Raw genomic sequence first — 72,089 nt, forward strand, 5'->3', positions numbered from 1 at the left:
TAGTAGAGATACAGAGAAATGTTGATGGTGGGGAGAAGCAGAGTTGACAAAATTGACATTAAATGGCTAAGATCACCTTTATACAAGAGGAAAAAGGTCATATTACATAATTTACTTGTTACATTGTTTTTTTTCATAAACTGTTATGAGAAGTTGCCTTCATAAAGATGTTATATTACTGATTGGGTTTTATAGTTGATTGAATATAAAGAGAATAGGGAGATACAAAAAGTAGTAGAAGATATGGAAAATCCTTGAAATGTGTCTCTCACACACGTACACACCCCTTATGGACATGGAGGTACTGTCCTTATTCCTTCCTTGTGAATACTTACAATGTACTAGCCACAGGGATTACAGTTTTGAATAAGGTAGATATGGTCTCTGCCATCACAGTGGTGAAAAAATGATGAAAGAATTAAGAAGGGACTAAATATTTCAGGAGTTTGAAGTCTTGTGTCTATTTTACCAACTGCAGAAGTTTTTACAGGAATATTATTTATTGATAAGTTGTCAAAACAGAATCAGCTGTGCTTATTTTTATTGAAATTGGAAAGTTGATTATGTCCAACAAGCTTGACAATTTATGTGGACAATCCTTTGGAGAGAAGTCAGTCTTTTAAAATAGCATGCTCAGCTAGACTGCATCTAGTTTCTTTCATTTAATTGAATATCAATAAATATATTTCAGCATATACCATCTCTCTTGCTACCTTCTCTCCACTGGACAAGTGTTTATTACACAAAAGCCTGTGTGTGTGTGTGTGTGTGTGTGTGTGTGTGTGAGAGAGAGAGAGAGAGAGAGAGAGAGAAAGGGAATTCAATTATTTGCAATTATTTCTCTATCTTCCTGAAAGGTTTTGGCACAGGCAAACTGTTCAGTGTGTGCGGTGAGTTGGAAGGGACATTAGTCCCTGTAGAGGTTACACAAAGTAATGCGCCAAACTACAAACTAGCAGTGGGAATATAATGGAGAATTCAGAGGAAAATATTTCATGTCCATTGCCCCATCATGTTAAAGAATCTACCACTCCCTGTAGAGTTTAAATTTCAACTATGGCTGGCATGACAGGTTATAGAAGCATTGCCAATACATTCAATCTAGTCTGCTTATATAAAATCTAAAACTAGTCCATTCAGAACTTTAGTTCAGTTCAAGCAAAGTTTCACTGTCTCTTGATGACCTTTGAATCCCAGTGGTTGATTTGGCTGTATTGTTTATTTCCTCCCCAAGTGATTTTCCAAGTCACAGTCATACCCAAGGCTCTACCTCCTACCCCCATTTGCTTACCATTAAATTCACCTGTTCTAGTTTTAGTAGTTGGAGAAAATAAAGTTGGCATGGAGTTACCTTCTCACTCATCTGTCATTTTATTTATATTTCTGTCTTGACTAAAGAGAATAGAGATAGAAAAAAAAGAGAACTGGATCAAATATTTTGTAAATTGTGTCAAATCTCTTTGTAAACTCAGCAACTAATGTCCATACTCATAGGCTAATGCCTTTTCCAAATAGTCACTGGCTTTTGTCTGTCAGTAGAAAGCCAACATTGCTCAGTAGAAAGAATGCTTAAATTGGAGAAAAGAAACTTGGCTTTAGTTTCATCTACTACAATTATAATATGCATAGCTTTGACTTTTCATTTAACATTTCTGAACCTTTTAATTTTATAAAACAAGATTAATAATGTGACACATATTCCATACAGATAGCCTTTAGAGTCAAATGAGAGAAATTATATCAGAATACTTTGTACATTTGTATAGTGCTGTGAAAATGAAAATAATGACCATAGAGATAAATTCCCATACAATTTGTTTTGCATATTTGTCATTTTAGATTTTAGAGTGATATTGCCCAATATGGAAATAAATAAGCATCAATATTATATTAGAAAGAAAAATTCTATTTTCTCTCTCTCATCAAGTACAGCCCATCATTTTGTCCATCAGTGAAATGATTCTTTTAAGACTTATGGTCCTTTCATGCATTGTACACATTCACAGTATAGGTCTGCTATTAACCACAAGAAGTCTTAAAATTCAAGTAGATTCAGAGTGAACTATTCAAAAAATATTTTTATAAACCATTCCATTCTTTTCTTTATTGTCTCAATTAGAGAGTTGATATTTATCAATAGAAAAAGATCCCAGCTGGCTCCATGTTTATCTGATAGTTTAAAAAATCTTTCTCTTTTCCCAGCTAATTTAATTATAATTCTTTTGCCACACCTCAAATTATTTGATCAAGAGTGTTTCATGTCTCTTTGATAGTACTTTAGTGTTTACTTTTTGGGATGTAAAATTTAAGTGACTTAAGATCTTCAAAAATACAATCTTGAGTATAAATTTTGTGAGTATTAAAAAAAAAAAAAAAGAATGGTTAGAGACTTCTAAAATCTTGTGTTAAATAGTGGTGAGTATGAAAGATTATACATCCTAAGAAAGCTAACATCAGAATACTCCTCTGATGCTGCTCATGAGGGGATGTGGGTTGACTTGGTGACAGTCAAGCATGAAAGACATTATAAGTCTATCTCCATGGGGTTCCATTGGGCATCACATGGCCTCAAAATCTCAGGTTCCTTGAGTTGACTAGTCTCTGATTTTGCTCTGTTACCGCAATACTCTAAAGTGGAAGTAGATGGAGTTTAATGAGGAGTTGAGAGGTAGAGGGCTTTGCAACTAATAAACATGCATTAAAATTCCACTTTCAGTAACCCTCACATTTTTATGCTTTTAAAATCATAACAATGTTTTTATGTACAAATGGATGAGAAGCATAGGTGGTGGGCTTCACTTTAAGAAATCTCACCAAAAAGGCTAAATTTAGAAAGACTAATTATACTTAGTGTTGGTAATGAAGTAAAACACCTGGCACTCTCATATACTGCTGGTGAGAGCGTAACCTGCTAAAATCACATTCAAAACTCTTTGCCAGTAGCTAATCAAGTTTAACGTTCATATACTCTATAACCAAGCCCTTCCACTTCTAGGGATATACCCAACAGAAATGCATACATATGTGCACCAAAAGATATGTATAAGAATATTCATATTAACATTATTATTAATAGCACCAAACTAGAGATCCAAATGTTCATTAACTGTAGAACGGCTACATAGATTGTGATATATTCATCTAATGATATAGAATGTATAATGATGCATGATAATGATGAATAATGTTGTTGCTATATGCTACAACATGATGACTATCACAAACGTAACGTCGACTGAAAGACGCTAGATGCAAAAACAAATCATGAATGAGTCCTTTATATTTCAAAAGCAGACAGAGAAAACTACCTGTCTCTGATGATATAAGTCAGAAAGTAATTACTTTTGGTGAAGAGGGAAGGTTAGTACTGGGGAGGAGCAGTAGGGGGCTTCTGGGTGCTGTAATATTTCATCTCTTGCTCTAGGTGGCAGTTACACAAGCATGTTAACTTTGTGATAATTGGCTTCTTTCTTATGGCTGAATAATATTCCATTCATCTAACATTGGACACTTAGGTTGTTTCCATATCTTGGCTATTGTGAATAATGCTGCAATGAGTATGGGAGTGCAGATATCTCTTTGAGATACTGATTTCACTTCCTTTGGATATATATCCAGACATGGGATTGCTGGACCATACAATAATTCTATTTTTAATTTTTTGAGGTACCTCCAAACTGTTTTCCACAGTGACTGTACCAGTTTACATTCTTACCAACACACAGCATTTTTAAGGAAACCACTTGTGTATACATCTTAGAAAAATGAAGATGTAAACCAAGAATCATGCAGATTTAGGATCTAGGAAGAAAGAATGGTTTGGGAAAATAATAAAGGGAAGTTAAGCCTGGTAATCATGCAGCAAACTTATAAAAGTCCAAGTAGAGTAAGAAAACAAAAAACTCCAAGTGGGTATTTGAGAGATTTGATATTATCCCAGAGAAATGGAAGAACTTAGGAATTCAATAAAGGTAAACAATGCAAGAAAATAATAAAGGTCGATAGAAACATCAAGATAAATAAGAGGCAGCAAAAGAAAGAAAATATAACCAGAGAATACTTCTTGGCTCTACCATGAGCAATATTTACACAGTAATAGTAATATAAACCCTGTTTATTATTGTCCAAATCTCAAGACTTCAATTTGGTTTCAGAGCAGACTTCAAATATTAGTAACTTTGCAATGTAAAAATACAATTACGATTACAGAAGCTTGGAGGCAGAAATGTGTCTCGGAGGCAGAGCAGTGAAAAGACTGGTGGGGACATGGACACTTGCTAATTGGATTATCCGGTCCACGGAGGGCTAATTTAAATAATCATTTCCACTTCAGCCCTTGGTGAAATTCATTTTCAGAAGTTCACATTCATTTTCCTGCCTTAAACAATAGAACATTGTTAAAAATAGTGGACTCTGATGGCAAGATGTTATAGGACATCGTGCAGTTGCAAAAAGGGTAGAATATTGAGACAGACAATCAACAATCCCAAAACATTATAAGAACACTTTTGCAGGGCTGCTAGCTGCACACACAAGACTTTCGGGGTTTTTTGTTTGTTTTATTGTCTTGGGGTTTTTCGGTGATTAGACTTTCTCTGAAACAGAGTAATAAGCAAAATATTCCAGTGCACTGAGAGCCATGGTTACCTGGATTCCTATAAATCAGGATTTTCCTCCACCTTTTAGGTGAGGTATCTATTGAATAGGCTTCTGCTGTATTTGACAGCAAACTGCCAGCTTGGATTTAGAGATGGAAGTTTAAAAAATGACATAAAGCAGCTCTAGCTTTTAGTGCCAACTATAGAGATCAATGTCATTTATACACCACAACAGGAGCATTTGTTAAGAAATCACTCTGCCTCTGACTCTCAGGGAGAGAATAAAGCTTCACACTTCGTGTTTATATGGCCATTCTCTCCACTGATAGTAGTGTGCCCTGGTGAAGTTCAAGTGAGCTGTGTTCTCTACGTGTGTTATGTTTGTAACTTGGAAGTGCGAGGCTGGTTCTCACCCCCTCTTCAAATTTATTGATATTGACTGACTCACTTTGGAGCTAAGGAGCCTTTTTGGAAAGTAATAATTCAAACAAGGTTGATACCTGGAATGCAGATCCACGCAGGCATGACTCATTGACTGGAGGACGCCTGAAGGAAGCCAGATTGCCATGGTGGACTGTAGGGCCAGTGGGAAAGAATCAACCCTGAGTGAAAGTAAGCTGAACTCAGCCACAGGGCCTGAGGGTTGGAGGAAAATAGTGGTACTAGGTAAACTATGGTGACTGTAACTCAACCATTTGCAAACTTTTAGTGGAGTAAGTTGTATATGTTGAATAACAAATAAGTGCTCCTAATTTATCCTCCTTATCACTCCCTAAGAGTGATAGTGTTTGCTTATTCAACTTCTTTCTGCTTTTACTAGACTTGTTCTTGTTTTTGTAATTGCTTTGTTTTTATTTATTTAATTTATATTTTATAGAAGTAGAGTTGATTTACAATGTTTCAGGTGTACAGCAAAGTGACTCAGTTATATATACATATATTCATTTTCAGATTCTTTTCCATTATGGGTTATTACAAAATATTGAGTATAGTTCTCTGTGCTATACAGTAGTAGGTCCTTGTTTATTTTATATATAGTAGTGTGTATATGTTAATCCCAAACTCCTAATTTATCCTTCCCCTCCTTTTCCCCTTTGGCAACCATAAGTTTGTTTTCCGTCTGAGTCTATTTCTGTTTTGTAAATAGGTTTTGTATTTGTATCATTTGTATCATTTTTTTTTAGATTCCACATATAAGTGATATCATATGATGTTTGTCTTTCTCTGTCTGGCTTATTTCACTTAGTATGATAATCTCCAGATCCATCCATGTTGCTGCAAATGGCATTATTTCATCCTTTTTTATGGCTGAGTAATATTCCATTGTATATATGTACCACATCTTCCTTATCCATTCATCTGTCGATGGACATTTAGGTTGCTTCCATCAGACTTATTCTTGAGATTTGTGATTTAGAATCTTGCAAATGGATAGAAATGCATGGTTAGCTAGACAGGGAGACTGATGTTGTGTTTAAGATGGGCAGTTTTAGATATGACAGAACTGTAGTATATGGGGTATAGGAAGGTGATGTTAAGGGCAAGAGAGGGTCCAGATTTTGTTGGGCTGGTATCATCTTTGAGAGAAAGAATACAAAATTATAAAAACAAAATTAGGTGTGAAATTGAATGTACATTTGAAAAGAGAAAATAAATCACAATAAATTGCAAATATTAAAGAGCTGTCAAATATCATTAAGTGCATAATAATTTAATTATTGTACACACGTTTGATATGTTTGTGTCCCCCCCCCCACCCAAATTCATATGTTGAAGCCTTAACACTCCCAATGTGATGGTATTTGGAGATGGAGACTTTGGGAGGTAATTAGGGTTAAATGAGGTAATGAGGGTAGAATCCTCATAGTGGGATTGGTGTCCTTTAAGAAGAGACACCAGAGAGCTCATGATCTCTCCCCAGCATGTGCGCAAAGAATAGGTCATGTGAGCGCACAGTGAGATGGCAACCGCCTACAAGCCATTGTCAGAACCTTGATCTTCGAATTCCCAGACTCCAGAACTGTGAGAAATAAATTTCTGTTGTTTAAGCCACCTAGCCTATGGTGTTCTGCTGTGGCAGTGAGTGGACTAAGACGTAATATGATTTTTCATGTATACTTTTTGACTGCATACATTGAGCATTTCTTCATGTGAAAACATGATTTTTGTAATACTTTGTCTTAACATGGTTGATTGAAGTTTGTATTTTATTATTAGTAGTAGTGATGCATATATATGACTTACCTCACAGCTTCACTCACCATTTATAAGTTTGTGCCCTAAAAATAAAGGAATTCTGATAAATTCTATTTTCCATGCTTCCAACCAAAAAGGAAAAAAATAAAGTGTGGTATTTTTATAATTGCAAATGCCACATTATTAAATATTTCCCTGAAAGGAGAGGACTTCCCTGTTTCCTCTGCTTACAACTTTACATTTTTGATGATTTGAAGAATTTTCCACAGACTAGGTACTGGCTTTCCCATTTCAAATCTGGTTTCTCATCCACTACATACATAGTTCTGGTGCCAGGGGCTATAGGACAGATTCACTTTTCAATACCACCTCTGCCCCTGTACATTTGTGTTTATGGTGCTGGGTGAGTTGGCACAGTGCACAGTGGGAATATTCCGGAAAGCCATTCCAACCCGGGAAAGCTAGTGATAGCTGTAAGCCACATAAATATATTCTACTCAGACTAAGTGTATCTTAAATTTAACTCTTCCTTAGGTTCCCAAAATGTAGTTACTGCATTGCCACCCAACATGAGAGTGAATGTGACAGAAAGAAGTCAGAATGCAAAGAGACAATGATCTTAAATTATTTTCACTTAAAATAGATCTTTACAAATTTTACAAAAACATTTGATTACATGAACACATTGCTTGAGTCCCCCCTTTCTTTGTTGATCTTCTGTCTATCGTCTTCATCATTGAAAGTGGGGTTTCAAACTCTTCATCTAAGTTTATTGAATTGTCTATTTGTCTCTTCAGTTCTGTCAGGTTTTGCTTCATGAATTTTGTGTCTCTGTTCTTAGGTGCATATATGTTGTGTTTTCCTGATGGAATTACCCTTTTATGATTATAAAATTTCTCCTTATCTTTAATAATTTTTTGTTTTAAAATCTATTTTGTCTGATTTTAGTGTGGCCACTCCAGCTCAGATACTTTTCAGAGAAAATGACAGTTGTTGGTTTGATATTGCATTTTATGCAATGTCATTTTTACTTATATATCAAAAAATTATCATGGTGGGAGGAGGCAGAAATGACAATTTATATTAGAGAAATGAACATTGTATCATTAGGAATGACAAACTTTCATTTTTGATTCTTATTTGAATTTCCATGAGAGTATGATATTTAGATAGCTGTGTGATGCACCAATTGTTGACATGAAATACAGAAAAAAGCAGAGTTGTACTTTGGAATTTCTTTGAGTTTTGGGGTGAGGGAGGAGGCAATATAGTTTGGGTTTTTTGTTATCTGGAGTTCAGTTTCATTGACATCATGAGAACTTGTTTGTAGCTAAGAATAACTTGTGTAAAGTTTCATCACTCTCCAGTAAGTTACCAAGCTAGACATCTTGGAGTCGTCCACAGTTCTTCTTGTTTTCCTATGTCCCACTTCAGTACAGATATGTCTTCAGCTCTGAAGTCTTGCCTCATTTATCACTGTTTCCCATACCACCTTACCCTCCTACAGCCCCTATATCTCCTCTGAATCCTTGGAACAGTTTTTATACTCCTTTTATAGCACTTCTCACATACTGTGGTTCTCTTCTTATATATCTGACTCTTCAATTACATTAGATGGTAAACTCTGAGAAAAAGGGTTATATATTATTTAACTTTGTGTTTTCCATGTCTGGTATATGGTACATGGTACATGCTTAATAGATGTTTAGACCTCTTGAAAACGTGAACTTGAACATCCAGTATACTGAGTCAGCTAGTACTAGAGGGTTTACTTAGAAAGTAAAAAAGTGAAAAATAGGAGTACTTGCCAGATGTTCATTATTATGAATGTCACCTTACAACTTAGGGGAAAATGGATTATGTAATATATTAAATACATATATATTTAACATTTAATGATTAAAATAATCTATATTCATGAAAACAGTAATTGGCATATGTTCCCTTTGGCTCTTGTGTTCTGCTTGATGAAATTATAGATATTTAACGTACTGCCAGGTTTTATTTTATAAATGGCTCTGTACCAAATATAGTTTTAAAAACACCTACATTCATGCAAACAACAGCATGAGAGCCCATTAATAACTGCAGTTTTTTAGAAGCTGTTTTGTTGAAATTGGCTTACATTTAATCCAGCAGAAAAATGAATCCCTCCAAACTAGGATCTTTTCTATCCCCAGAGTTATTGTATTTGCCAAGTGTCCGGGAATGTTGATAGGTCAAAACAGTTGATTTGTTTAAAAGTTTTGAGTTATTTATACTAAACTGCAAAGATTATTCTCATACTTGAAATAGATATAGAACCCTAGAATCTTGAATTTGAAGGTAGCTTCCAAATCAACATAACCTAATTTCCATATTTTATAGATGAAGAACTTGAAGCCCTAGGAATGGAAATGATTTCTCAACTATATTTCTTAAGTTCCAGCCCACTGCTCTTTCCCCCATATCATTCAGCTTCATACAAAGCATTTGAAAAAAAACTTCATCACAACACTGACAAAAATCCTACTTGTCTATTTTGCAGACACTGACAAATTGATCCTAAGATTGATATGGAAATGCAAGGGACCCAAATATCCAAAACAATCTTGAAAGAGAAGAACAAAGAGGACTCACACTTCCCAATCTCAAAACTTACTGCAAAGCTAAGTAGTTATGACAGTGTGTGGCATAAGGATGGACATGGGTATCAGTGGAATAGAACTGAGAATCCAGAAATTAACTCTTACATTTATGGTCAATTGATTTTCAAGAGTGCCGACATAATTCAATGGGTAATGATAGTCTTCCTAAAATTTGTGCTAAGAAAACTACATATCCACATACAAAAGGATTTGGATTCCTACCTCACACCATATACAAAAATTAACTCAAAATGGATAATAGACCTAAATGTAAGAGCTAAAACTATAAAACTCTTAGAAGGAAACATGGGTGGAAATCTTTGTGACCTTGGGCTAGGCAATGGTTTTTCAGATATGACACCAAAATCACAAGCAACAAAAGAAAAAGATAGATAAAACAGACATCATTAAGATAAATAACATTGTGTTTCAAAGGCCAACATCAGAAAAGTGAAAAGACAGTCCTCAGAATGGGAGAAAATATTTGCAAGTTGTATATCTGGTATGGGATTTGTATTCTGATTATATAAAATATCTTACATCTCAACAATTAAAAGTCAAATAACCTAATTAAAAATGAGCAAAGCATTTGAATAGACATTCCTCCAAAGAATATATATGAATGACTAAAAAGCATATGAAAAGATCCTCAACATCATTAATCATCAGGGGAATACAAATCAAAACCATGTACCCCAGAAATTCCACTCACTGATAAACACTCAAGAGAAATAAAAATCCATGTCCACACAAAAGCTCATACCAAATTGTTCATCATAGCACCATTCACAATATCCAAGACGTAGAAACAACCCAAATATCCTTCAACCCATAAATGGATGAATAAAATGTAATATATTCATACAAAGGAATGTTGTTTGGCAGTAAAAAGGAGTGAAGTATTGCTATGTGCTACAACATAGATGGACTTTGAGGACATTATGCTAAGTGAAAGGAATCAGTTACAGAAGACTATGTATTGTATGAACCTATTTATATGAAATGTCCAGAATAGGCAAATTGATACAGACAAAAAGTAGATTATTAGTTACCAGTGACAGGGTGATGGGGGAAGCAAAGTGACTGAGTAGATACGAGCTTTCTTTGTGGTGTGATAAAATGGACTAAAATTAGATAGTGGTGATAATTGCATAGTTTGTGAATATGCTAAAAACCACTGAATTTTACACTTTAAAAGGCTGCATTTTATGGTGTGTGACTTATAACTCAATAAAGGTGTTATAAAAGAAACTTCTATTCGGCAAGGACTATTAGTAACTCCATTTTATAGGTTAGAAAATTTAGGCAGTTGCCTCATTTTGGCACTTGCCTAAAAGTCAAATTGATACTGAGTAATGAGGCCAGGATTTGAGTCCAGGTAATCTGACTCCAGGTCTTTCATCCTAAACTTGGCTTTATTCCTGCTTTAATAAGGCAAATAAGGGATATATTATTGCTCTAATGGAGTCATGGTTCTTTTGCCACTAGGATACATTTGGTGAATGATACTCAACAATGTAAAATCAACAGACTTATCTGACATGGCCTGAATTAGTTGATTCCTCTTGCACTCCTATAGTTAAATCAGCTTAGAAAGAAATGCATCTTTTAAGTTTACAAGAGTAACACTTCTTTAGGTGATACCATCTCTTCCTCAAGCTGGCATATGTGTATAGACACAGCCTAAAAAGTATTTTGTTACACATTAAAAACACCTGTATGATTAAATATACAGAGCTAGATATATAAAGTGAATTTTTTGCTTTATAGTTGAAGAATGGATTTTGCTGATCCATGAATGATTTGATATCATTTGCTCGTGACTGAATAGAATTGGCCATTTGTCGAAATTTGCACTCCACACAGATTAGCTAGTTGGAGATATTTCTTTGTACCACTTCTATTATTTTTCTATTTCTCATACTCTTTTCCAAAGAATCACTTCATACATCCTTATTGCTCTCTGATATTACAAATGAGGCCTTTTTCATAAGCTGGGGTTATGGCACTCTCAGCTCTCCAGAGTACAGAGAGGGACCAGGAAGGATGTAAAACAAAAAGTCTTTAAGTGTTTTTGCATTGATATTCTTGCAAAGGACTAAAAGCCCTTTCCAGAGTCTACTCTGATGTAGTAAGTTTGGTTATTTGGTTTTCTAGTTCACGTAAAATCAGAATCAGCAAGTTAGAAGTTTTAGGGAGACTGGCAGGGGGACAAATATTGATCATCAGGAAGGGACAAACTAATAAAGTAGAAATTCTAGCAGAGGCCGTAAATCCTGCCAATAATGTCATAGTTGCTAAGTGCCCCTATATCCTAAGTCAAGTGCAAGACCACCTATCAGGCCTTGCTAGGTGACTGTGAAACAAGTTCCTTCAGCAGCAGCCCAGCATCCTTATAGAGAGCATCTAAGATTTGAGGAGGGCAGGACCTTGAGAGAGAGGATTTCTTGAGAGAGGGATGTCGCTGCCTTATGCTTCTCCCTACCCAGTGCAGGAGGAAAGGGAGAGGCCTCTATTTCACCTTCAACCAAATGAGAGAGGCTCCAGGGCTTGCTATTCATCTCTTGAAGTAGAGACTTTAATATCTATGATGATGGAAATATTCCTCGGTCATTATGGTGACCACTAGCCACATGTATCCGTTGAGCACTTGAAATATGGCTAGGGTAAGTGAGGAACTCATTTTTTTTTTTTTAATTATTTATTTATTTATGGCTGTGTTGGGTCTTCGTTTCTGTGCGAGGGCTTTCTCTAGTTGCGGCAAGCGGGGGCCACTCTTCATCGCGGTGCGCGGGCCTCTCACTATCGCGGCCTCTCTTGTTGCGGAGCACAGGCTCCAGACGCGCAGGCTCAGTAATTGTGGCTCACGGGCCTAGTTGCTCCGCGGCATGTGGGATCTTCCCAGACCAGGGCTCGAACGCGTGTCCCCTGCATTGGCAGGCAGATTCTCAACCACTGCGCCACCAGGGAAGCCCAGGAACTCATTTTTAATTCTGTTTAGGTTTTTTAACTCTATATACTAAATTCAAATAGCCATATATGGCTATGGAATACTTTATTGGGCAGTACTGTATTATTGTACAGTAATACAGTAGTAATTGTATTACTGTTGTAACAACAGTAGTAGCTAATACATATTGATAATTTGCTAGGTACCAAATACTGCACTAAGCACTTTCCTTCTAGTATCTTTAAGATCCTCCCTGTAGCCACTTGATTTTATCCATCTTGATTTTATTCAGGAGAAAACCAAAGCATAGAGAGGTTACATAAGGGACAGATTTAGAACAGAACCTAGAGGATTTGATTCTAGAACCTTTGGTTTTAATCACTGCACTCTTTTTTGTGGACATGCCTCTTTAATTTTACCCCCCCCCCACCCTATTCATACTTTTGTTAATGAGTAACAGTAGCAAAGATCATCTCTGGAGACTTCATTTATACCTTTGTACCATATCTTCTTTTGGTTATATACACTTTTAATCTTCCTCAACTACTTTGGTATTTATACATGTATTTTTTTTTTATACAGCACCTCTGAGACAGGATAATTCCCTTTGTCTTACTTTGTAATCATCTTTGTTGAATAGTAAGTGGAGTCTTCGAAGATGAAAAGATTTTTATCCTTGAAATATATGTTTGGGAGGTCCCTAAGTGCCCTCATATATTTAATATTCAGAAACCTGAGAACACATTATCACCTCTACCTTGGAAAAACCTCATTTGATGCATAATGAGAGTGAAGCTTAGGGGCTTTTTGACGTGGTTTTCTGTGCAGAAGGTGCTTTCCTCTTTGATTCATGAGTAAGCTGTGGAGTTCATTTGTATTTTTTATTTTCCAAATGGGATAATTATATAAGAAGAAAGATTTGTGCTTTAATATTTGTATTCTAGGCGCATCGGAAGCCTCTACTGATTCTATATAAACAGGAATACCCAATGACTGGAGGATGAGGATTCATGGACAGTCTCTGACAAAATATCATAGAATGGTAGCCATTCACCAGCAAAAATGAGTATCTGCCATGTGCAAGGCTCTGTATGCACATTATCTTTTTAATACCCTCTACTTAAATATCATTAGCCCACTTACAGGTGAGGAAACTGAGGTGCAGAAAAGTAAAGTCGTTTATCCAGGGTCATACTGGAACCATACTGGACTCATGTAGAGTCCTAGCTAAACCTGGGTTAATTTCATTCTAAAACCGTCTGCAGGAGGAGTAGTATGTTTGAGCAGTACATTTTAACTCCGGCTGCACACCGGCACGTCTTCTGCAGGGAACTTTAAAAAATCCCAGTGCCCAGGCTATACTCCAGAGCAATTAAATCAGAATCTTCCAGGGGGTAGGACCTAGACATCATTACACTGTAAAGTTCTTCATGTGATGCCAGCGTGCATGTGAGGAGGTTAGCCGTGGTGAAAGCCATGCAGCTGCTTCCTGTGTGCTTCCCATCAGCCAGGGTTGCAATGCCCTGTAAAATTCAGTGCTGTACGGATAGATAGACCTGCTGCATTTTTGTAAGGTGTTTGTAAATTTTTTGGAAAAAATAATAAGAACAGTTGGTATCGGTTTTTCAGATCACAAAACTGAATCTAATTTCTGTTTTGGGCCCCACCCGCATTCTCTTTGGCATAAGGAAATATGAGTCACTTCTAGGTAATCAAGTCATATCAGTCAAATCAGGACTTAAATTTGGTCAATTTAAGACTTGAAATCAGTCATTTCAATGTTTTCGCTCACCCCTTCCTTCTCTCCCAGATTCTGGTGGGCTGGTGCAGCCTCGGCATGAGAGATGAAGCAGGAAGTGTCTGGCCTGTGGCCATCCTCTGTCCTCCATCGGTGTAAGCTGGGCTTTAGCCACCTGATCTTTGGGTGTTGGCCTCTAATCCTGTGCATGCCTACCATCTCTGGGGCTCCATGCTGTATCTGTGGATGTTCTCTCTCATCATGGCTGTAGGATCCTCTCAGTCTGCCGGTCCCTCTTGGCCCCTTCTGAGCTTTTTGAGACATGGGAAGTTCCAGATGTTCTCTCCCGCAGGTGGAGTCAGTCTGTGTCCAGCTCACAAGGGCTGCTTGTATGAATCTTTTCCCATCTTGTGTTCAGTAGCATTCCCTTGGTAGCTTGAAATTAGCCTTGGGAAGTCTTTACACCATTTGAAAACTCTCTGTGTTAGTTTCCTATTGATTCTGTAACAAAGTACAACAAGTGAAGTGGTGTAAAACAACACAAATTTATTCTTCTTTCTGACATTCTCTCTCTCTCTCCTGGATAATCCAGGATCATCATCTCCAGGTCCTTGAATTAATCACATCTGCAATGTTCCTTTTGCCATCTAAGGTAACATTTTCACAGGTTCTGGGGATTAGGGCATCACCTTTGGAGGGCTATCATTCTGTCTCCCAACCCCTAAAATCAGAGATTTTTATTTTAAAGAGAGCTAGTTGGTAACTATTTACCAGCACACACACTCCCTATGACCCTATGGGAAGCTTATGGGGAAAGACCCTAATCCTTCTCATGGTAGACATGCTGCACTACCATGTTGACATCAGTGCTCCCATACCTTCTGCTGTATAGGGACATTTGTAAGGTTTCTGCCTCTGGAAAGTGGGCCATAACTACGTTCTTGTTCCCAAGCTTCTCTGGGCGTCCTGTCAAGACCCAGGCTGGAGGCTGCCAGGTGCAGTAACACCGCCCTGTTGCTTAAGCGGTCACTTCTCTCTAGTTTTCCCTCCTTCTTCAGCCATTGAAATTTACCTTGTTTTGGAAGGGAAAACCTGCTTTTATGTTATTATACGTTCATCTTAAAGCCATGCTTATCAAACAAACTTTTTATATCTCCTAGGTCTTAGCTCTTAATAGCTAAAGGCAAGCTTTTAGAATTCAAGAAACCTTTTCTCTCTCACAAAGCCAGTTTCTCACAAATCAAAAACACCTTTCTTTTAAGATTCCACTTATTTCCAAGTTTCAAAGTCCTATTTTGAACCTCAAAGCCAATAAATGCTGTTTTGCCATCACTCTAAAACAATGACAGCCACTGAATAGAGAATGGGTGGAGGGTCTCCGGGCAACTAGAATATAATACGACAGTTTTTATCTTTCGACATGGCTAACAATGTGGTAAGACATGTATCCAAATGCCAAGCAGGTGGACCAGATAACACACGCTGTTGAAGTTTAGAGGATGGAGAGGTTGGTGGGGGATGCCGGGTCAAAGGTACCTTGATGGTATGGGAAGGACTGAGCTTGGCCAGGGTGGATGGTTTGGGTTCAAGCAGGAAAAAAATCGGAGGGTCAGGAAGGGGCAGGAGTGCACAAGGGACCAGGAGCCCTTCAGTCTGCCTGCTGGGGGCATTTAGGTGGGAGAGTACCAGGGAAATGGAATAGCTGAGGCTTTGAATGGCAGGCTGAAGATTAGGACCACATTTCTAGTCCTGGGGAAGTGGCTCTATGGACATGCTGTGAGCTGTTGGTCACCTGAGTGGGGGTGTGTGGCTGCAGCTTATCCTTCTAAACCCAAAGCTTATCCGAGCTCTACAGCAGCGCATAGCATCTTGGTAGAGCACCCTTGACATGTCACCGAGCCTTTGTCCATACATCACAGACACTTCCCAAAGCAATCTTGTGAAGCATCTATGCTACTGCCTCCACCACATAGGGGGAAAAAATAGACCTTAGCATATGTTGAAATTCTCTTATAAGCAGTTTACATTTGGTGTTCGCTACTTAGTTATTGGCTCAGTTTGGGGAAGGATAGAGAATGTATGTATGAGCATGTGTGTGTGGTATGTGCGTGTGTGAGATGTATGTATGTGTGGTATGCATGTATACACAAGGTAGGGCATGTGTGTGGCATGTGTGTATATGTGATGTGTGGTGTGCTTGTGTGATGTATATATGTGTGTGTGGGGGGATGTATGTGTGTATGGTGTGGTACGTTCCCTCTGTCCGTGCCCACGATGCATGGAGTGTGGGGGGTAGGTGCATGTGTATACAGAGTGTGTGTATGTGGCATGTGGTGAGTGTGTGGTGTGTGACTGTGGGTGAGATACGTGTGTGTTGGGAGTGGTCTGCGCCTAGTATAAGCATGGATGCCGTGTGGTACATATGTGTGGTGTGTGGTGTGGGGAGTGTGTGTGTGTGAGCATATGGGCGTGTGTGTGTGCACACACACATGTGGACCTGTGCTGTGGTATTTAAGAGCCCAGCTCCGGAGCCAGACTGCCTGAATTAATGACTGGCTCCACCACATGGGCGAATGACTTAACTGCCTTGTGCTTTCATTTCCTGATCTCTAGAAAGAGGGTAGTAAGAGTGCCTGCCTCCAAGTGACGGTGTGAGTTACCACACACGAGACATTGGCACAGCGCCAAGCACATAGATGACCCTCAGTAAATATTAGCTGCTGTTTGGTCCCCTCACAGATCCTCAGGTTCCCAGGTGCTGTTTAGAGGTCTCTCTGCCTTTTCTGCTGCTTGATGGTCCTTTGGAAGCAGCAAGCAGTCACAGTTTGTTGTAGAACCGTTAGGTCCAAGCTAACAGGAGGATTTTTCTTCTTCACGTCCTCGCTGATCTTCAGCATCACCACTCATCTTTGAACTCACTGTAGATTCTGACAACACACAAAATCCGGAGCTGCTCGGTTTTTCAGAAACCTGTCCAGGCTGATGAAGAATAGAGACAGCCCTCCACCACGCTCCACTAGGAAGAAAAGAAAAACAAGTGTGTTACAAGGACACTAGGTGGGTGGCTCTCAGATTATCAACCACAGCTACCACCTCCACAGCTCCTTAAAAGGAGCGTGTGTTCGGTAAGATGCAATATGTTTGCTGCTCATGGAACATTTATTCTGAAGAGAAAAATGCCCGTGAAAACTCCTCTAGAAGGAGTTGGTGATGCCTCTGGCTGATGGTTCAAAGACTGACATTCTGTGTGGGCAGCAAGGAGCCAGGGGGTGAGGAAAACTCATTTTCCCTGATTTTTACCGGATCCAGAGTGGTTTCTAGGGCACGGGCAAAGAGAGTCCACCTGGAAGGCATTTTACAAATGTCAGGACCGTCTTGTCCAGACGAGCAATTAGAGAGGAGGAAATGAATCATAATTTAATTGAAAAAGTAAGTCCATCAAATTTGTGTTACTGGACAAATGCACCAAGATGTATATATAAAATATGTGTGTATCTCCTGGTTATCGTAGTCACCTCTTGTCCTCCTCTGTCCCCTAATCCAGCTGTATTTTGTTAACTCCCTTCCCCTTAGACTATAAGGTTGACAGGGACAGAAATTTCGCTTCTGTTGCTCACGGCTGTAGCTCCAGTTACTGGAACAGTCCAGGCACATTGCAGGTGCTCTGTACTTAGGTGTTGAGTAAATAAGTGAATAAATGAAAAAAAGAAAGAAAACCACTTAACTGTCCAGTGAGAGGGTTTGGTAAATACAATAAGCCACCTCTATTGAGCGGAAAACAATGGAACCATTGAAAGTGATAAGGCAGATTTAAATCCTTATTTATTAACCTGGAAAGACAAACATTTTCTGTTTAGTGAAAACAATCAGGTTGCAGAACAGTTTATGTATATGTGTCTTTTGTGTGTATGTGTTTATAGTTATGTGTCTGTATGTATTGTTATCTGGATATATTTGCTTAGAAAAATCTTAGAATATATATCAGTGATAATCTCTAGGTAGGATGATGATGGGAGATTTTTATTTCTTACTTTTGCCTTTTTGTATTGTCTGAAAAATATAGAAGCGCAAACTGCTTTAAAAATCAGGAAAGTAAAGAGAATTTTCTTTAAAATAGATTTTTTTTGAACTTCCAAAAACCTTCAAAGCCTATCCCGGCTCTAATTTGTTCCAGCTGCTGAGGGCAACAGAAACTTGGCACTAGAGATTTTGAGAAAGATCCAGATAACTTCTTCTGCTTGATTAGTATGGGGTTGAGCTTTTTGGAGCTTCAGAAGGAAAAGAAGTAAAATTCTAGCTCCTGGCATAAAGTAGGCCCTCAACAAGCTCCTGCTTGTTTAGTAGAATGGCTAAATTTGGAAACTTGGAAATTTGGAAATTTGGCTTGTTCTCTGCTGAAGTAGTACCTGTTGGCTCCAGGTCAAGGGATTTGATCTTTGGTTCTGTGGAGAATCATGAAAATTCCCCCAGGTTCAAGGTCTTATATATGCCATCAAATGTGTGTGCTCAAAGTCCCATGCTTCTAGGTTGGGTACGAATTAATGAGAATGACCTGGTCAGGGAAATTGATTCTTCTGAATGTGAGAACCAGCGAATGTATTTCATGATGGCATTAGACTGAGTTCTAAATGACAAAGTTTTTGAGTGTTGACCTGAAACTAAAACCATTGCTACCCACTCTGCCTTCTGAGTCTTAATAGGGTTTGGAAATTTAAAAATCTAATAAAGGCCACAATCATTTTAGGCCTCGGGACAGTGGGCTATGTAGCTTAACAAAGAGGTGTGCAAATAACCACTAACGTTACTTTTGCTCTTTCTAGGCACCAGGCACTAGGCTAAGTTCCTTACCTGCATTTCTTCGTTTAATCCTTCTGGCCATACCTTCTGATATGGCTGCCATTACTAGCTCCATTTTAGAGGATGATGTACTTGTGATTTAGGGAAGGTTAGTACCCTGCTTGAAGTCACACTTGTGGACATTAAATGACACAACTGGGACACACAGACAGCTCTCTCCTACTCCAGAGACTGTTCTCTTAAACCACAATTCTAGACTGTTTTTCTGTCTTTTATAATTCTTCAATCACACCATTAAGTGAACCACCTACTCTGTGCACTTTCCTGGTCCCTTCTGGTTGCTGGGTGACCTTATGTGTCATCGTTCAAGGTGAATTGATTTGGGATCATTCCAGAAAGGTTTGGAGAAATTTTGGAGGTGTTTGTAACAGCAGGGGGTATTTTACAATAAGATTACATTAGGCCTGCTTGGTCATGTTACCAGTGTTGTTTTGTATCTCAAACTTAGCCTGTCCAAGTTTAAACTTTTTAGGCAGTACTGGAAAATATAGAACCTCATCTGGGGGTTGTGGGAAATGCTGGTTTTAATTAGCAAATATTAGATTCAGTTGGAAGAATACCTTCTTTGTTGACCTTAAGTAACTGTAAAGGCAGCAGGTTCATTTGATTTCACTTAATTGATTTCATATTTAAGAGGAAAATAGGAGGTTTATAGTTATAAACATATATCTGGTTAACTAGAATCTTACATAGATAATTCATAAAGTCATTATTATTTAGGACAGCAAGAGGTAAGTTGTTTGCATTAGCCTGCCCATGTAATGATGCCAAAATAGAACAATTAACTTTCCAACATAAAATATCAGGGAGCAAACACAGGCACCCAAATATAAGGGATTAATCATTTAAGTATTGGAAAAGGGACATGGAGACCAGTTAATTGCCAGGATCTGAAAGTCAGCAGTCTAATCCGATTAAATATGTAAATGGAGCAGTGGTGTTCATTTTCAGTGTCCTTTTGGGCTAATAATTAAATGATGGATTTAGAAATTAACTGCTGGGTAGTGGACTGCTTATCCAGAAAACACTGCCTTCCTTCACTAGCTGTGCCCAGCATTTGGAAATTCCACGGCCTTACTCGTTTTTGACTTTGGCGTGGAGGAAGTGAGAAGAAATTTACCCCATGAACAACAAATAGCTTCCTTTCTCTGCCTTCTCTCTGACATAACAGTCAAAATGAGAGAGTATTTCTCCTTGAGGACAGTGCTATATTGCCACTTGACTTGTAATAATCGTCAGGAGAATAGCACCCAGGGAAATGAAAACTAAACCTCAGCAGTCCTGCTCCAGTTGTGGAGGCAAATGTGTGGGTAAACGTGAGTATCTGGTGTGATGGAAAAACCCTTCCCTGCCTGCATCAGCCTGCAATTACCTCCACCTCCTGCAGCTCCCAGAGGGAACATTGTTTTAGTAGTGCACCCAGGACACCTCTTCCAGTGTCATCTTGACTTATTACATTCCTAAGCCTGTTTTCCCTAGATGACTGTAAGAGCCGGAGTGTTGTATGTTCTGCTAGTGTTTTGGCTGTGTGACTCTCTGTGTGTTGACACGTTGTTGGGGTGTGTCACCCAGATGCCAGCTGGGTCTGAGGTCCATCACAGGCAGGCGGGAAGAATGGCCTGATCTCATTCTAGCTAGATATGCTCCTTCTCTCTATTAGAGGTCCCTCATGTATGACCTCTAACCTCGTAGCACCTGTCTGTAAATCTGTTACGTTATTTATTTGAATCATCCTTGAATATTGCTAAGTGCCTAATATAGGTCCTGACACATACTAGCTGCTCAGAAAGTACTGTAGAATACAAAATTAAGTGAATAAATGCATGAAGGGAAATACAACATTCTGTCTTCTTGGTAGGTACTGGACAAAGTAAATCAGAAAGATTTTGTGTTGAAATCAGCAATATCAGCTTAGAGACATTCAGATTCAATTCAGTTTCAGATTCAGTTAACTACTTTTTTTAATTAGTTTTTTCACTCTTTTAATTTTTTTCGAAAGTAGAACATGCATGTAATAATAAACTCAGATAATGAAAGTGAACATATTTCATGCTCACATTTGTATGGGGTCCCGATCGATGAGGACATTCTCTCAACCACTTGTCAGTACTGCCTTTTCTGAAGTGTAATTTACTTGAATGTGCTTAGTACATTTACACATTATAAATGCTGCTCTCTCCACTCGCTGGCTGATAGCTCTACATTGGGAGAAGAAACTCTTATGCATCTTTGCATTTCTGGCAAGTTGAGCACAATCCCTATAAACATCTATATAACAGGTGTTTAATATTTCTTAGTTGAACAGAACAGATAAACACATTGGACTCAAAGTATTTGGAGCTTCATATATAATTTCAAGGTGAGTTTTTGCAAGTTAAAAGAGACATGAAGAACTGACAACATTCAATGTGTTAAGTGAATTAATGAGGGTGGAATTTCAGGCATAAGTAATGGAGATATTTTAGGCTGACTGGAATCCTTTATCATGCTAGTTAAGCACCTTTTTTTTGTTCTTAAAGGCTGCCTCTGACTTCTGTTAAAGCCTATCTTGTGTGTTTCTTCTTTTATAGAAAGGCAAACTTGATTGATAGGGGTAAAGAGCGTGAGCTTTGAAGTCAAACAAACCTGGATTGAATCCCCACTATACCATTTACTTGCTTGTTACTACTGGACAGCCTTTTTAAGCATCTGGAGTCACAGCATTACAAGAATGGAACATACGGTTACTGTGGAAATTAGAGATAATGAGACTTACATGGTATATTGTAGTCACTCAATGACTATTGCTATTTTAATAATTGTTTTCATTTTAGAGAGCTATGTACCCATGCAATATTTCCTAATGTTTGTTGATATCTAAGGGATTCTAATGAGACTGACATATTTCTGCCTTATGACATCCCAAATGTCTTGGGCTGCCATAACAAAATACCACAGAGTAGGTGGCTTAAACAATAGAAATTTATTTTCTTACAGTTGTGGAGCCTGGAAGCCTGAGATTAGGGTGCCAAAGTGGTCAGGTTCTGGTGAGAGCTCTCTTCCTGGCTTGGAGAATGGGCAACTTCTCATGTGTTCTTACATGGTAGAGAGAGAGGGAGGGAGTGAGCTCTTCGTTGTCGCATAAGGGCACTAATACCATCATGAGGGCTCCACCTTCACGACCTCTCTAAAGCTAATTATCTCCCAAAGGCCCCATTTCCAAATGCCATTACATTTGGGGGGTTAAGGCTTTAACATGTGAATTCTGGGGGACACAGTTCAGTCCACAGTAACCCAAAAGAGGCCCTATCACAAATTGATTGACGTGGAAGTTTTTCTTTTTAGTAACAGGTTAGTTTGAATTGGGAGCAGTGGGTTTGGGGAAAGGGTTTTGCAGCTCAATGGGCTATGATCTGGTTTGATTGCCACCTCCAAATACAACTGTAGGTTTGTCATTTGAATTTTAAATTTCCTTCCATTAAAGTGAGAAGAAGGAAAGAGTGGCTGATGGCAAGGTGCACAAGCTCAGTGAAGTTCTTGGGCTTTCATCTAAGTCAATGGATCTATTATTCTCTTGCAAAATACTTGACCAGGAGTGTGTAGAGAAGAGGGTTGGAAATGAAATGATGGTATTTAGATGGAGGATGACGACATATAATATGTTAAGATATGGGGTACATGATTAGATAGAAAGTGAAGGCAGAACATGGAAATCCACACTCCTCTGCCTCTAGCATTTCTGGGTACTGTGAAGATTATCTAATTATAGGCCCAATGCCTTAATAATCTCAAAATTTACCATTAGGTGTCATTAGCTTTGAAATCTAGCCTCTATCTCTTCTCTGCTGCATGATCTTGGGCAAGTCAAAGAACCTCACCAAGCTTCAGTTTTCTCATTTCTAATAATGCCATTTAAGGACCCAAGTTTCTTACACATAGTAGGTACTCAATTAGGGTTTATGACTTTGAAAATGAATTTGTTTACCTCTTCATCACTGAAGAGCAAGTGGCAGATATTGTTCATGACTGTATGAGCCCAAACTGACATGCTGGACCTCAATTCTGAAAAGGTAAGTTTACTTTATGAAAGTAAATAAAAGTTACTCCAATAACTCAGGTCCTCAGTCTTCTCTGAAACCCTTAGAGCCAGACGCATTTAGGGATTTTGAAATTTTCAGATATTATAAAGGTAATACAATATATATACTGCATGTACCACCCCCAGTGGGATCTGGAGAAACACCCAGAATCAAACACATTAATAATTCTTTAGTGAAACATTTGAATATTTATATTAAGTGGGATATGCAGAGCCTATAAATAGTCTCACATCAGTTCAGGTCAGGTTTTGCCACAGAAAGAAGTTCAGTTTAGGTTAGGTTTTGCTGCCAAATGTATAAAAAAGTTTGATTTTTGAAACTTTTCGGAAAAGTTTTAGAATTGCAGATAAGGGACTGAGGATCTGTGTTGTTAAAATGACTTTTGATATTACTTTTATGAAGTAATATTGACTTTTCAGAGTTGAAATCTTTGCCACATAACTTGGTCATAGGTGTTAGATTATGAAAATAAAATGTGAATGCTGGCTTCCCAGTGAGAAATGCAAATCTAAGGCCGTTCAAATACCCGGGCAATCATAGTTTCACAGACTCATGACTATCAAATGATGAATATCCAGGCAGAAATCTTTACTGAATGTACAAAGAACATACATTGCCAGGCCTGTGATCTTATCATGGGTAATTCACTACTATTTGGCTGACAGATCTCACAACATAGCTGCCTTTGGATAATGCTCCTAGCAGAGAAAAACAGTTTGAAAATTAATCACTTAGCTTTCATTTAGTCTTTAAGAAATCGCACCCAGGCTATCACAAAGGAATACATTTGACCCAGAGTCCTGTGCAAATAAGAAAACATGGTGTTTGCTTACTCTTTTCAAGATAAAAAATTTGATAAGGTGACCTCCACCGTAAGGCAGACCAAGCAGTGCATATCTGTGATACTAGCAGAGAGACTGAGACCCTTTGTTTTTTTCTCTGAGCCCTTTTCTGCATCACACTTTTCCCTTGGTTGACCTTCATCTGTAGTTATTAAACGTACCTGCCCATCACAATCACCAGGAAAAAAAAAGTCAGACTTCCAGTATATCATCCTAGGAGATTCAGCAGAGGTAGAGTCCTGAAAATCCTTTTGTTTGTTTATTTTTTCTAATGTGCAGCTAAATTTGGTGACTAGAGTTCAGCTTTTGGATTGTATTGACCTTTCAGGTCACAGCATTAGAAATCTTGTTTGGGAAGAGAAAGCCGAGGTACACAGTAATTAACTGAAGATTCCCTAGAAGCAATGCATTTAAAATTTTTAATGTAATTTTGACAATTGGATACAAAAGATTTATTGGATCCAAAGACTCCTTTTTATCCATGTTACAAAATATCATTCCCAACTGTGTAAGTTGGGAGCCCAGTGGGAGGAAAATGTCCATGGAGAATTCACTATTGAATTTCGTTCCTGTCGTTTGTTCTGGCCGCAAAGAGTTAAGTTCATCTATGAGGTTCTTTAGGGAAACGTGTAAGAGGGGGGTTTAACATAGCCACACTCCATACACTCCCAGGTTGGTGTACAGCAGGGGCCACAAACTTACCAGGTTTATAGGTGCTAATTAGGCAACTTGAATGTATGAACTGCTGGGCCAGATGGGGAACCTGCCAAATTCTTCCAAAGTTGGGCAAAACCCCCTTAATCTCCAGCCAGTTATGGCCAGGTGGAACTATGGACCCAGTATTGTGGACTTTTTTTAATTTTAAAGAGAAAATCTGGGTCATTATGTGAAATCTTCCAATTTTTAGATAGAGACAATTCAAGAACTCTATGAATTAGGTATTATTATTATCTCCAGTTTACAGGTAAGGAAACATATTCTGGGAATGTGATAATTTAAATTATGTAGCAAATATTCCATCTCCACTGTCCAATTAGAGACAGTGTACATTTCCCTGACCCATTGGCGTTGGCCTTGGCCATTTGATTTGCTGTGGCCCAAGAATGTTAGCAAAAGTGACAACATGCCAGTTGTGAGCCAAGGCTAAAAGAAGGTCTGGCATATGTGTACTTCTGCCATTACCGAAAGAACAGGCTCCTACTAGCCTGCTGGTCTATGGAAGATGAGAGTCACATGGAGACCATGTGATTCCCACTTGCAGCTTGATGCTGAGCCCAGACCCCCCTGGTCTAGATCAGCCAACACCTCAGTAACTCTCAGAGACATGAGCAAGAATAGATGACAGTTGTTTACACGTTATCATTTTGACTATAGGTAACTTCTAGGGAGTTTACAACTTCCCTGTGGTTACAAACCAGTCATTGGTTTAGTGAGGATTTGAAACTGGGTCTTCTAAATCTAAAGCCTATAATTACTAGTATTCTTCATTTACTGATACCTTAGCCCACTAATAATATACTGTTTAATAATGCTTGTTCAGGTTCATGGTCCTAAGATACCAAATTGCCTTGAAATGACTTGAAATAAAATCGCCCTTGGGAACATTTCATTGTTCTTTAATTTTATTTAACTTCTGATTCTTTGAAACTGGTGATTGCCATTTGATTATGTAGACAAGTTTTGATTGGTAGAAGATACTTTGGAATTGTTGTGATGGGTTTTGGTCTTCCTTCTTAAAATTATACATACACACACATATGTTATCCATGTACACACACACACACACACACACACACACACACACACGTATGATACTTCCTCACTTCCTCCCAGTCTTGAGTAAGCATACAACGTTCCTCCAGCTGGATATTCCCCTTTCCAAGCTCTTCATCTGGCCCAGGACATTTAGGGTCACTTTATTTTACCCAAGTATATTAGTTTCCTACAGCTGCCAGAACAAAGCACCACAAACTGAGTGACTTGAAACAACAGAAACTTTCTGTCTCACAGTTTTGGAGGCTGAAAGTTGAAATGAAGGTGTTGGCAGGGCCATATTGGGAAAATCCTTCCTTGCCTCTTCCTAGTTTCTGGTGGTTTGCTGGCAGTCCTTGGCATTCCTTGGCTTACAGCTGTGCAACTCCAGTCTCTGCCATCATTGTCACATGATGTTCACCCTGTGTGTCTCTGTGTCTTCATTAGGGGCTCGCTGGATCCAGTATGACCTCATCTTAACTAATTACATCTGCAATAATCTGCTTTCGAAGTAGGGTCATATTCTTAGTTAAGAGGGGTTAGGACTTCAACATATATATATTTTTTGGGATGGGGAAGGTCACAGTTCAACCCATAACATCCATCCTGGGCCTGGATTTAGGAGGAGAGCTGACAGGCTTGGGGATTCTGTTCACATAGTTCTCAAATGGCCATGCCTGTATCTCCTAGGGCCCCCAGGCCCACAGCTCCTCTGGCCTTCATCCTCTGGGCTTTGTATAATTCCAGGAGAGAAACTGTCTTCAGTAGTAGGTACTTTCTCAGGGAGCTCTCAATTCATTTTTCTCTGAGCAATATTTTTTCCTGTTCACTTAGTGAATATCTTTGCCCCCAGGTGGCCAGCCTTTTTCATTACTTGGAAAATCCCTCAAACTCCAAATCAAAAAGAACCACAAGTTAACCATATTTCTATCTATTTTCCCCACATAAACACACACAAACACACACACACAGAGCGTTAGGGAATACAGCTGAAATATGCTGGGCTGACTGTTTTCTACACTGATTGATTTTAATGCTAGTTGATGCAGGAAGATTGTCAGACTGGGAACTGGGCGCCAGAAACCTGGTTTCCTCTCCTCTGGTTCCTCTTTGCTGTGTGCCAAACTTGCTTCTCCTGCCCTATGTTTGGCTGATTCAACTTCCGGTCTCACATGCTTTCCGGTGAGTCTGAAAGAAGAGTCCTGGGGAGTTGGGGCTAGATCATCCCTTTGTATGCATGGTGGATTGGTTCCAGGAGCCCCTACAGATACCAAAATATGAGGATGCTCAAGTCCCCTATATAAAGGGGTGGAGAACAGTAGGGCCTCCGTATCCATGAATTCTGCATCCGGGGATCCATCCATGGTTGGTTGACTTCCCAGATATGGAACCCGCATATACAAAGGACCATCTGTACTTGGAAAGGGAGTGGTGCCATTTGCTCCCTGTTCGCATGACAAGTAGTTCTGGACACAGCAAAGGCTGCTAAGAAATAGGACTTGGAGGGGTCAGGCATGGATGATAGTGGTATACAAAATAGCACTTTCAACCCCTTTAAAACATGTTTCTAGGTATTATCTCATATTCTGTACCTTCTGTCTGTTTTGTCCACTGGCTTCTGCTGTGCCTAAGCTTCCTCCCATTTTGAGACCAATTTTCTCTTCTCTCTCCAGCTTCTACTCTTGGTCCCAGACTGTCTACTTTTCTTGACATTGTGGTTCATCCTTGACCTTTTGTGTCAATCTCCTTTCCCCAGACTCCAAAACTATTATATCTCATTCTGACCCTCCAGTTCTGAGTGATAGGAAAAAGTATTGGATTTTAGTGAGAATTAGTACTTCCCAGCTTGTTCCATATCTAAGGAACTGTTTTTATTTTCAGAAAAACTTGCCCACCTTCACAGAAGGGGCATAATGCACTGATTTATTTATAATACAAATGGTGTAGCACATATAGGAAGCTTCTGCGATAAAGTCCTGACTCCTTGGGGACCCTCAAGCTAAGGATTGGGAGTCACAGGTCCAAAGACTTACGTGGTTCTTTCTTTAGGCAGCCAGTTACTGTCTGGTCTTCCTCTGAATCAGTGTGACACCTGAAAAACAAGAATAAAAAGGGTTCATTTATTCATTCATTCACCTATGCATTCATCCTTTGATCAAACCTTTAATGAGCAATTTACTGCATGTTATTGAAGTAATTGCTGGGGATGTAAATATGGATATGTTGTAGTCCCTCCACTGAGGGGCTCAGACTCTGGTCAGGGAAACAGGGGTATAAAAACTTTAAACTCATTAGAAATGTGTATCAGTAATTATCAAATTTTATGGCAGATCAAAAGAGAATATAACACACAGTGGTCCAGACATCCTCAGTTTAAATCCTGGCTCCTCCTTCAGCTCTCCTGCCTGAGGCTATTTTCCTAACTTCTCTGAGCCTCAGTTTCCTAATATGTAACATATGGACATGGGTGGATTCAGGTGTTATAGGGTCTGAAACCTAAGCAGCTTTGGAAATCATCATTAGGAAAAATAATACCAAATTATGAATATAAAATGACGTGCAGAAGTGAACATTTATTTAAAATGATAAATCATAACTTATACATTTCAAAATTAAAAAAGGATGACAAATGCTGTCAGTATCATGAAATTCAAAGTATACAATCTTATTACTATTAGTAATATGCATCTGCCTAATATATCTCTGTAATAAGTATTTTTGCATATATTTTGGCTGTATATTTTTGATCGCTTCTTTATATGACAACAATTTTATAACAATTTCCATAGTTAGAAACTATCACATCTTTCTTACAGCATGTTTGTCAAATTAAAAAATATATATTGATAATTTAGAAGTTCTTAAGTTTCACAATTCATTCTTGCTAATATCAAATGTCTACATTCTTCTCTCAGGTGGTGCATCTTGCTCTATGGCACTTTCTGGGGTAAATCCAACCCTTTAATTCTGCTAGGAGTGGTCTGGAAGCCCATGCCCAGCAGCTGGGGAAGTTGGACCAGAAGATGGTCTACTTTGCCACCCCTGGTTCCTCCCTGCCTCAATCTGTTCAGGCTGCTGTAACAAAGTACCATAGACTGGGTGGCTTATAAACTACAGAAATGTATTTCTCACAGTTCTGGTGGTTGGACGTCTGAGATCAGGGTGTCAGCATGGTCGGGTTGTGGTAAGGGCTGTCTTTGGGGCTGCAGACTGCTGACTCCTCATTTCCACTCATATCCTCATATGGTGGAAAGAGAGCTGGCTAGCTCTCTAGTCTCTTCTTATAGGGCACTAATCCCATTCATGAGGGCTCCACCCCTATGACCTAATTACCTCCCAAAGGCCTTACCTCCAAATACCATCACATTGGAGGTTAGGATTTCAGTGTATAAATTTTGGGGGACACAAACATTCAGTCCATTGCACTTCCTTAATCCATGGATCTTGGGATATGTTGTCACTTGGCCATGAATCGTGGGTCCTAGCGGCTCACTCCTAGCAGAAGCAGAGAAGCATTTATTTTCAAAGGACAAAGGGATGTCTACATGACCTCAAAAAAAGAGGTTTTTTAGCACAGATTTTTTGAAAAGGAAACTACCTCTAATTTTTTAATTTTTGGTAGAGGTGTTAGTGGGATTTTTTTAAATATCGAGAAACAGAAACCCACTCAGATAAGTTAAATTTAAAAGGAGGCGATTGAAGGGCTACAACGAATAGTGACAGAGAAACAATATTAGGGAATGCAGAGAATTTAGGAATGAAGAACAGCTGGGGTCCATGGAGACTAACCTGGAAAGCGAGGCTTCTCCTGTCTCCTGTCTCTCCTGAGCTGTCTGTCTCATGGGTGCTTTCATTTTATGCACCTGTTCATTTCCTGTTTCTCTCAGCAGGCTGGCTTTCCCTGATTTTCTACTCACTGCATAACTGTTGGCAGCCATGGAGGTGGCCATGAATTTTCATGGCACAGACTCAGCCTTCACCTTCTACAACTTCTCAGAGCCCTGTGTCCACCACTAAGAGAGAATGGATCTGATTGGCTTAGCCTAGCTTCAAGATGGTTCTTTGTGTGTCAGAGGTCCGTGTCTTGACCAATTAACTACAACTAAAGGGAGAAAGTTCTTGTGATAGGAAGCACAGCCATTTGGGTGCCCCTTCAGCATGGGCTGGGCATGAGCTGAAGTTTCCAAAAAGAGAATATGGGCAGGGCATTTATTATGCATTAGACATTGATTCAGAGAAAAATGGGTTAAATTAAATAAAAAAGAGGTGTGAACATATACAATGTACATTTATCTGTGCTTCTCTAGTAGAGGTTTATTGCAGTGGGCAGGAGGGAACTCTAAACAATATGTCATGCTCACTCTTTCTGGATCATTGACTTTAAATATGGATAATTGAAAATACCATTTGAAGAATTGGCATGGAGAGCATGAAGTCTAGCTGTTTATGCCCATAACCTCTCAGGTGTACATATTTACCCCCTTCTGGATACTTTGACCAAAATGTTTAAGAAGCACTGAGTACATACTTATGCCCTGCCTTTTTCTAAAAGAGATTTGAGATGGAAACAAACTTCGTTTTCAAAAATCACATTAGTAAATTTGTGAAATTGATTCAGTTTCTCTTTGAGGACTCTCCTTACTTATTCAACATTCATTCATTTTTTCAATAAAATAAATATGTATTGAGTAACTACTGTCTGTCAATAATGACAAGACCACTGTATGGACCTGGCATTATGGAGTTTACAGAGAGGTGAGGGAGACTAAAAATAAACATGTTAACAAATAAAGTATGCTTGACTGAGTGAGATAAGTTCTGTGAAGGAATCAGAGTGCTGGGACAGAGAGTAACAATGGAGGGCACAGCATCAGAGAGGATGACCTGCAAAGGTCCTCAGAAGGTGACCTGTGAGGTAGACCTGAACAGTGGGGCTCTGGAAACCCAGGGAGGAGCTCTCCAGGCAAATGGAGTAACACGTGCTTGGGCCTGAAGCAGGGAATTGCTGGGCATGTTTAAGGAACTGAAAGTTGGGTAGTATAATTGGAGATGAGTGAGAGAGAATGTAAGGGTATGAGGATGAAGAGGTAGACGGCACTTAGAAGCAGTCAGTTTGGGTTTTAGTCCAAGTATAATGGGAAGTTATCAAGGGTTAAATAAGAGAATGATTTTGTTTGGTTTATTTTTTTTTAAAGATCACTCCGATCAAGTGGAGGTTCAGTTGGGAGGTATTTGTGCACAATGGTGATGGTGAGAAGAGGTGGACATCTCACCGAATGGGAAATTGAGGTTATTTGAGAAACGAGTCCACTCTCTCAGTGGTGACATCAATTGGTGCAGATGTATGCTTTTCTCCATCAAACGTCAGTCTGTTCAGATACAGGCATAGAGATTGTGGATAGTAGGGTTTAACATGCAAGTCTAGAATTTTGTCTGGAAATATGACTGAAGGAAAGGGATAAAAACAGTATGAGTGATTATATTATTGCAATAGAGTGATTATAATGATAAAGCATATATTCACAGTTGAATAAGGAGGAAAATTAGAGTTGGAAGAGACTGATTGGTTACGAGAATGTACCAGGATCAATAAGACTGAGGAATTGTTCAGTGTGGGTATTTGGGCAAGTGAGCTGAAAAGGCTAGGATGTTAGGGTCAATAAGAGGTATGTCTAAAATCAAGATGTGACCCTGAGGAACAAGGAAGATAAGAGAAAAACTGAGAAGGATGTTTGGCAAGCAGTGTTCATGGGGACAGCTCAGTCCAACAAGGAGATGAAGGGAGCGAACTGAGAAGAACTAGTGGGTGTCGGGATCTTTGTTGATCAGAGGTGGGCTATCTCCAAGGGCACCATGGGTGTGGGAGAGAGGAAAAGAGTGGGAGGTTGAGCCTAGTTAGGGAAAGTACAGAGCAGTAAAGGGAAGGAGAGTCTGGTGATAATGGATGATCATCCAGGCTTGTGCTTCTGGGAGAGATTGAGGTAAACAGAGTGCAAGGCTGTTGGATTGATCCGGATGCTCTCCTTGGACAGGTTTGGCATTGGGCCTGGCTCTGAGATCCAGGATTCCCTTCCTGGTGGTGTGGTGGGTTCCAGGGTGGTGCTTGTGAAGCTATGGCTACAGACAGGGGGCAGGCCACTGGGGACACATACAAGTGAGGGCATCAAAGACCAAAGACCTTGTTCTAGAAGACTCCTGGTGCTTCCTTATAATTACTCAACCTCAGGACAGTGCTACCAAGTAGATGTTTATTCCCATTTTACAGAAGCTGAAACTACAGCTCAGACAAGTTAAAAGATTTGGCCAAGATGAGACAGTAAGGATGGAGAGAGGATTTTAAACCCAGGTCTTTGCAAACCCCCGGCCTGAGTTCTTTCCATTATCACACCATCACAGGCACTGTACCTACTGCAGTAGGAACCAGAGAGAGATGCAGGAGCTTCCTCTGAGTCTGGCTGGGAAGAATTCCTTCATTGCTTGGCTGTCATTCTCATGAGATTTTGAGCTTCTCAATGGCAGAGACTGTCACCTTTGTGTCCCTAGCTTCTAGCACAGTGCCTGACACGTTGTAGGTGCTCAATAATATTAATGAATGAACAAATTAATGATTTTTCTTTTTTCCCCTCCTCCTTTTCTTCTCTTCCCTTCTTTCCTTCCTCCGTAGCAGGTCAGTTAGCTCAAGGGCAGCTTTATGGGCCCACAGCCATGATTTCCTAGACTTTGCCTCAAAGTTTCTGATCAAATTGCTTAATCTAGCTGAGATATCCCTTAACAATAAAAGAAAATCTGTGCTTTTACTCTCTGCACTGGGGTGTGGAATACTCAGAATTATTAGAACATTCATTACTGAGCCTAAGGAGTGCAGTGTATGTGTGTGTGTGTGTGTGTGTAAGTGTGCACAGGCTCATTTGTGTAAATTATGAACGCATGGTCTATGTTTGCCACTTTACCCTAAAAGACTCCAGAATGGATGAAGCCAGCATTAGCAGATGGATTTCTCTAAGGATTATTAATATAAATAGCAGTCAGTCCTGTGTGCTTTTGTTTCTGTACTCTGTTGCCCCTCCCACGTGCATTGTCTTTGGAGCAGTATCGAATACTCTGTTACTCTTGTGTACATATCCTCTTATACCTTAAGGTGGCAGCAACAATCAAATGGTATTTACAGAAAATTAACTGAAAGGGTGAGGAAGTGGGAAAAAGAGAAAACGAATTCTTTCTGAAATGTTCTATAATCCTCCATTTTCTGCTCAGCAGAATTATATTCATAGCGAGATTATTCATTATTAAGAGCTTATTTCAGCCCAGACTGTGTGTGTCAGTAGACTAGGACTAGTTTCTCGAAGTGGGTGGCTGGAAATAAGTTCCTTATCTGGTCATTAAAATCGGTTGTTCAGGGTTTCTTTATGATAATTATTAATTCTTCCAGTGGCTTTTGCATGTTGATTAAATTTTGGTGCCTGATATATAATATTAGGATTCAGTTGTTTGGTACCATTGTCATATTAGCAGTAGTGCGTATGTGTGGGTATGTTGGCCTGAAAAATTCTCAAGTCTTTGCAGTGCCCAATACTTATTTTAAAATAAGTATTTTAAAATTCTTAGTAATTTTTTTTAGATTTTTTTGTTTTTTAATTAAAGTATAGTTACTATAATATTATATGTTACTGGTGTATAATATAGTGATTCACAATTTTTAAAGGTTGTACCCCATTTATAGTTATTATAAAATATTGGCTATATTCCCCATGTTGTACAATATATCCTTGTAGCTTATTTTATACCTTATAATTTGTACCTCTTAATCCCCTACCTGTATGCCGCTCTCCCACCCCCCCACTGGTAACCATTGGTTTGTTCTCTGTAGCTGAGTCTACTTCTGTTTTGTTATATTCACTAGTTTGTTGTATTTTTTTAGATTCTGCATATAAGTGATATCATACAGTATTTGTCTTTGATTGACTTCACTTAGCATATAGATTTTTCACTTCTGTTAATTCAAAACATATGCGAATACTATCTTTGCTGAGAACCCTATTTAGTTGGGAAATCTAATTTCTAACTGTAATCATTCTAATAACCTTCAAAGGGTAATAGTAATGACAAGGAATATTACACTCTGAGGAGTTCAGATCCTCTTCCTTCCTTTCACAAGCATCCAAAGAAAATGCTTCAAGTAAATGTTGATAGTTTGGGAGCTTAGTTACAAGTCAGTGAGAGAAATACTTTGTAGTCTTGTGAAGATTTCTATGTGCTGATTTGGAAAAGTCTCAAGATATATTATTAGGCTAGAAAAAGGTGAAAATAGTATATTTAGTAGTCTCACCTGTAAATAAAATAGATATATAAAATAAATGCTGTTTTATGGTTTTCTATTTCCTTTTCCTTTTTTTAATAGAGGGCCACAGGAAAGTGTTAGTATCTGACTCTGGAGAATTGGACTAAGGATGTACAGGGAGAACTTTTGTTTTTCAATTTATACTTTCCAGTTAGCTCTGTTTCAGGTTTTACCATATACAAGTTTTAAACAGAAGAAACCATTTAATTAGTAGCCAAAGGAGTTGATCACACTGAGTGGGGCTGAGGAGGCAGGTTGCAAGTGACTTTAAAGCCAACAGAAGTCTGGTAGCTGTTTGAAGCAGTTTTAGTTGTGGACTTTGGCACAACTGATATCACCGTGAAGTGGCACCTTCAGCCCTAAAAATTCTTAATAATTTTGAGACTTTGGTAAAATAATATTATTAATAAATAAAATACTAGCAGCTACTATTTATTGTCTACCATCTTCCTAACACAGTCTCAAGCTACCTGTGTTTAACCTGTGTTGCCTGTTTTTATTTTAATTAATTAACTATTTTTAATAGCAGTTTTAGGTTCACAGCAAAATTGAGCAGAAAAGTTCCCGCATACCCTCTATACCCACAAATGCAAACAACTTCCCCCATTATTGACATTCCTCACAGCAGCAGCACATTTATTGCAATCCATGAACCTGCACTGACCCATTATTATCACCCAAAGTCCATGGTTTACGTTAGGATTCCCTCTTGGTGTTGTACATTCTATGGGTTTGGACAAATGTATAATGGCATGTATCTACCATTGTAGTATCATACAGAATAGTTCCACTGCTCTAAAAAACCCCATACATCCTCTTCCCTGACTCCTGACGATCACTGATCTTTTTACTGTCTCCATAGTTTTGCCTTTTTCCAGAATGTCATAAAGTTGGAATCTTACAGTATATAGCCTTTCAGGTTGTCTATTTTCACTTATTAATAATGCATTTAAGGTCTCTCTGTGTTTTTTCATGACTTGATAGCTCGTTTCTTCTTAGCTTTTCATAATATTGCATTGTATGATGTACCACAGTTTATCTATTCACCTACTGAAGTAGATCTTGGTTGCTTCCAAGTTTTGGCAATTTTGAATAAAGCTGCATCATCCATGTGTAAGTTTTTTGTGTGGACCTAAGTTTTCAGTACCTTGGGTAAATACCTCGGAGTGCGATTACTGGATGGTACGGTAAGAGTTATGTTTAGTAACCACTAAACTGTGTTCCGAAGTGGCTGTACCATTTTGCACGTTTTGCATTCCCACCAGCAGTGAATGAGAGTTCCTGTGGTTTCACACCTTTGCCAGCATTTGGTGGTGTCAGTGTTCTGGATTTTGGCCATTCTAATAGGTGTGCAGTGGTATCTCATTGTTTTAATTTGCAATTCTCTAATAACATATGATGCGGAGCATCTTTTCATATACTTATTTCACATCTGTATATCTTCTTTGGTGAAATGTCTTTTCAGGTCTTTTGAACCCACTTTTTATGTGGCTTGTTTGTTTTCTCACTGTGTTTTAATATTTTGGATAACAGTCGTTCGTCAGATGTGTGTTTTGCAAATATATTCCACCAGCCTGGCTTATTTTCTCATTCTCTTAACATTGTCGTTCACAGAGCAGAAATTTTTAGTTTTAGTGAAGTCCAGCTTGTCGAGTATTTCTTTCATGTATTGTGTCTTTGCTATCATATCTACAAAGTAATTGCCATACTGAAAGTCATCTATGATTTCTCCTTTGTTATCTTCTATGATATTTTACATTTAGGTCTGTGATCAATTTTGAGTTAATTTTTGTGAAGGTTTAAGATCTGTGTCTAAATTATTATTATTTTCTGCTTGCTGATGACCAGTTGTCCCAGCATCATTTGTTGAATCTTTTGTCTACTTTTATATTCCCTGCAAACCCAAGCAAGAGTTACCGCCTTTACCTCCATATTAAAGACAAATAAAGCAAAGAGCAGAAGGGTCACAGAGCTAATAAATAGTGAAGCTGGGGGTGGGAACCCAGGTATTTCTCATTTCAAATTCCTCCTGTTTTGCCCTTCAATAAAATGTTTTTGTGAGCCTGACCAAGAAGTAGGGTTCTTAAATTAATATGTCATCACAGTTTAACAAAATGAATACAGTGATTTTAAGCCTAGGGATTATTTCCGACAAATCAAACCTAAGGAGAAAAATAAATTTTTGAAAATATGTTAGATAACTTTCTCTCATTATCCAACTATACATCAAACAAGTATTTGAGTATGAAACGATGTGTTAGCTGTATTGGATGCAACACTGAATAAGATACAATCATATCTCCCATAGGAAATTTAAATATTGTGATAAATGTGTAAACAAAAGACTATGTTGACTACAAAGGAAGAAGTGATTTATTTTGCTTCATGGAAGAGAGGCTTCTTGCAATAAGCTACAGAATTATTCACAACTATTCTTTTGAGAAAAAATAATATGTCTTCTCTCAGTTACCACTCCACCCTCATGTAAAACATTAAAGGTAGCTTTGGTCATATGACAGGAGTTGGTGAGGTGGAGCAGGATGTCTTGTTCTGCTGATCTCACTCTGCCAAGTATGACTGTGGACATATTCTCAAGCACATGAAACTCATAAAACCTGGGATGGGAGTTGGGGTGGAAGATGATTCTGGGAGGTGGTGAGGGGATGGTTATTTATCATAAAGTTGTGTAAGATGGGCATGTAGATACCACAGTAAAGTAGAATCACAGTCAGGAGAATTGGAACTCAAAGTCAGAGAATGGTTTCATTCATTCAGTCATGATTTGGTAATTACCAAATCTGTGCCAGTTCTGCAGTTTGCTTGCAAATTAGGATTATCTAAATGCCTATCTATCAAGGAAGTGAGTGTTTCCAGAAATTCTCTAGGTTTGAATATGGAGGACAGCATCATGTGGACATAGTCTTAAGTAAATACAGGTGTCAGGGCGAGGGGGAACAGAATGCCTGTTAGATCACTACATACTCAAGTCATGGCACAGAAACACTGTCAACTCTGGGGCGAAGATGATTCCTTCATTTAGGTAAATTGAAGGGTCCTTATTAGCATAGGCCCAATGTGGAGGGTGAGAAGAATTGAGGGTTTATGGGGGAGGTGGAGGTATTTATTTCCCCCGGAATGGGAAGGAGGCACAGAGCTCCTCCATCCATCCATCATTCATTTCTTTATCGAACTTTTATATGGCACTTACTACATGCAAGCACTTTATAAATAGTAATTCACTTATCTTAATAACAATCTTGTGAGGTAGGAATTATGATTAAACCTATTTTACAGATAAGGAAACTGAGCCCCAGAGATATTGAGTAACTTGTCCAAGGTCATACAGGTCACAAATGCTTTTTTCCCCTGACAAGCAAACTTACACTGAGATAGCAAGTGGTGAACACATTCTAGTTTTATGCAGACAATTGAGTTTTGAATCAGCATTCCCAGCACAGGGAAGACTTCATGGACCTAAGCATCTGCTTCCCCTGCCCAAGCTTGGCATGGACGAATTAGCACCTTTTTCCCTCTGTGGCATCAGAAAATGCCCCGAGAACACAGACATCTTGTGTTATCAGAGGTCTCAAAGCTGGAATGGAATGCCACCAAATCCAAACTGATAACAGCTTCTGCTGTCTGTCATGTCACTGAGATGTTTTTCACAGCTAAAATCACACCAATGCGCCTCTAACGGTCCTGAGCTCACTATGACCGCAGACCTTGCAGCAGCTCATGTACCCCACACAAACATTATCTCATAGCCTGGCTCAGACTCGGGTATGGAAAATGGCCAATAAAGATATTAAAAGGGATTGGCTCAGAGAAAGCACAGCTAATCACCGTCCTGCTGGATGAGAGTGGGACGCATGCAGGGGCCCAGGCCTTTCCTTCTATTTGTAAATCAGGAGTCTGAGCAGTAAATCCCACATCTCCCTGAATTCACTGTACTGGTCCACAGAGACGCATGGGACGTGGCCTACAGTGGCAGCTGAAAGAATTGCTCAAGCAGATTGTCCCTTTCTCTGCCACTCGGGTAGAGATGGTTTAAAACTACTAATGGTTGCACAACTCTGTAAATATACTAAACAGCACTGGATTGTACACTTTAAATGGATGAATTGCACGGCATGTGTATTCTTAGTAAAGCTGTAAAAAAATCAATTGCAAATGTTTTTCTGTTAATGTTGATCTGTAATGAAATTTTATGTATTTCATCTTTGAATATGTTCTTTCACACAGATAAGTATTGCCAAATACAGGTATCAGTCCACGAAAAACAAAAACAAAAACAAAAAATTACACTGTCATGAAGGGCAATTCAGCTGCAGGGCCACGGTGGTTGGCATAATAGTGAGCTTCCTGCGTCTCTGGGGCTTCCTGAACCTCTGGCTGGTGCTTTTCTGCTCCTCAGCACTCACAACCAGTGATAATTTTGAATGAAATGTCATGTTGAAGTTGTTGATAACTGTTAACCTTCTCCAGGAGGTAATTGAAATGTCCCTCTATTTGCATTGGAGACTTTGTATTTATGAAACAGTTTGCTGAGTTACGTATCCTTGAAGATACATATTTTGAAAAGAGCTTTTCCAGCTGGCTTTGTGGCTCTTGTGTTTTGTTTCGAGTGGAGGATGAATGAGCATCTGGATTAAATGTGCTTTAAAGGGTATTAGTTACATGGTGGCACTTTTTTGCACTTGTAATTTTTCAACTTGACTTCCCTGTCATTTGGCATTTGGATTTTTATATACAGTAAAGCCCCCTTTAGCTGAAGTTTTAGCAACCCTTAGGTGTAGAGACTAATAAACAGATGAGAAAGTATGTAGCACATCAGTTGGGACCAAACAATTATGCCATCTGTACCTGATCCAGTTTATTTTCCTCTCCATATTTGCTCAGCCCCACCTGTCACCTGGGTCTTGGCTATTTGTTGGAGGGAGAGCCCTGGCCGCTGCTGCTGTAGTTTCCGCATCTTCTAGCACCCCTCGGTATCTTACAGGGTGAGAATCAGGCTCCAGCACAATCTCTGCCATGGCAGGGATGACGTAAACTTTGACACCTTGGATGAATTGACTGGACCCCAGAAGATACAGTGCCTTCCACCACTGCTGGTCTCGGATAAAACCCAAACGCTGGGGCATGAGAATTGGCCTAGGGCAGTCAGTGTACACAACCTGAAACTATGAAGCAAACTTTGACAGGAACAAGCTGGCAGATAGATTCTGTGCCCTTCGTACCCCTTCAGGTTGTTTCCATGCGCAGTGGCTCCACGCAGCCTCTCCGGAGACGCCTGACATGACTGAGAAGTTGGCTGTGATTTCCTGGTGAAGGCCAGTTAAGCCGCGTGCCGCCTTGTGATTGATTTTCTACATTTCTGCCTCACCTCCCTTTACCCTCAGACATGCTGCTCTTAGATCGCTCCTCCTGATAAAGCATTGATATGTAGCTTTAGGCTATTGTTTTCTTATTTTCTAGAGAACCTGGACCAGACAGCATGGTAAGAGGGACTCTCTTCTCAGATTTTCAGTTATAATGGTGGTAAACACTAAAGATAAAGGAAAATAAAGAGGGTAGTTTAGGGTGAATAGGAAGTATGCCAAAAAGCGAGTGGGGGATGTTAGTTCCTTTTGAGAAAAATGGGATAAGGTGGATTCATAGGAACAAAGCTTTGTCACAGTTTTTCTAGGGTAAAAGAGGGGAAGAAGGTTATTTTAGACAGTGTAATTAATAATTCTTAATGAAACAAACAAAAAAACCCCACAAATATCTCATCGACTTAGCACAATGTAGCTTTTTTTCACTCAAAATTGTATGCGGTTTTGGTGGTTCTTCTCCATCTTGTAGGTATGCAGTCTGGAATACTTGGTCCCCAAGATTTCTGGGGCTGGGGCAGAGTGCTAGAGCTGGAACTAGAGGTAAAACAAGAGCAGGAGAGCGAGAGGGAGAGAGAAAGTGAGAGAAACACGTCAACTCTTAACTGGCTTAGCCCAGAAGGGACATATGTCCCTTCTCTTCATAATTCATTGACCAGAACTAATCATATCGCCACAGCCTAACTGCTAGGGAGGCTGGGAAATGTAGGGGAACAAATAGATTTTTGTTGAGCACAGACTGTCCCATGTCAAGTTTTATCAAGAGAATTTAATGGAGAGATGCGACCAGATGGGACAGGGTAAGAGATTCTTACCAGAATAATGCAAAGAAGATCTTCAAGAAATGTCAAAGTGGGTACGAAGAGGTAGAATACAAGACCTGAGACAAGTGTCTGTTTAGAAATAGAGGACACAAAGGGGGAAGGAAAAGACTTCCAAAGGAGGATTAGGTAAATGCTTAGAGCAGAGCTGAGAGAAAGGACAGATAGTTGGGAGCAAGCCTCTGACAGATAAAAGGATGAAGCCACAGAGGAAGCGGTTCTACCACCACTTCCCAGTGGGACATAGCAGGACACCCTGGAGAAGACATCAGGTGAGCTGGCCACAAAATAAGACAGGACAAGGTGTGATATAATACTCCTTAAGGTGTTGAATTATTCACTCACAGATTCACTCACTGTGGTCAGCATAAAACAGTGAACATGTGATGATGTCCAGTTCCTCAAATAAGCTCTAGCCCCCATTTCTGTGAGGTCTGTCAAGTTTAGCTCTGAAAGGTCATGACTATGGAGATTCATTTAAGAGTGTTTCAGGTGCAGCTGCCCAAGGTGATGTGAGTCACGTGAGGCTCCTCAGATGTACTTCACATCCCAAGAAAGGAGCAGCTGGGCTGCTGATCACAAAGCAGTCATTCATCCAGTAGGACAGGGCTGTTGTGAGGATTAAATCTAGTGCCTGGCACATTCTAAGTGATCCGTACATTGTTACCTATTGTTTGACTAACTTCATGCGGTTTCTGTTTTAGAGATTAGGAAACTGAGGCAGAGAAAATTTAAGAGACTTGTCTGTGAAATTATAGCTGGCAAAAGCATATAGTAGCAGATGGCCATCAGGTAGTCTAGAACAGCGGTCCCCAACTTTTTTGGCACCAGGGACCGGTTTCCTGGAAGACAATTTTTTCCACGGACGGGGTGGGAGGGATCGTTCAGGTGGTAATGCAAGTGATGCGGAGGTGCAGATGAAGCTTTGCTCGCTTGCCTGCCGCTCGCCTCCTGCTGTGCGACCCGGTTCCGGGACCCCTGGTCTAGAAGGTCAGAGGTTGGTGTCATTAAAGACCTCCTTGATGAAGTTACGTTTGAACAGAGAAATGAAGGATAAGAAGTTAGCCAGGCAAGGAAGGTGAGGAGGATAAAAGAGGGGAATCCAGGTAGAGGAGACAGCATACAAAAATGCCTGAAGTGAGGAATGAGCTTTAGCCAAGCTGGGTAGAGGATGATGCGGTCAAGAGCTTTATGAAGGAGAAGAGTGGTCCCAGATGAAACTGGAGGGGAAGACAGGCTTAGGCAGAGTCTTATAGGTCATGCTAGGACAGTGAACCCCATCTCAAGAGCGATGGTAGTCCACTAAAGTGCTTCAAGCAGATTAGTGGCATACAGATATGTGTTTTATAAAGATCACTCTAGCTGTTATATGGCGAAAGGATTGGGAAGGAGGGCAGGTGAGAATAGGGAGAACTAGAAGAAACTACTGTAGTAGTTCTGGGGATAAACGATGGAGAATTAGATTGGGATAGCAGTAGAGACAGAGAAAAGCTGAGGATTTATTTTGAAGGTAGAATCAGCTGGAGTCTAGGGATAAGGCAGAAAAAATTATCCTGATGTCCAGGTTTATGGCATGAGCAGCAATATGAGTAGAGTTACCCTTTATTTAGATGTCGGGTATATTCTACATTGTTGGTTGAAGTTTTTTTAACTTATTTAAATGAAATAATTTTAGATTTATAAAAGAATTTCAAAGGTAGTTCAGGGAGTTCCCATATACACTTAACCAGCTTGCTCTACATAACCATGGTACATTTATCAAAACTGAGAAATTAACACTGGAATAATCCATCAGCTAAGCTACAGACCTTACTGAGATGTCATCAGTTTTCCGACAAATGTGCTACTTCTAATCCAAGATGCATTCCAGGACATTTAGTTGTTATGTCTCGGTTTCCTGCAGTCTGTGACACTTCCTCAGTCTTTCCTTGTTTTTCATGAGCTTGACACTACCGAAGAATACTGGTTAGGTATTTCGTAGAACATCCCTCAATGTGGTTTTGTCTGATCTTTTTTTCATGATTAGACTGGGGTTATGGAATCTGGCAGGAATATCACAGAGATCATGTGCCCTTCTCAACCCATCACATCAGAGGATACGTGATATCAACATGGCTTATTAGGTCACTTGGTTAAAGTGGTATATGCCAAGTTTCTCTACTTTAGAGTTATCATTTTTCCCTTTCCATACTCCGTTCATTAGAAGGAATCACTAAGTTCACAATAAGTTCACACTCAGGGAAAGGGGAATTAAGCTCCATCTTATGGAAGGAAGATTATCAAATTGTGGACATATGTTAAACCACCCATAATAAATAAGTATTTGAGGGGAGGTACTCTTAAGCCATGCAAATATTCTATTTATCTTTAAAGTTTCTCATCCATTAGAGGATTTTGCCTGCGGCAATTATCATTGTGGTATTCCAATGGTAACTGTCTGTTTCTTTAATTCCTTCTACATCTATCATTTGGAATGATAGTGTTTAAAAGTTACATATTCATATTTGTTCAACCAGGTAGTGTCTCATTTACTTAATTTATTTTATTGACAAGAATAAGAGATTCTTTAATGAGGAGTAGTGTCTGCTAACTTAACACTATGTATATTCAACTTTTCTATTCATTGGAAATGGTGTTGCTTAGGAGGGAATGTAATTTTAAAAATATATAGTTAATTTATTTTGATGTTATTTTGAATCTATTTATTGTTTAAAACTAGAATGAACAAGATAAATAACTCCTCAATTCTAGACCATAGTTAATAAAACAGCATTCTTCTCAACCCTGTATTTCCAGTAGAATAAATGCTAGGCTGGGAATTAGATTAATAAAAAAAATATGAAGTTCTTATCTAGTATAAAGCATTAAGAACACTTCCACAAACTACTATTAATTTTAAAACTGTGTAGGTAATATATGGAATAATTCAGAAAAATATAAATAAGAAAATCTTTGAAGTTCATATTTCTGCCATTCAAAGATAATTCTTTTAGTATTTTGGCAGATATTCCTTCTTAATTTTAAAATACTCATATACATGGATATATGGATTTATATTTATATAAATGAATAAAAGTTTAAATTTTTACATCTTGTTACTTTTCCTTAACATAATATGTGTTTTCTGTTTCATTGAGCACTCTTAAAAAAAGATTTAAAATAATTGAATAGTAATTCATCATATGGTTCATAATTTGTTTAACTGTTCTCCTGTGATTGCCAGTTTAGCTTGTATCCATTGTTTTACTGGCATAAAAATTCTGTACTGAGCTTTTTAGGTGTGTCTTTATATACAGTTTGGTGATTTTCTTAGCAAGGAGACAGTAGTGTGGTGGTGAAGAGCTCAGCCTTTGCAGCTGGATTACCTGGTTTTGTGTCCATCTGTGTCACTTAATAACTGTATAACCTTTAGAAGATTCCTTAACTTGTCTGTGTTTAAATCTTCTCCCCTATAAATTGTGAATAAGTACAACACCTACCTTACAGGCTTGTTACGAAGATTCAATAAAGGCTATATGAAACGCAATATGAAACACACTCAGAAAAGTGCTTAGAACTTGCCGAGCACTGTGTTAAATAAATAAAAGAAAAAAATCAGTGTTATATGTCCTATAAATAGTAGAATTGCCCTGTAAAACCATCTGGATATGGTATTTTAAAATACTGATTTAATTTTTAATGGTTATTAAAATCTTTACACAATTTTTAAAGTTTACACTCCATTTACAGTTATTAGAAAATATTGACTATATTCCCCATGTAGTGCAATACATCCTTGAGCCTATCTTACACCGAGTAGTTTGTACCTCCCATTCCTCCACCCCTATATTTCCCCTAACTCCCCTCTCCCCACTGGTAACCACTAGTTTGTTCCCTATAATATCTGTGAGTCTGCTTCTTTTTTGTTATATTCACTTGTTTGTTTTACTTTTTAGATTCCACATATACGTGATATCATACAGTATTTGTCTTTCTCTGTCTGACTTATTTCACTTAGCATAATGCCCTCCAAGTTCATCCATGTTGCGCAAATGGCAAAATTTCATTCTTTTTTATGGTTGAGTAGTATTCCATTGTACATATATTACCATATCGTCTTTATCCTTTCATCTGTTGATGGACACTTAGGTTGCTTCCATATCTCGGCATTTGTGAATAATGCTGCTACGAACATTGAGGTGCATGTATTTTTTCGAATTAGTGTTTTTGTTTTTTTCTGGATATATAACCAGGAGTGGAATTGCTGGGTCATTCTATTTTAAGCTTTTTGAGAAACCTCCGGACTGTTTTCCACAGTGGCTGCACCAGTTTACATTCCCACCAACAGTGTAGGAGGGTTCCCTTTTCTCCACATCCTCTCCAACATTTGTTATTTGTGTTCTTTTTGATGATAGCCATTCTGACAGGTGTGAGTTGATATCTCATTATGGGTTTTGATTTACATGTCCCTGATGATTAGCAATGTTGAGCATCTTTTTATGTGCCTGTTGGCCATCTGCATTTTCTCTTTGGAAAACATCTATTCAGTTCTTCTGCCCATTTTTTAATCGGGTTGTTTGTTTGGGTTTTTTTGGTGTTGAGTTGTGTAAGCTGTTTATATATGTTGGATATTAATGGTTATAGGGCTATTTGTGTTTTCTAGTTCTTCTTGAATCAATTTTTGAAATTATATTTTCAAGGACTTTGTCTATTTCATGAAACAGTTTAAATATTTTAAATTTATCAGTATATAGCTATTTAGATAATTCTCATTCTAGTGTTCTGTGCTCTCTTTGAATTTCTATATACTTTTGTATGTCTGCTTGTTTTTGCCTCATCATAATTTCTCTTGACAAATGTTGCTAGAGATTTATTCATTATTTGAAATTTATTTATCTCTATTTTATTTAACAGCTTTACTAAGGTATAATTCATATACAAAAAACTACACATATTCGGCATATACAACTTTAATGAATTTGGACATATACATACGCATGAACCATCACCACAACTAAGGTAATAAGCATATCCATCACTGCCAAAAGTTTCCTTGTGCCTGTTCATTTTTGGTTTTGTTTTTGTGGTAAGAACACTTAACATGTGATCTATCCTCTGGATACATTTTTTCTAAGTGCTCAATACAGTATTGTTAACTATCGGCACTGTGTTGTACATTGGATCTCTAGAACTTATTCATCTTGTAGTCTTGCATAACTGAAACTATATCCATTGAAACATGGCCCACCATTTCTCTCTCCCCCAGCCCCTAGCAACCACCATTCTACTCTCTGCTTCTATGAGTTTGTTCATTTTAGATACTCATGTAAGTGGAGTCATGCACTGTTTGTCCTTCTGTGATGGACTTATTTCCATGAACACAGTGTCATCCAGATTCATCCATATTGTGTCATATGGCAGAATTTTCTTCTTTTTTAAGACTGAATAACATTCCATTATAAGCATACCATAGTTTTTCCATTCATCCATCAATGGACACTTAGGTTACTTCCATATCTTGGCTATTTTGAATATACTGCAAAGAACATGGGAGTGCCAATATCTCTTCAAGATCCTGTTTTGAATTCTTATAGATATATACCTAGAAATTAAATTGCTGGATTGTATGTTAGTTCTGTTTTAATTCTTTTGAGAAATCTCCATACTATTTTCCATAGCTGTTGCACAATATTGTATTCTCACCAACAGTGTACAAGGATTCCAATTTCTCCACATCCTCACCAACACTCGTTATCTTTTTTTTTTTTTTTATAATAGCCATCATCATAGGTGTGAAGTGGTATCTTAATGTCATTTTGATTTGCACTTCCCCAATGGTTAGTGTTGTTCAGCATCTTTTCATATCTTGTTGGCCATTTGTATGTCTTCTTTGGAGAAATATCTGTTCAACTCCTTTGCCCATTTTTTAATTAGGTTATTTTATTTTATTGCTATTTAGTTGTATGAGTTCCTAATATATTTTGGATATTAACCCCTTATCAGTTACATGGTTTGCAGATATTTTGTTTCATTCTGTAGGTTGCCTTTTCATTCTTTAAAAGTTTTTTCCAGCTTTATTGAGATTTCATTGACATATAGCATTGTATAAGTTTAAGGTGTACAATGTGATGATTTGTTATATATATATATTGAGAATTATTGCCATATAAGGTTAGTTAACATATTCATTACCTCACAGAATTACAATTTTTTGCGTGTATGGTAAGAAATTTTAAGATTTACTCTCTTAGTAACTTTCAAGTATACAGTACAGTATTATGTTAATTATATATTATATTAACTGTGGTCACCATACTACACATTATATCTCCAGAACTTATTCATTCTATAACTGAAAGTTTGTACTCTTTAACACCTTCATCCATTTCCTCTATTCCCCTGCCCTTGGCAACCACCAGTCTACTCTGTTTTTATGAGTTTAGTTTTTTAGATTATACATATAAGTAAGATCATACAGTATTTGTCTTTCTCTATCTGACTTATTTCGCTTAGCATAGTGCCTTTGATGTCCATTCGTGTTGTGGCAAATGACAGAATTTCCTTCTCTTTTATGGCTGAATGATATACCATTGTGTGTGTGTGTAGATAGATAGATACGTAGATCTTCTAAAAATCCATTCATCTGTCAGTGGACACCATGTCTTGGCTATTATAAATAATGCAGCGATGAACATGAGGGGGTAGATGTCTCTTTGAGATAGTGATTTCATTTCCTTCATATATACACCTAGAAGTGGAATTGATAGATCATATGGTAGTTCTATTTTTAATTTTTTGAATTACCTCTTTACTGTTTTCCATGGTGGCTGCACCAGTTTATATTCCCACCAACAGTGCACAAGTGTTCTCTTTTCTCCACACCCTCACCAGTACTTATTCTCTCTTATCTTTTTGATAACAGCCTTTCTAACAGGTGTGAGGTAATATCTAATTGTGGTTTTGATTTGCATTTACCTCAGGATTAGTGATGTTGAGCACCTTTTCATGTACTGTTGGCCATTTGTATTGGAAACATATCTATTCAGGTTCTCTGCCCATTTTTAAATTGGATTATTTGGTTTTTTGCCATTGTGTTGTATGAGTTCCCTATATACTTTGTATATTAATATCTTATTAGATATATGGTTTGCAAATATTTTCTCTCATTTCACAGATTACTTTTTCATTTCGTTGATGATTTCCTTTGCTGTGCAGAAGCTTTTTAGTTTGATGTAGTACAACTTGTTTATTTTTTCTTTTATTGCTTGCACTTTTGGTGTCATAACCAAAAAATCATTGCCAAGACCAGTGTCCAGGAGCTTCTTCCCTATGTTTTCATCTAGGAGTTTTATGGTTTTAGGTTTTACATTTAAGTCTTTAATTCATTTTCAGTCAATTTTTGTGAGTGATGTGTAAGATAGGGGTTCAGGTTCATTCTTTTGCATGTGACTATCCAGTTTTCCCAACACCATTTGTTGAAGAGACCTTTCCTTTCCCAGTGGCTCCCTTGTCAAATATTAGTTAACCACGTATGCATGGGTTCATTTCTGAGGTCCCTATTTTGTTCCATTGGCCTATGTGCCTGTTTATATGGAGTACTACCATACTGTTTTGATTACTTTAAGTTTATAGTATAGTTTAAAATCAGTGTAGTGTGATGCTTCTAGCTTTATACTTTTTTCTCAAGATTGCTTTGAATATTCACAGTCTTATGTGGTTCCATATGAATTTAGGATTACTTTTTCTATTTATGCAAAAAATGCCATTGGAATCCTGGTAGAGATTGCATTAACTCTGTAGATTGCTTCAGGTGGAATGGATGTCTTAATAATATTAATTCTTCCAATCCATGAACAAGTGATATCTTTTCATTTACTTGTGTATTCTTCAATTTCTTTTATTAAAGCCTTCTACTTTTCAGAGTATTAATCTTTTACCTCCTTGTTTAAATTTATTCCTAAGTATTTTGTTGTTTTTGGTGCTATTGTAATGAGGATTCTTTATTTCTTTTTCATATAGTTTGTTGTTAGTGTATAGAAATGTAACTGATTTTTCTATCTTGTTTTTTGTATCCTGTAACTTTACTGGATTTGTTTATTAATTCTAACTGTTTCTTGGTCATGTCTTTAGCGTTTTCTATATATAAGATCATGTTCTCTGCAAACAGACAGTTTTACTTCTTCCTTTCTAACTTAGATGCCTTTAATTTTTTTTTTATTGCCTGATTGCTCTGGCTAGGATCTCAGGTATTATGTAATAGGACTGGTGAGAGTGGGCACCTTTGTCTTGTTCCTGATCTTAGAGGGAGTTTTCAACCTTTCACCATTGAGGATGTTAGCTGTGGGCTTGTCATATAGACTTTTATTATGTTGGGATGTGTTCCTTCTATGTTCAATATATTGAGATATTTATTATGAAAATATGTTGAATTTTGGGACATTGGTTCAGGATGGTGGAGTAGAAGGACATGTGCTCATTTCCTCTTGAGAGAGCACCAGAATCACAGCTAACTGCTGAACAGTCATCGACAGGAAGACACTGGAACTCACCAAAAAAGATATCTCACATCCAAAGACAAAGGAGAAGCCACAATGAGATGGTAAGAGGGACGCAATCACAATAAAATCAAATCCCATAACCACTGGGTGGATGACACAAACTGGAGAACAATTATACCAAAGAAGTCCACCCACTGGAGTCAAGGTTCTGAGCCCCACATCAGGCTTCCCAACCTGGGGGTTTGGCAACAGGAAGAGGAATTCCCAGAGAATCAGACTTTGAAGGCTAGCAGGACTTGACTGCAAGACTTCAAAAGAACTGGGGGAAACAGAGACTCCACCTTTGGAGGGCACACACAAAGTACTGTGTGTATCAGGACTGGGTGGAAGGAGCAGTGACCCCATAGGAGACTGAACCAGACCTACCTGCTAGTGTTGGAGGGTCTCCTGCAGAGGCCGGGGGTGGCTGTGTCTCACCGTGGGGACAAGGACACTGGCAGCAGAAGTTCTGGGAAGTACTCCTTGGCATGAGCCCTCCTGGAGTCATTTGGTGGGGCTAATGGTGGGCCATTAGCCCAACCAAAGAGCCTGTAGCCTCTAGTGCTGGGTCACCTCAGGCCAAACAACCAATAGGGAGGGAACTCAGCCCCACCTGTCAATAGACAGGTGGATTAAAATTTTAGTGAGCTCTGCCCACCAGAGCAACACCCAACTCTACCCACCGCCAGTCCGTCCCATCAGGAAGCTTGTACAAGTCTCTTAGATAGCCTCATCCACCAGAGGGCAGACAGCAGAAGCAAGAATAACTACAATCCTGCAGCCTGTGGAACGAAAACCACATTCACAGAGAGATAGACAAAATGAAAAGGCAGGGGACTATGTACCAGATGAAGGAAAAAGATAAAACCCCAGGAAAACAACTAAATGAAGTGGAGATAGGCAACCTTCCAGAAAACGAATTCAGAATAATTATAGTGAAGATGATCCAGGACCTCGGAAAAAGAATGGAGGCAAAGATCAAGAAGATGCAAGAATTGTTTAACAAAGACCTAGTAGAATTAAAGAACAAACACCTAGAAGAATTAAAGAACAAACAAACAGAGATGAACAATACAATAACTGAAATGAAAAATACACTAGAAGGAATCAATAGCAGAATAACTGAAGCAGAAGAATGGATAAGTGACCTAGAAGACAGAATGGTGGAATTCACTGCCATGGAACAGAATAAAGAAAAAAGAATGAAAAGAAATGAAGATAGCCTAAGAGACCTCTGGGACAACGTTAAACGCACCAACGTTCACATTATAGGGGTCCCAGAAGGAGAAGAGAGAGAGAAAGGACCTGAGAAAATATTTGAAGAGATTATAGTCGAAAACTTCCCTAACATGGGAAAGGAAATAGCCACCCAAGTCCAGGAAGTGCAGAGAGTCCCAGGCAGGGTAAACCCAAGGAGAAACACGCCGAGACACATATTAATCAAATTGACAAAAATTAAAGATGAAGAAAAATTATTAAAAGCAACAAGGGAAAAATGACAAATAATATACAAGGGAACTCCCATAAGGTTAACAGCTGATTTCTCAGCAGAAACTCTACAAGCCAGAAGGGAGTGGCATGATATATTTAAAGTGATGAAAGGAAGAACCTACAACCAAGATTACTCTACCCGGCAAGGACCTCATTCACATTCGATGGAGAAATCAAAAGCTTTACAGACAAGCAAGAGCTAAGAGAATTCAGCACCACCAAACCAGCTCTACAACAAATGCTAAAGGAACTTCTCTAAGTGGGAAACACAAGAGAAGAAAAGTACCTACAAAAACAAACCCATAACAATTAAGAAAATAGTAACAGAAACATACATATCAATAATTACCTTAAATGTGAATAGACTAAATGCTCCAACCAGGGACTTCCTCGGTGGTGCAGTGGTTAAGAATCTGCCTGCCAATGTAGGTGACATGGGTTTGAGCCCTGGTCCGGGAAGATCCCACATGCCTCAGAGCAACTAAGCCCCTGTGCCACAACTACTCAGACAGCACTCTAGGGCCTGTGAGCCACAACTACTGAGCCTGTGTGCTGCAACTACTGAAGCCTGTGTGCCTAGAGCCTGTGCTCCACAACAAGAGAAGCCACCGCAATGAGAATAATACCTATATGTACATAGGTATTATTTTTAATGTATCCAATTCTTCCATTAAAATAATCTTTCCAAGAAAGTCTAGTATGCAACATGACAAAATGGTACTGCTCTTGTCCAATTTGGAATTAAGATTATGGTGGAAGGGGTGAGAGAAGAGCCATTTCCCTTTATCATTGGGACTTCCAGATAAAATACCCTGCAAGATGCAAAAGGTATCTTGAGACATAGTAATTACCAGGATTCAATTACTAAGGATTTTTACAAAACAAAAGATATGTTATGATGTTATGTCTACTGTTTCTTTTGATCTTTCTGTATTGGTTTCACAGATGGGCCTACTATAATTTCTTATGGTGGAACTGTAACTCTAACCATTCACTTTATTGTTGAGTCTGTCTATAAGACCAATAAATTATGCTATATGTCTAGGAGAATTTGAGGTCTAGTTGCTGCTCTTGTTTCTCCTGCCCATGCCTCTCAAATGTGCTCAATTAATTAGATACATGGATACCCTCTTCTTTTCCTTTCTAATTTTTCTGTCATACTATAATTTAATGCTTAGCATTTGTACTATGGGTCACATTTTCCAACCATTTCTTAACTGCTCTTTCATGTATTCCTTGAAGGAATTTGATAAGTTGGTATAGAAATCATTCTAAGATCTGAACCAGAAAACTAACAAAATCTCCTCTCTCCCCAACTTTAGATGGTCTAAAGTAGTGGTTCTCAGTTGATACACTGGGTTATTCTGGCATTCTATGAATTGGTCCTTCCTTTTTCCTTCAGTGTTTTTATACTCCTAATTTTTTTTTTTAATTTATATTATTTATTTATTTTTGGCTGCTTTGGGTCTTCATTGCTGCACACAGGCTTTCTCTAGTTGCAGCGAGCAGGGGCTACTCTTTGTTGTGGCACGCGGGCTTCTCATTGCGGTGGCTTCTCTTGTTGTAGAGCACGGGCTCTAGGTGTGCGGGCTTCAGTAGTTGTGGCTCGCGGGCTCTAGAGCGCAGGCTCAGTAGTTGTGGCGCACGGGCTTAGTTGCTCCGCGGCATGTAGGATCTTCCTGGACCAGGGCTTGAACCCGTGTCCCCTGCATTGGCAGGCGGATTCTTAACCACTGCGCCATCAGGGAAGCCCTATACTCCTAATTTTATTAAGCCTTTGGTGTCTTCTAAGAAGTCCTAGTTAATGACAAAACACTTATTAAGAGACAAAACAACAATGAAAAAATGGAAACAAATGAAAACAACCTATTATCCTTATTTCTAAATCTTGATTTTGGCTATTTGTTTAATATAGTATGCTCATGGTTATAATTTATATTTTTGTCCTGGTAAAATTGTCCCTAGTTGTGTGATATAAGTGAATTTATTTATGAGTATTCTGAGTTTTCCCAAGCCTTTGTTTATATATGGATTATGTAGGGATAATAATCTAAAGTTCACTGACTCAAGTCCATAACTGCTCACATGGCACCTCCTGTTCAAGTCACTGTGCTCACATCAGTCTGGCAGTTCCGGTCTCCAGGTAGCATAGGATACTTAATTCTTCTTTTACTCTGTTGCCCAAATTTGATGTACTGTCTCTGGAAGTTGCTTGATCATGACCACGGCTGCCATTGCTCATGGTATATGTATGAAAATTCCAATATCTATACAAAGGAGTCTGTGTCCTAGTGCTCCATATGCCACCAAATGTCATTATTTATTTTCTGCCCCTAACTGGAGAAATATCTTCTTCTCTGTCTCTTCTTCTGCCTTCAAATAGAATAATTTATCTCTGAAGTCACACTGAATCCCTCAGGAGAATGTTCCTACAGTTTTTGCTGTAGACTCAGAAATGAGTCTGGAGACTTGGGTGGCAGAAGAAATGCTTTCGTCTCTATTTTCCCCTCCATCGTTATATCAGCATCTCTTTCACATGGGTCTTTCCTCCCTTAAAATCCCCTTCTGGATGGGACAGATACTATTCCTAGTGCTTAAGGCTACTGAGTGCTGGTGCCTACTTCCTAGGTTCACATTTCTGCTTTACTACCTACTAGCTTTGGGACTTTAGACAACTTACTTCATCCCTGTATGCCTCAGTTTCCTCTCTAACATAGGGAATAGACTTCCTAGCTTTGTTTAGAGGACATGCAAAGTATGAATTATGCTTGGCATTGTAAAGTCTTTGATAAATATTAGTTGTTATTATATACCTAGACCTGTCCAAATCTTTGATGGCTAATATTATGTTGCATCAATGAATTTATGGATCACCCATAGCCTCTCTGTGCATATAATATAAATATTCTTTCCGGGTTAAACATTTTATAGAGCTAAGAGACAGTTTTAGTACACTGGAAAAAGTTGGCAGACAACCAAAATGTAGGTGCCACACATTTCATCAGGATATATTTTGATACTGGTAACACATGACTTTTATCTGTGCAATTCCCAGGCCATAGACTCAGATTTCAGAATTTGTTTCAAACAACTCAGAGATGTGGCTATTTCTCATTGCCAGGCTGACCAATAGCTGGAAAAGATATCAAGAGGGAAAAGGGATTTAAAACTTAAAGGACAAGACATAAAACACACATCTAATGGATAAGAACAGAAACAAAAGGGTGTTGAAACCAAAGATAAAATGAAATGTTAAGAGTTTTGGGCTTCAGCCACATGAAGTCATGGAGTTTTAATTCTTGATGGACTACCTGACAAGAGAATAAATGAAGCTACAGAAACCTGGGCCTTCTGCCAAAAAGCATTTAGAACTGGAGTGTTCTGTTTCAGGGCTGCATTCTTGGGGAGAAGGAACCCTGAGGTCTTTGTGTTTAGTTCTAGGGGCCCAAGCAGAGCCCTGTGTCCCACCGTGAGCTGAGAAAGATGAGAACTCTGGAGGCCATGGGAGATGGGGAAAGTGCTTCTGATCTTGGCCAGCTCTAGGTTTAATGCTTTTCCATGGTGGCGTTGGTAAAGGTTCCTAAGCTCTCTAAGCCTCAGTTTCCTCATCAACAGAACAGACATTTTTATTTTGGCTATAAAGATGAGATGTGTAAAAGAGGGCCAAATTATCTATTAGATACTGTAGATAGAGTGCCTACAGCCTATCTAATTTGTAAGGGCATTTTAAGATGATTGACATGTAAAATATTTTTTTCTCTTCAAGTTATAAATTGAAAAACTAGAAAATTGAAATTGAGACTGATTTTAAGGCCACAATTAGAAAAGCCCTGTCAATCTTGTAAATGCCAAAAAATGAGATAACGTGGAATATGGATGCATTTTCCTAAATATATAATAATATGGTACCATGTGGCATATTCAAAATGAACAGACTTAGGAAGAGCCTTGCGTAATAGTGGGGTGTTTGGAACATGTTAGGTACTGAATTAGTATGAATGCTTTTCCTCTCTTATCTTTTTCCTTGGAAGTCTTTTGAAATATGGGAGGAGGTATAAGGTCACATAATTTAAGTCAGTGTTATCCAGGTTATCAATATGCTATTGGGCATAAAGTTATTAAATAATAATTTATTTTTATTTTTACTGTAGTTTTTATTTTACTCTATGCATACCGTGTGCCAGGCACTCTTCTGAGTCACATATATTAACACATTCAATTCTCATATTAATTCAATGAAATAGATATGGCTATTATCCCAATTTTATAGAAGAGAAGATAAAAAAATAGCAATGCTAGGCAATTTGCCAAAGCCACATAGTGATGGGGCCAGAATTTGAACACAAGGATTTTGACACTGGAGCTCAACTTATAACCACTAAATGGTACTTGGGGTACACAGGATAGATATGCACTAGTAAAGTGCTTTGGGGCATGTGCTTTCCAGTTTTGAATTCAAGGAGAAAGCAAATATTCTGATCAAAAAAGTTTAAAAAATTCCCCCCCTTTGCCACAACATGCAGGGTGCTGGTCACAGGTGGAATTTGAAATCTTGCAATCATGGAACCCAGGGCTGGAGTTAGAATAGTGGTTCCTTGTTTTCAAATATGAGGATACTCAAACTTCTCAAACTTCATATACCTTCCTGGCATAATGATACTTTTAGTAACCATCCTCTGAGAAAATACATATCAGAATGGCACCAAATAGCGTATGTGTATTATTGATTCAGTCTATCATGGACAGTGCTGAGAGCACATGTAAATTCTTGGACCCTTGTTATCACTCTGTGCCCTCTCAGAAAAGAGTTACGGAGAAATAATGAGCTACAGTATCACACAGATATTCTCGTGAACTAGGTAGGGTAGCATCTAGGATTTTTCTGTGTATATTGGAAAGAAGCAAAACTCATTTGCTGTTGTTGTTTTCTGAACGTATTCCCAAAAAGATTCAGAAGTATAAATGAAACAAGTACATAAGCAAAAACTATGTGCTTAAAGAAAACAAGATTCCTGAAAGAAGAAAGTATACCTGTACAAATAAGATATGGGCTATCTGGAAAATGCAGAAACCCCACTGAACATATTGGAGACTCTTACAGACATTACAACTCATTTCCCATTTCTTAATGAGGCAGGAGCTAGAGACTGATCTCAGAACTGACTGTATAGTTTCTAAATGTTAACACATGAAACTGAAAAATATTCCCATTTCAAATTGTGTATACAGCAGTTCCCAACTAATTTCCTTGCTGACTCATACAGTCTAGAGTCAAAGAACTTAAATGTGACTTTTTAAAAGTTTCTTTATCCTTAAAAATGCTTAGACCACTTTCCAGAAGTTCTATGTCTATTAATTTATCCTTAGAAAATAATCAGAGTTATGTGTAAATATATTTGTGTAAGTATATTATAACAGCATTGTTTGTAATAAGCAATATTTGGAAACACCTGAATGTTTATCAATGGAAGATTAATTACTAAGTTATAATATCCTTATGATACAATATTATCCTGGTGCTTTGCCTGGGGTCCATAGAAAAGAGATACTGAGACCAGGTTCAAGTGCTAATCCTTATTGAAAGGTGTACTTCCAGGGCAGCAAGCCTGAGGCAAAAAGGAGTGAGGCAAAGAAGGATAAGAAGCAAATGCAAAGTGACGTTCCTGCACCAGCCATGGCTTGCCTTCAGATTTGAGAAAGAATTTCTCTCTTGACCCCAATCAGTCTCCCTTTTACCCATGGACAAAGGTCATTGGTCAGGGAGTTAACTTTCCTAAACTTCTGGGTTGTGTCCTTGACTCTTTCTTCAGCCAACAGGGAAGCCAGACACCATGAACTGGGTGTGCTTTATCCAAGTTTGGAAATGGTGGGAGGAGCCAGAGACTCTGGGCATGTGGCTGGTTGGTCCCCATAGAGTCATTTACCAGTGCAGTGGCTGAGACTGAGCAGGGCATTAAGGGTCAGGGGACAGGTGGGGCTGAGATAATTTGGGGGCACATAAGACATGAACATTAAAATAGACATAAAAACCAATGGAGGGCTTCCCTGGTGGCGCAGTGGTCAAGAATCCGCCTGCCAAGGCAGGGGACACAGGTTCAAGCCCTGGTCCAGGAAGATCCCACAAGCTGCGGAGCAGCTAAGCCCGTGCACCACAACTACTGAGCCTGTGCTCTAGAGCCTGCGAGCCACAACTACTGAGCCCGCGTGATACAACTACTGAAGCCCGCACGCCTAGAGCCCGTGCTCCACAACAAGAGAAGCCACCACAATGAGAAGCCCACACATCACAACGAAGAATAGTCCCCGCTCGCCACAACTAGAGAATGCCCGTGCACAGCAACAAAGACCCAATGCAGCCAAAAATAAATTAAAATAAAAATAAATAAATTTATTGAAGAAAAACAAAACAATGGAAAACAGACTGACACATTCACAATATAAGGTAAAAAAAAAAAAAAGCTATCCTGTATGCAATTCAATATTGTTTTTATAACTCTACACACACGCAGATGGAGAGAGAAGGAAGAGAATACTAAAAAGACATACAACAGATCCTCATTATGCAGTTGTCTTTAGAAGATGGGTTCCCAACTAAACTTTGGAGATTTTTTTCTTCCATTGGAATTTTCTGTGCTTTTCATGGTTTCTGTGTTGAACACGACTTGCTTTTTGTTATGAAAATAAATCATAGATATGAGCAGAGATTTATCTATAAGGTTGTTCAGTGTGCAATGTTAGCTATCATAATAAGAAAATATAATGCTATTTATAAAAACAAAATGAAAACATAGAGATACAACAAAGTCTTTTATACCATGAGAACATATACTGATATTTTAATACCCTGAAGCCTGTATAATTGTTTAAAAATATTCAGTGACATGAAAAGTATTTAGAATATGCTGTTTAATGAAAAAAAGCAAGTTACAAAACAATATGTTTGATGTAATCAATCCAGAAAAATCTTTTTAAACTGGTGACTTAAAAGAGGACAAGACAGGGACTTCCCTGGTGGTGCAGTGGTTAAGAATCCACCTGCCAATGTAGGAACACGGGTTTGAGACCTGGTCTGGGAAGATCCCACGTGCCGTGGAGCAACTAAGCCCATGTGTCACGACTACTGAGCCGGCGCTCTACAGCCCGCAAGCCACAACTACTGAGCCCGTGTGCCACAACTACTGAAGCCCATGTGCCTAGGGCCCGTGCTCTGCAACAAGAGAAGCCACCATAATGTGAAGCCGGTTCACTGCAACAAAGAGTAGCCCCCGCTCGCCACAACTAGAGAAAGCCCGTGTGCAGCAATGACAACCCAACGCAGCCAGAAATAAATAAATAAATAAATTTATTTAAAAAAAAATGTCATTGGTGTTGAGGTTGAGAAACTCGGCTCTAGATAAAAATGGAATTAGATTAAAAAAAAAAAGAGGACAAGACAGAATGGTCATCTTGAAAAAGAGAACAATCTATAAAAAGATAAAGGGTAATAATGTGAGCTGATAAAAAGGAGATGTATTATATAAGTAAGGATTGTAAAAAGAAGTAATAAGAAAATGGCAGAGTTAGAATTCACCCCGAGGCAGCAAACAGCGGAAGACCAGATTATTGACTCAGATGATAAAATTGAAAAGTGCTCCCACAATGTGGATGTCAACGAAAGAGAATAAAAATGCTTTAATAAATAATTGGCATTCCACATATAGAGGAAAGAACAAGTGAATAGAAAAATACTTAAAGGGATCATATGACACATTTTTTTAATTTAAAGAAAAAAATAACTGTGCGTGTGGATGTAAAATAGCTATCTTCCAGTCAAAATTGTGAAAAGAAACTGACCTTTAAATACATGTTACTAAATATTTAAATCTTTAATGAGAAAGAATATTGCTGTAAGCAGCCATCCAGAAAAAAAAAAGTTAGCTAGAAAAGAATAATATACGATATAGTCTCTATAGCGAAGACATAGTTAATCAAATAATCGCAACTAAAAGTAATATTTTAACTGATATGTGATGTTATAGTGCCAAACAGGAGGAATCGAACTAGTTAGAGAGTTCATGAAAAGTGTTGGGCTGAGCTCGCTGGAGTAACAAGTACAGAGGCCCTGGGCTGAAAGATTGTCATGTGGCCAGAATGGAAAGGAGATAAAATAATGAGGAAAAAAAACAACAACCGAGCATTAAGCTTCATCATGGACTACAACTATAAATAGCCAGGAAATTAAATATTTTTATTTATTTATTTATTTATTTAAACATCTTTATTGGAGTATAATTGCTTTACGCTGTTGTGTTAGTTTCTGCTGCATAACAAAGTGAATCAGCTATACGTATGCATATATTCCCATATCTCCTCCCTCTTGCGTCTCCCTCTCACCCTCCCTATCCCACCCCTCTAGGTGGTCACAAAGCACCGAGCTGATCTTCCTGTGCTATGCGGCTGCTTCCCAGTAGCTATCTATTTTACATTTGGAGTGTAGATATGTCCATGCCACTCTCTGACTTCATCCCAGCTTACCCTCCCCCTCCCCGTGTCCTCAAGTCCATTCTCTATGTCTGCATCTTTATTCCTGTCCTGCTCCTAGGTTCATCAGAAGCTTTTTTTTTTTTTTCTTTTTAGATTCCATGTATATGTGTTAGCATATGGGATTTTAAACATTTTTACAACTGATTTTATGTATACACACTATTTGTTAAGAAATTTAAGAAATTTGCAAGTCTTTATACATTTGATGAATTTCTAGGATAATGAAATTTCTCAAACTTGATTCAAGGAAGGGTCAAAACTCTGAATAGATCAATAACCCTAAAAGGAAGAAGAGATTTTAAGAACCTCCCCAAAGATGACAGTCTCAAACAATTGCATAGACAAGTTCATTGTCATTGAAGGACAAAAATTTAAACCATTCCAGAACACAGACAAATGAGGAAGACTTCAAACAACATATTATATGAAAGAAGCCTAGCACTAAACCAGAACCTAACAAAAATAGCAAAACAAAGGACAGTCTCACTTAGGATGCTGCAGTAAAAATTCTAAAGAAAAGACTCAGCACAAATTACATCCACTTATATATATATATTTCTACATTTATTTGTTTATTTATTTTTGGCTGCATTGGGTCTTCATTGCTGCACACGGGCTTTCTCTAGTTGCAGCGAGCGGGGGCTACTCTTCGTTGTGGTGCGTGGGCTTCTCACTGCGGTGGCTTCTCTTGTTGCGGAGCACGAGCTCTAGGCACGCGGGCTTCAGTAGTTGAAGCACGCAGGCTTCAGTAGTTGTGGCTTGCGGGCTCTAGAGCGCAGGCTCAGTAGCTGTGGCGCATGGGCTTAGTTGCTCCACGGCATGTGGGATCTTCCTGGACCAGGGCTCGAACCCGTGTCCCCTGCATTGGCAGGCGAATTCTTAACCACTGAGCCACCAGGGAAGTCCCATCCACTTATATTTTAAAGGAATGTATTTACTAAAAGAACAGTACAGAGCAATGAAGTCAGTCACATCTGGGAATACAAAGGTTAGGTATCCTGGAATTTATTAGTATAATTAATTTCATTTCAAGTGTGAAAAAATAATCTTTCCTCAGTCTCTGAGTTATTTCCCCATTTCACCCTCTTCTCATTCTCTTAGGCTTCCAGGAGTATCTCCTCACTCTTTAGTTCCAAGAGATGCAGCACTTGTTCTTTTCACCTCTTATTTATTAAAGGATATTATTCTTAGATCTACTTCTCTTCACTTATTCACTTCATGACATAATACTTCCTTCTCTTCTTTTGAGTTCCACAAGTTACATCTCTGCAGAAAAAAAAGGGGGTGGGAATGGATATTGGGAGACAGCAGTTTCTGTCACAGTCCTTTGATGTGCCATGTGATGCCAAAATGAGGACACTACCCAAGCACAGTGGTGACACAAAAGAGGGATGGGCCAGGGTCTGCTAAGCCAGAGGGTGAGTGTGCAGTAGGTAAGTGAGGGGATGCTTCAACTGCAGGTTAAAAAATGTGGGGACGTTGCTGGGAAAGACATTAGAGATGCAGGAAACACGTGAAATGGCGCCACCATTTGTTTGTTTGTTTCTTTGTTTGGCCATGCTGTGCAGCATGTGGGATCTTAGTTCCAGACCAGGGATCGAACCCACGCCCCCTGCCGTGAAAGCACAGATTCTTAACCACTGGACCACCAAGGAAGTCCTGGTGCAACCATTTGGATTTAGAGATGAATCACTGAAATGTGGCAGTGAAGAGAAGTGTAAAGGGTTTTAGTTAAGGGACATGGGAAACATGAATCCTTGTGTAGGTTTAGATGTAGGAAGGAGCAGAGAAGAAGCTGTTGATGATGTAACAGTGGGGGCCCAGGATAGCGTGGGAGGGTTTGGGAGGTGTTTGCACCCTGGGAATTAAGAATGCCTCTTCTGCTGCAAGAGATGCACTAGACTGAGGTCAGTGACAGAGAGGTTTAGGAAATGCCCATCAGTACTTTATTTTCTTTTTAAACCTGATAAAGTACTGGCCACGTTTTAAACTTTAAAAAGTAGTAGAATCTTGCAGTGACTCTGGGTTGCGGGCTGTGAGTATTGCTTATCCTGTCTGGTTAAGAGATTGCTAGAAAACAGAGCGTTTGTGTTTGCCCCAGTAGATCATGCTTTCCTTTTCTTGTGATTGTACTTTAATGAGAAAATTAGTTCGCATGTCATACTAGCTGTCTGATGGATCATAATGCGAATGTTCCTGTTATTTAAAATACCCAATATATCAGATGCACTAAAAAGTGATAAGCAGCAGATATTCATTTTGGGGGCTGTTAAGCAGTACAGTCCACAACGTCTCTTTTAAAGGTAGAAAACACCAGGAATAATGCCATTTCTGCTTCTTCTTCTTCCCAGTACTTTTTGAACTTTTCTACCCTAAGGAGGAGGATAAGGCTTATTTTTCTTTTTTTTTAATTCACAACGGCAACAGTGCTAGCGCGATACTAGTTTAGATAACACAAGCATTTGAATCTGGCAATTGAATTATCCCCGAATAAGTCTCCTAACACTAATCACCCTTGGATAGATGGGAAATCAAACAGTTTAATGCTTGAGGGGGAAACATGAGGATTTGTATCCAACTACAGCACTTTAGTTCTGTTAATAATTTATCCAGAAAGAGTTCTTAGCAACCCCTATCTCCTCCCTCTGCCCCTTATCTCTTGGGTCTAGTTATATTCAAAAAACATCAGCAAGACGTAAGCTATGTATAAGGGCCTAAAACCATATGTTACAAGGTTGTGCTAACTTGTGCCCCATGAATTCAGAAGGATTAGTGAGTAAGAACACACTGCATACATAATAAGAATTTTTGTAAAAAGGAGCTGATAATCTGCTACTAACTTATTTTTAGGAACCATCATGTAATTCATGTGGCTTTTGCTTATTGTTCATTGAATTACAGAGTAAAGAATACCTGTACATCAGATACACACTGAAACCAAAGAGAGGGTAAAAAAAGGAATCTTTCAGTTTTTGTCCCAATACCAGCAGTTATATTTGAATTCTAAAAGACAGAGAAAATTAATTTGCAAAAAAAAGATTAAAATAAATATGGTTGGAATTATAAAACCAGTAGAGATCTCAGTCTGTAGACAAACTGGGCAAGGATGTCAAGCATATGGAGGACAAATCATCTGCTATTTCTTTGAGATGGTAATATTTTGCAATGAGCAAACTGCTATGGTATTCATCATTGACTGAGGGAATTGCTGTTTTACTGCGGTAATGAATTATTTAGGCTGGAGAGGATTCAGGTATGTGAGTCGCATCTGCTGTGGCATGTACTTCATCAGCCTGGCTCAGAGGCTTCCTGTTTTTTAAGGGGATTTCAGGAAAAGGCTTTTGGCCAGGGATGCTCTGCTTCATTTTTACTTGTCGCTGGGCACATGGTCATACCAAGTAGTGGGAGAAGGTATCCACCAACAAGTGTGATTTCTGGAAGGGAAGCTTAGGAATTCTCCTCGTCCATTGAAAAATAAAGTAATAAATTTCTCTTTCATCAGATTGTTGAAGCTGCAGTTCCATCCCTGGCTTTATGCCTTGGCTTGGGGGGATTTTTCATGAGTTAAAAGGAGATCTTCAGGAGAAGGTATCAGTCTTTTAAACATTGTTGTGCAAATGCTCATTGAATTATATCCCCAAAGTAGCTGTTAGTAGGAAGAAAGAATAGAAGGAATTTGGAGGAACTGAGCTGGCTGGGGCAAAGGAAACTATAGAAAAGGAAGACGAGGTAAAACAACCACAATAATAACTTCTATTTATTATTTACCAAGCATTGTTCTGGTTGCTTTTTGCATATTATTTCATTTAATCCTCACTAAATCCTGACTATAAGCAATTTTTATAACCGTATTGTAGGTGAGGCAATATAGGCTCATATAAATTAAGTAACATGCCCAAATTCAGTCAACAAAGTGGTGGAACTGAAATCTGGTCTGGGGTTGACCACTCCCGTACATGGACAACGGGCCATTATGCTGTCCAGCAAATCTGACAAGATCCATCTCTGTTGGGATCTGCCATGTTTTCCTTGACCATCCTTGACCATCCTCTATCTAGTGTCATTAGAATCTCAGGAATTCCCTGGCGGTCCAGTGGTTAGGACTCCATGCTCTCACTACCGAGGGCCAGGGTTCAACCCCTGGTGGGGGAACTAAGATCCTACAAGCTGTGTGGCACGGCCAAAAAAAAAAAAAAAAAAAATCAGAATCTCTGCCCAGATCATCAAGGACCAGGAATAAGAACATCTTCAGCCCTACTCACAATTCTATCACTAGCTAAGTGTATGACCTTGAGTAAGTGACTCCAATTCTTTCGTCCTGTTTCTTCAACTGTACAGAGTGGGATGGGATCAATGGTTCTTAACTCTTTTGAGAGTCATAGACCCTCCAATAATGACCCACTTTTCCCAGGTAAATAAACTTGCACACAAATTTTTTCCCATAGTTTCACATTCTTATGGACTTCCTAAAAGTTGTGTGAGGCTAAGCATCCCTAGATTAGATAGTCTATTATTCTTTGATGAGGACTGCTGATTTAGACTTTTCACCTTCCTAGGTATCCCTCTTAGGGATAAGAGGTAGTGGCAGTCATGGGTTAAGTAAAATGTCAAAGGATAAGGAAAATGTGAACCTAATATAATTAAACAAAAGCTAAATGTGTACATTTCTATAAGATAGTATTTTATGAACTATTTTTATCAAGAATAGTATTAATTCTTTACCATTGAGGGAATGCTTATAAATGGGTAAATTACATCCTCATTTAATGCTCAGTTTTCTCCAATTCCTCTATTTTTTTGCAATAATGGTGATTAATAATAATGATGATGATAAAAGCTATCACATTGAACACATACATCTAAGCATTGTGCTAAACATTTTGCATGCATTATCTTATCTTTGCAAGGATTCTATAAGATACTGTTATCACTGTTTTAAAGATGAAGAATAGAGGCTCAAAGGAGCTGGAAATGTATAAATGTATTTTTTAAAGATATATGTATCTTCAGTTTCTATTGCAGTTTGGCTTCTGTAATTAATTACGGTTCTAAATAAGCACATCATTGAACTAAAATTTGTTGTCAAGTGAAAAGATATTATATATCATTTGAGATTATGTTTGGCTTTAGCTAGTAGTAAACTCAATTTGGAGTGAATTAACCAATACTTTATGAGTCTAGTTCTCCTGAATAAACCCCAGAAACTTCATGAGAATGCCACCCCCCCCAAAAAATGATTATATTTGTTATCTTTAAGGGGAAAATGGTCTGAAAACTCGAATCAGGGGTTTCCTTCACACTCAAGATTTTGCATTTGGAAGCTTATTGGTTCAGGCTAAATTCTTCCAAATGCACTTTCCTGAGATAGCAGTTCTTCACCTCCATCCTCTTACTTTGCCACTGCTGTGCTGGTGCTTTTAAGGAATCACTTCCGGGTCAGCTTCTGAGGGAACTCATCTAGGACCCTATTTAGGCTCTGAGCTAGTTTCTCAAGTGCAATTTTATGATCATTTCAGTACAGAAAACACATAAAGGCAGAGCTGTGGCTGAAAGGGGTGATGGATTGATGTGGAGCTACTTAGGGAGTAGAACCCACCCACTCAGACTTCCTTTCCCTCTTCCTCCATCCCCAGATATCTCAGTGGAATACAGGGCTTCTTGGGAAAAGTTTGAAAACCTTTAGGATAAATGTTTTCTTTTACTTTAAAAAATTATCTCATTCTCTCACTGATTTCTTCTACCAAACATTGCATGCTAATTTACCATTCAGCACATATAATAGCAGTACATTTATTTACTCTTTCTGTGAATATAGTATTTCCAAGAATCCTTCTCTGAGGCGACCAACACAATTTCCCAAATGCAATTATAACTTGTTACTATTCCATACGCTCTTTGTTCCATAACTAGTTCAATTGCACATTAATGAGAATCAACTCAGTTAACCTTGATTCCCTGAATTAAGAGATTGTATAAATCCTAGCTGAAGTCAATGCTGACTGAACTTTTTTTCCTAGAGTGTGACTTTTCATATAATAAACTTATTTAATGGACACAAATAACAGTAACTTATCTTGGAGTGTGACAGGCAAATTTTCTGGGAAAAAAAATCAATTTCCCTCTTTCAATATTTCTTTTAACAAGGTTGAAAAATCATATATCTTAAGACAGAATGTTCCCGAGCTCTGTGATTAACATGCAAAGCTGTTTCTTAACAGCTCTCTCTCACTTTTGAAATGACATTGAGAGCTTAGAGGCGCTTGTTCTTAATTTTTAAACCTACTGATTTCATTGTGTCTGACACAAAGCAGAACATCTTTGCCATAGTTACTGCATAACAGTTATTTTTCACAAAGTTGTAATTTTCCTAAAATTAGCTGGACTGCCTCAATTATGTAAATTGAATCCTGAGACTTTAATGAGTGTATTTGCAGGGGCACACTGGACTTTTATAGGGAAATATCAGGGGGAAAAAAAATCTCCAAACCATTTTGGCCTCACCAAAGGAGGCCAGAAAAACGTGATTCACTGTTGGTGGTCACAGTCTCTTGTGGACAGTTGGTTGGTTGGTTGGGTCCTCTCTCTGCATTGTGCAATTGAAGAAGATCTACTCAAAGCATTTCAGATAGAAACCTGCAGTTAGAAGGAAGATCCAAGAGTTAAAGGCTCCAGATGACCTTGACGCTACATTTTGACAAGGCTAGCCTGCATCTTCACTCTTTGTTTTCTCTCTCTTTTTTTGGTTTATTTTTTAAATCTAATTTTATTTATCTTTTCATACAGTAGGTTCTTATTAGTTATCTATTTTATACATATTAGTATATATATGTCAATCCCATTCTCCTAGTTCATCCCACCACAGCTGCCCCCCCTTTCCCCCCTTGGTGTCCATATATTTGTTCTCTACATCTGTGTCTCTATTTCTGCCCTGCAAACTGCTTCATCTGTACCATTTTTCTAGATTCCACATATATGCGTTAATATATGATATTTGTTTTTCTCTTTCTGACTTACTTCACTCTGTATGACAGTCTCTAGGTCCATCCACGTCTCTACAAATGACCCAATTTCGTTCCTTTTTATGGCTGAGTAATATTCCATTGTATATATGTACCACATCTTTATCCATTCATCTGTTGATGGGCATTTAGGTTGCTTCCATGAGCTGGCTAATGTAAATAGTGCTGCAGTGAACATTGGGGTGCATGTGCCTTTTTGAATTACGGTTTTCTCTTGATATAATGTCCTCTCCTCTCTCTCCCCACAAGATGCCTTGTTCTGCTTATCTACTGCTGGGTACCAAACTACCCTCAATTTTAGTGGTTTCAACAATACTTTGTTAGTATCTCTCATGGTTCTGTGGTTTGAATAGACTAAGCTGGATAGTTCTTGCTCATCACCTTTCATGGGATTACAGTCAGAGGACAGCTGGGGCTGGAATCTTCTGCAGGCTGACAGCCAAGATGGCTTCTCCACTCACATATCAGGTGCCTCAGCTCCCCTCTACATGACCTCTGTCACCAGAAGACTAGCCTGGACTTCTTTCATGGTACCTCAGGACGTCAAGAGGATAAAAAGGGAAGCCACTATACTCAATTGCTTAAAGTATTTGCAGGTCAGTCCACATTCAAGGGAAGGGATGTAGACTCCATGTGTTAATGGAGGAGAAAGTCAAAGATTTTGAAGCCATCTTTCATTTGCCATACCTTTCACTGAGTTTGGTCTCTGATAAGTTTTGCTTTCTTCTTTCCTCCCTCCCTCCCTTTCATCCTTCCTCCCCCCTCCTCCCTTGTTCTCTATATTGCTACTTCTGCTTTTAAATGAAATAAACAGTAAAGTATCACAATATTTTTCTTTCTCTTGGTTCTTAGTTGGTATAGTTGGCAGTTGATGAATATTAAAGTTCTTTTATATAAAAAAATGCATCCATAATAAAAGTGGGAAAGGGACTGAGACCTTTGAGTCCTAACATTTTTAAGTAGTAAAGAACTTGTGAGATGTCTCCCAGATGACCTTAGAGCTCCCAAACAGATCTTGTGATTTCCCCTTGGAAAAATATTTCCTTGCTGCTATTAAAAAGCTGACATTGAACAGAATCTTCCTCTAGTGACTACATAAACTTCACATGGCCAAGTTTTGTGTTCCTGCACTTTACACAGTTAAAGAATAAGCACCCACATTTTTTTCTTTCCCACATCAAAAGAAATCTTTGCGATAATGACCTCACCTTGAATCTCTCACAAATCTATTAAAAGATTTTATCTACTACTTATAACCTTTATAAACCACACACATGCATCTCTAATTTTATGGCCAATGGTAGTGAATGTTTATAATAACAAAATAGACACATAGTAGTAGTAACTCCGAGCATCTACCTGTCCCACATTGGGAGAGCATGACCTATTCTTTCTAATTCTGTTTAAGTCTGGTGAAAATTTTTGATAATAATGCTGGAGTTAGCTGAAGTTGTAAGAAAGCAGGAGTTCAGAGAATCTTTTGATTACCTGGCTCAGCCTCTTCAATTTAGGTAATTGAAATGGCATCTTCAAGTTTAGGGTGTCATTTATTTCTTCTCCCTAATGGATTTTGGAAAGAACAGCAAATGAATGGAAAAATACTTAGCAGATGAGAAACAACTTTTAAATCATTCTGGTTACTGTTCAGGAACAAGTTCTGTTTAGGAACAAGTTAGACATTGGAAATCAGGCAATAAATAGTTTAACGACAGAAAATCAGTTTTATATTGATGTCTGATGAGACCCTGGAAAATTTAATTCTTGGTTGCTGGATTCTTTCATGAATTAGTTAGTATTCATAAAGCTGAAGACTATTGGGATTTAGAAACAGACTTTTAATATTTTTTGTCTGTTCTTAAACTTTTCAGAAAAACTAGAAAGCTGGGGTATGATTTCTGTTTTCTTATATGTTTCATATTTTACTCTTTATATAGTTTTACCTTTCAGGGCGTTGGACTTCTAGAAAAAGTTCAGTCAACAGCATCTATGATAGATTAACAATGGGTGCAAATTATTTTACTTCTCCTTCTACTGAAAGATGGCATTTCTCCTCTTAAATCTGGGCTCACCTTAGAGATTTGCTTGATCATAGAATACTGTAGAGGAGTATTCTGGGACTTCTCAGGCTGGTTGATAAGAACTCTTGCAGCTTCCGTCTGGGCCTCTTTGAGCGCTTGCTTTTGAAATTCAGCTGTCATGCTGGGAGGAAGCCCAGTCAGCCCCAGGGAGTGGCCCCTGGCCAACAGCCCCAGATGAACTCCTAGCTGACACCCCCACCAATTTGACAGCCATGTAAGTGAGCCATCTTGAAAACGTATCCCCCAGACCAGTTGGGCTGCTGATGCTTCATGGGATCATGATGAGCCCACCCTGCTAAACTCTACCCAACTTGTAAATTTATGAGCCAAAAACATGATTGTTTTTATTTTTAAGCCACCAAATTCTAGAGTGATTTGTTATACAGCAATAGCTTACAAAATAGCATGTATCTCCTGGACTGATTTCTGAATCAATAGAAAAGTAAGACAAAGGAGTCAGGAGAATGGAAAACCAAGCTATTTTCTGGTTTTCAATAGTAGTTAGGTTGGAGGATTTGTCTTAGTTTGAGCTAAAGTTAGTTTGCTGAGACCTACCCTGCATTTCTGATTTTGCCCACCTGAAGCAAAGTTGAATTTTGGGGACACAGGTCACTGCCTCCCTCCAGTCCAGGTGAAGAAGGGAGGAGAAAGAGACTAAGTCCTCCATACTCAAGCCATTTAATAGATCAGATTCACTCATGAGAGAAACATAGACTAATGACCATCACCACCAATCAGTCACACCACACTTGTACAGAGAAATAAGAGTGTTCTAAGAGTTTAGTAGTATTTAGGGACAATTCCTTCTCATGAAAACCAGAGAACCGTGATAAACTATATTCCCCTTTTCCACTGAGTAGGAATTAGGAGCAGCTGTTTAGACAGAATTTGTTCCGAATCCTGACTCAGCAACTTAATAGGAACCTGTCCTCAGGCAAGTGACTTAATCTCTCTAAGACTCAGTTTCCTCATCTGTAAAATGGGGATAGTGATAGCACCTAATGTAATGTGTCTAATACATAGTAAGGATTCAAAAGAATGTTACTGTTGTTTTCTATTGTAAGAAGCTAGTAAAGATATTTGTGCTTAAAATATTAGGCATGTGGAATCCTAAAAGGAAAACTGAAAGAAAAATACCACAGGCCTAGCCAAGTGGTTATGATTATTTACTTGCATTTCTGACAGCATACTTTTCAATATTAAAGACTGTGACCCCAACGTAGTCAAGGCTACCTTCCAGGAATGATGGGTATGATGGGGAAATGGGATATTTGTATAGGTGTACATCTCTATACAGAAAGATAGTTGAGGCTCCTTGTCCAGATTTATCGCCATAAGGAGTCTCACTCCTGCCACCTTCCCAGCAAATCACAGTCCTCATGATGCCTGTGGCCCCCTCCAACCCCAGGTGTCCGGCCAGGTACAGGGAACCAAGATGTGGCCCAAAGGTTGTGCCAAGGCCACAACAGGGTAATGCTCTGTGCAAGCTGGGGCCACAAATCTAGGACCTTCCAGGAATCTGAAAGGCAGGGGTGGCCCTGGGGGATTCCAGGGAGGGACCCTGGGACCCCCATTCCACCTCTGCCAGGGTGCAAGGTCACAGCCAGCCAGACAGGCAGTTGCCAAGTGTGGGAAATTCAGCCCAGGAGAGCATCGCACCTGTTCCCTGAGCCTTTCCCGTGGAGAACAGCCTTGAAGCATCTGGGCAGCAAATTGGACAGTGGACCTTTGGCTTGAGGTGCTGGGGCACCTCAGGCCAAAAACCAACTGGGTAGGAACAGAGCCCCACCCATTAGCAGACAGGCTCCCTAAAGACTTCCTGAGTCCACAACCACTACTAGACATGCCCCCTGTCACGGCCCTGCCCACCAGAGGTTATGGTATATTTATAAAATGGAATATTACTCAGCCATCAAAAAGAATAAAATCGGGCTTCCCTGGTGGTGCAGTGGTTGAGAATCTGCCTGCCAATGCAGGGGACACGGGTTCGAGCCCTGGTCTGGGAAGATCCCACATGCCGCGGAGCAGCTGGGCCCGTGAGCCACAATTACTGAGCCTGCGCGTCTGGAGCCTGTGCCCTGCAACAAGAGAGGCCGCGATAGTGAGAGGCCCGTGCACCACGATGAAGAGTGGCCCCCACTTGCCGCAACTAGAGAAAGCCCTCGCACAGAAACGAAGACCCAACACAGCCATAAAAAAAAAAAAAAAAAAAGAATAAAATAATGCCATTTGCAGCAACATGGATGGACCTAGAGATTATTATACTAAGTAACCCAGACAGAGAAAGACAAATTTCATATGATATCGCTTATATGTGGAATCTAAAAAAAAATGATACAAAAGAACTTATTTGCCAAACAGAAATAGACCCACAGACATAGAAAACAAACTTATGGTTACCAAAGGGAAAGGGGTGGGGAGGGATAAATTAGGAGTTTGGGATTAACATATACACACTACTGTATATAAAATAGATAACCAACAAGGGCTTACTATGTAACACATAGAACTATACTCAATATTTTGTAATAACCTATAAGGGAAAAGAATCTGAAAAAGAATATATACATATATACATATACATATATATGTATGTATATGTATATATACACGTATAACTGAATCACTTTGCTGTACACCTGGAACTAACACAACATTATAAATCAACTATACTTAAATAAAAAAATAAAATTAAAAAGTAATTCAAAGGAATAAAAATAATCATGAAGAATCAAACGCTTCCTGGCCGGCTTTATTCCTGTGATCAGTCTCCTTTTTAAAACCTCATTATAAGTCAAGGATCACAGCCACATTTCTCAGTTTGATTTTCAAATTGAAATCATGGGTAATGAGTCAAATCCATTTCACCTGCTGTCACTAAGCAAGGTCATTTTAAGACTTAGGCATCCTCCAAGCTGCACAGAGCCTAAACAGTAAGATGTTTTCTGGAGCTGTTCTCCAGGAACTTGGAGTCAGCTGTGTCTAGTTTGCGCTGAGCCGGCGGAACGGGATAGAACTACCGACCCCGCAACTGGGCCTGCGCACGTATCCGCTAGTGACTTTGTGAACGTGTGGGGCCTGTAGCCTAGTTACGCCTGCGCAGAAGAAGTCCGACACCTTTTCGCAATCACTTTTCCCCGCGCCGCCCACACTGCCCAAGCTTCAGGACGCTGTGCTTCTTTATTCCTGATCCCATAAATACCCCAAGCCCCTGCCTTCTGGAGGCAGACTTGAGGTTCGTGCACGTGTACCCCACCTCTCGGGGTCAGGTGCATGCCCCCTTGGGGTCACGTGCGCTCTGGTTCTGGAGCACATGCAGGAAAAATGCAGATTTTTTGGCACTATGTTAAATATTTGGGGGTTTTGAACTCGAGGACAGAGAGCTGCTCCCTGAAGCCAGGGAAGCTGTAGCCAGAGTTGCAGTTCCCACCAAGACAACTGCGGACGTTCCTGGGAATGGTTGGCTTTTGCCACATCTGGATCCCTAACTTTGGACTCATAGCAAAACCCTTTGAATGAAGCTTTTAAAGGAGGAGACCGTGACGCTCTAGACTGAAATCTTGGAGGATAAACATCCAGAAGACCAGCTCCATCCTTGACGGACTGGATCTTATGAGAAATAGATGGGAAACGGAAACCATGCTGCACAAAGACCAGGGCGAAGGTCACGTAAATCTGGGCTCGTTCCAGACCCGGACGCTGAGTTCTCCCAGGGCCAGGTGAATCCAGACAGATTGTAAGTTGCTTTTCGGAAGCTGCGAGAAAGAAATCAAGGTGAGTGGGCTTGGTAAAGTCAAACTCTTCAGAAGGCAATTTAAGTAACTTCCTAGAATGATCTTTTCCTTTGTTAGTCCTTTGTTTCTAACCCCCCAGGCTTGCAAGGACAACTTGGTGTCTAGATTTATCCTACTTTGGCAAAAGTAGGTAATCTCTCTAGCAGTGGGTCTGTCATCTGAAACCTCTTTCTGTACTCGATCATGCTGACTCCTTGGTTGTGCTGGCCAGTTTTTTGACCATCCCTAACCTCACTGACTTCAGATGTAACCTATCAATTAGGCTGATCACCTGTCCTCTGTCTTTCCCTCGACTAAGCTGAAACGTTGTTCTCTCCCAATCATCGGATCCTCAGATTTAAAACAAATAAACAAACAACCCCTGGTGTCTACCCCTGTCAAGGTTCTACTTGGTCAGAATATTGGAAAAACCATCCTTTCCCAGCCTATGTCTCTTCCATATTTAATATGTAAGTTTTTCAGCCAAATGGATAATGATAGAGACACTAAAACACGTAA

This window comes from Balaenoptera ricei, chromosome 8 (assembly GCF_028023285.1).
Source record: "Balaenoptera ricei isolate mBalRic1 chromosome 8, mBalRic1.hap2, whole genome shotgun sequence".
Lineage (NCBI taxonomy): Eukaryota > Metazoa > Chordata > Mammalia > Artiodactyla > Balaenopteridae > Balaenoptera > Balaenoptera ricei.